The sequence below is a fragment of the Ursus arctos genome, unplaced genomic scaffold (genome assembly GCF_023065955.2).
Source record: "Ursus arctos isolate Adak ecotype North America unplaced genomic scaffold, UrsArc2.0 scaffold_15, whole genome shotgun sequence".
In the NCBI taxonomy this organism is placed as follows: domain Eukaryota; kingdom Metazoa; phylum Chordata; class Mammalia; order Carnivora; family Ursidae; genus Ursus; species Ursus arctos.
In genome coordinates this window covers 33,143,425-33,200,484 of record NW_026622819.1, presented here as the reverse complement: position 1 = coordinate 33,200,484, position 57,060 = coordinate 33,143,425, and the positions used below count along the sequence as shown (strand labels likewise).

The window sequence follows — 57,060 nt, the reverse complement described above, 5'->3', positions numbered from 1 at the left end:
CTAGATCATATATTGTGTCAGCCTGACAAAACCAACCCTGGATGGACCCAACACTGTTGCTTCAGCCAGGCAGCTGGAGGTCATGTTTCTGGTAGGCTTGTACCAGTGTAAACTCATAATCACCACCCAAGCTATCAGCACTGCCAATAATCCTACCATCTTTATTACCTTGCTTATTTCAAACTCTCCACTCTGTTCCTCATCCCCTCATGACTTGCTTCACAGCAGAACACGGGCAAATGTACACAAATGCGTCTGCATTCATTTCATCCCTCTTGTACGGGAAGTATCCCTCCTGTTAAAGGCCAATTATTCCACGTGTGCTTGAATCCCATCCCCCTTGCTCTCTCATGAACTCTGTTGTTACTTGGTTTGTACTTTTTCTTTCTTAAATCTCTCTCCATTGGCCCTTTGCATGAGCTGTTGAGTATGTCATTCCTCTCATCAGGAGAAATCTGGCCCTCACATTTCTCTACAGTTCTGTCTCCTTCCTAGCCAGATTCTTCAAATGTCCCATATTTGTTTTCCATTTCCTTCCTATTTGCTATTCAGACCTATGGCTTCTGCTGCCACTATACACAACACCCCTTGCTAGAGCCGCCAATGACATTTATGCCACTAAATCCAGTAGATACTTGATTCTTTAGCTTGTTCTCTAGGCAATATCTGACACTATCAAGGGACACTAAGATTGAAAACCTCTAGGCATCTGGAATAGAGTAGCCTTCTTTCTGGCTGTTCCTCAGTGTGGGATTCTTTTCCCTTAACTAATCTGTAAGTACTGGTGTTCCTCAAAGCTCAGTCAACATTTTCTTCTGATGTCACTATATCCTCGGACTATTTAATCCTCTCCTAAAGCTTCAGTTAGCAGCTATCAACACTGACTTCCAGATTTGTTTCTAATCTGTTTCTAGACCTTTGCTAATGTATCTGCACTAGGAAGACTTACAAAATTGAAGTCCTGCAATTCCTAAATTTTCTTATGTCTGTCTGATTGATGGCACTGCCCCCATCCACTTGTTCCAACCAGAACTCACGGAACTGTTTTTAACTCCTGTTCAATCATCCCCAAGACTATTGAATTGATGTAAATATTTCTTGGAGTTGTGCTCTCCCATCCTCACTATCTAATCTTAATCTGAAATGCCATCTCTTCCATCGCGTTTTCAAGACTTCCGGGCTCCCCACGTCTGCTCTTGCATCCTACAATCCATTCTTCACTCAGACATTCCAGGGATCTTTCTAAAGTACAAATAGCATCACAAAACCCCTTAGTAGTAGACAGTTTACAGATAGGAGGTTCTTAGTCATTAGGAAAAAGGTGGGAGCAGGGTAAGACCTAAGTTAACACTGTATAATACAAATTGATGTTACTGATCAATGAAAACAGGGCATCTGAGGATGCCTTTATTACACTTTATATAAGATGAGGTCAATTTGCTTATCAGACTTTCAAAAATGGAGATGAATTTAAGGAGTTAGATTTCTTTTTTTTTTTTTTTAAAGATTTTATTTATTTATTTGACAGAGACAGCCAGTGAGAGAGGGAACACAAGCAGGGGGAGTGGGAGAGGAAGAAGCAGGCTCCCGGCGGAGGAGCCTGATGCAGGGCTCGATCCCAGAGCACCGGGATCACTCCCTGAGCCAAAGGCAGATGCTTAACGACTGAGCCATCCAGGCGCCCCAGGAGTTAGATTTCTTTCCATTCCTTGGTGCTGCCACCTTTGCTTAAAAAGCCCTTGATTATTAACAACAGCCAAATTATGCAGAGAGCCCAAATTCATCGACTGATGAATGGGATAAAGAAGATGTGGTATGTATGTACAATACAATGCTACTCAGCCATCAAAAAGAATGAAATCTTGCCATTTGCAATGATGTGGATGGAGCTTGAGTGTATTACGCTAAGTGAAATAAGTCAGAGAAAAAATTACCATATAATTTCATATGTGGAATTTAAGACAAAACAGATAAACATATGGGAAGTGGGAATAGAAAAAAAGAAGGGGGGAGAGAAAAAGGAGAGAGGGAAACAAGGCCTAAGAGACTCTTAAGGATAGAGAACAAATTGAGTGTTGATTGAGGTAGGTGGGTGGGGGATGGGCTAGATGGGTGATGTGTATTAAAGAGGGCACTTGTGATGAGTGCTGGGGGTTGTATATAAGTGATGAATCACTGAATCCTACTCCAAAACCAATATTGCACTGTACGTTAACTAAAATTAAACCCAAAAAAAAGCCCTTGTAATAGTTTACCATCGCTTTTAAGATAAAGTCCATAATTCATAATATGCATAATGATCTGGTCCTTGCCTATCTCTAAGTCCCCATTCAGGCTTCTCTCTCCTAAAAGCCTCTCTCGCCTCTTTACCCATTCTTAAATCAAACCGGCCTTTTGAAGGGAGCAAGATCTTTCCTTTGGGCCTCAGGGCCTGAACACAAGCTGTTAATTCCGCTTGAAGTACTTGGCTAACACCTACTTACCCTTTGGATTTCAGTGGAAATACTTCCTCAGCCTCGGGTCTGTCCACTACATGCTCTCACAGACCTCTGTATTTTAGTTTAGGAACATTGAACCACTACTGTGATCACATTATTGTCCACTCCTTTCATTCCGGTTGATTCCCAGCCCCCATCCTCGACCCTCGGTCTCATTCCCTGCTTTATTCCCAGGGTGTCCAGCACATAGTAGGTTCCCCATAAATACGTAATAACAATAAATTTAGCAGACACGCTACTTGCTATTTTAGTAAAAAAGTGCAGATGCATAGTTGATACCAAATTAGGAAAAGAAGAGGTCTCTATCTTTGGCCAAGTTTTTGTTTGGGTTTTTTTACAGCTTTATTAAGGTATAATTGTTGTTCAGAGTATTTAAATAAGCATTACTCCACTAAAATCCACTCGTGGTTAGCTCTTGGCTGAGCTGCCTGGCAGGATGAATCACAACCATGTCGTACCGGTACTAACTCGAGTATCGGAAGTAAAAATCAAGAAGGAAGCAACCTCATTCAGGACTGGGAAAGCCCACCTCCCTTACTTCCGGTCCCGCTCTTTACTAGGAGCGAGACGGAGATTGGCTCCCGGAGCGGAGGGCGCGGACTGGGCGGGACTTCCGGTCTTTTTCGGGAGAGGAAAGACGCTTCCCCGGGTTGCGGGAAGATTTGAACTGCTGTTGAGTTCCTGTGTTTTCTTTGCGGGTTGGTAGTTGGCGCTGCCGCCTCTTTCCCGCTACCGTGACACGAAGGACGTCTCGGCCAAAACACTCTCTCTGTGGCCTTATTCCTCTACGGCTGTGATTGCTTTCTCTCATCAGAAAACATCACTTGTTGGTAATTTGTCAAATTCAAGAAATATCCCTCGAGAAGCAGTCGCGGGCAGGCTTCAAGCATTTTGGTAAATTAAAGGGGCCGTTGATGGCCTCATTTCTAAGACTGTTCATCTCGTAATTGCCGTGTGAGTCCAAGACATTGGTTGGTGTTTTGGTGAGGCTCTTTCTGTAACTAGATATTGTCATTTGGAAGAATGAGGTCCCATTGATATCAAGTACAGACTTGTGGCTTTTGATCGTTAAACACTCTGACGTAATGTACTGGGTGGTGAAAACAAGCAGGAATAAGACAGTAGAGATGAGGCTGAAATGTGAGTTGGAGCCGGATCATGTTTTTTTTTTTTTTATAATATGCCAGGAACTTCAGATATTCCACTGTTTCTTGTGTCTGCTTGTTATTTAAATAAATAACAATTATATCTCAGTAACCTTTTTTTTTTAAATTAAAAATTTGGCCAAACATAGAGACCTTTTCCCAATTGGCAATCAGAAAATACAAGTTTTCCAACCTGTTTTGTTTTTTTTTTTAGAAATAGCAAGTAGATATCTGAGATTTATATGTGTATGTGTGTGTATGCAGTATAAATACATTTATTGCTATGAATATTTATTGCTTGTGAAATGAACATATAAACAAGTGATGTAAAGTGGTTGGTATGCTCTGGATTGTGGAAAGTTACCTATAATAGCAATACTGGAAATGGAGAGGGAAGAAACTGAAGAAGGTCCCAGATAGTTGCAGAAATGGAGGGGAGAGTTGATGGACTGAAATGGAAAAGAGCCTGGTTCATAAAAGAAACCTACCAAATCAACAAGACATGTTACAGGGGTGTGGAGAGAAACAGAGTGAAAAGTCAAATATTGTTAACATTGAGATGCCAGTAACTCAAATTGTAAATTCAGGAGGAGCAGGAATTCTGAAATTCACTTACTTATTCTTTCATCATTAAATAAATATTTATAGCACCCTTATTATTTGCTAAGTAATGTTTTAAATGCCAGTGATACTACTGTGAATAAGAGAGATGCGGTCTCTGGTCTGATTGAGTTTATATCCTAGTGGAAAAAGACAAAAAGCAGGGAAATGAATAGAATCAGTTTTGATAGTGATAGATGCTATGAGTAAAAAAGATTAAATGGATAAAAAGTGATTGGGAGGGATGCCTGGGTGGCTAAGTCAGTTAAGCCTCTGCCTTCAGCTCAGATCATGATCCCAGGGTCCTTGGATCAAGTCCCGCATGGGGTTCCCTGCTGGGAGGGGAGGCTGCTTCTCCCTCTGCCTGCTGCTCCCCCTGCTTGTGCTCTCTCTCTCTCTGACAAGTAAATAAAATCTTAAAAAAAAAAAAAAAAAAAAAAAAAAAAACAGTGATTGGGAGATGGTTGGGAAAACTTTAATTGAGATGATCAAGTTAGGCCTTTGAGGAAATGATACTTAAGTTTTAAAGACAAAGAGCCAGCCATGTGATAAGCCAGGGAAAGGACATGCTAGGCAGGAAGAACAGTACACAGTTTCTGAGATAGGAAACAGCTTGTTTTAAAAACATTTAAAAGGCCACTGTATCTAAAGTGTCCTGAAAAAAGAGAAGAGAGTTAGGAGATGATATTTGGAGAAGAAGATGAGGCCAGATTGTGTGGCTGTTATAGGTCATGACTAGGAATTTTATCTAAGTGCAAAATGGTATTGTGAGCCAGGATGCTACGATAGATCTCATTTTTATTTTAAAAGATCCCTCTGGCTACTGTATGTAGACTGGACTTGAGGGAGTTAAGAGTGAAAGTGAAATTAGGAGATGTTACAGAAGTCTGCTTTGGTGGGAGTGATGATGTTCCATTTTAGTCATGTTGATTGAATTTGATTTATCTGTGGGACAAGGACATGAAGAGAGGTCTAGCAGGCAGCTTGAAGTTCTGGGGAGAGGTCAGGTGGATTTGGAAGTTTTCTAGAGAGGGGAAATCAATAAAATTGTGTTACTCCTCAGGAGAGACCATATGGTGTAATGTGTACTTTTATTCTGACATATTTTACAAAAGATTGTAGGCCAGTCATATGTAGTTAATTACATACATTGAAAGGGGGTAAGATCTTTTTAAAAAGCAAGGGTGGGCATAAAAGCGACCTGAGTGGTTATAGTAGGAAGAGATGAAATGGGAGTAAATTCAGGTCTTAAATCCTTGATTTAAGAGAATGGTGAAAGGAATTATTAAACTAAAAACAGAGGTAGGTGTCCCTGGCTGGCTTGGTCGGTAGAGCATGTGACTCCTAATCTCAGGATCATGAGTTAAAGTCCCCACGTTGGGTGTGGAGTCTACTTAAAATTTAAAAAAATAAAATAAAATAAAAACAGAGGTAGATGTAGTGGGAGAAATGGCACTCGCTCATTTTTTAAAAAAATGAAAGGCAGAGGAGAAGAGAGTTTGGTGCAGGGAAGGTAGACAACACTATCACAGAGTAAGCAGTTTAGTGGGATGAAGACTGAATTTACTGGGTGTAGGAAGACATTGGTGACCATTGTGAAACAATTTCAGTAGAAAGGTGGAGGAAAGCTGGATTGCAATGGATTGAAGATGGTGAGAAAGACAATGAGTGGATATTATACTTGAGAATTTTTTTGGTAGGCAAAAAGGGTAAACTGGGGAAAGTTACTTTTTTCTGTCAGGTGAAAGTTGATCACCTGAGTAGTAGGAGATACTGTCTTAGAAGAGGATGGGTTAGTGTTTAGAAAGTCTTAAAAAGGATGATGTCCTAGGAGCACCTGGGTGGCTCAGTCGGTAGAGCTTCCAACTCTTGGTTTCGGCTCAGGTCGTGATCTTAGGGTGGTAAGATGGAGCCCTGCGTTGGGCTCCACGCTCAGAGGGGAGTCTGCTTGAAGATTCTCTTCCTTTCCCCTTCCCTCCCCTCCCTCTCCCTCCCTCTCGCTCTCTCTAATAAATGAGTAAATCTTAAAAAACAAAGAAGGATAGTGTTCTAGAGGGAGATGGGCAAGTGTCAGAGAGGATGGCAATGGTGTTAGAAAGGAATCATAGGATTTACTGAGCTCTGGGATACCTGGGTGGCTCATGGGACGCCTGGGTGCCTCAGTCAGTTAAGCATCTGCCTTCAGCTCAGGTCATGATTCCAGTGCCCTGGGATCAAGTCCCGAATTGGGCTCCTTGCTCAGCAGGAAGACTGATTCTCCCCCTGCCTCCTTCTCCCTCTGTTGCTCCCCCTGCTTGTTGTGCTCTCTCTCTCTCTCTCTCTCTCTCTCTCTCTGACAAATAAATAAATAAATTCTTAAAAAAAAAAAAAAAGATTTCTTGGGCTCCTACAAAGCGACATTGCAATTCTAGCACTGGCATATGTGTTGTCTGGTTCAGTTCATATTAACAATCTCGCTAATATGCCCCATTTTACAAATAAGGAAACAAACAGCCTGAGGCATTTAGCTAGTAAATGGTGGAGTATGAATGGAACCCAACCCTCTAATTCCCCTTCCATCAACCCAGGGTGATGGAAAGCATAGGTGATGACAATCATTTTAGAGGTAGGGAAGGGGAAATTGAATTCAGTGAAATAAGAGTGAGTCTAAGACACTAGAAGATTGATTAGCTTGCTCAGTAGTGACATGGAACTACTTCCTTAATGTCACACTAAGAACAAAAATCCAGGTATTGGGATTTCTTTTTCAGTATTCTTTTTTCTTAGGCCTAATAGTTACTTTTGGCCTGCCTTTTGCATATATTACAAATGATTTGCTGTATAATTTACAGAAATTAAACTTCAGGAGAACTAAAGCTATTGAAATTATTAAGGCAATTATAACTTGGTGGGCTTTCTTCTCCCTCTAGGCTACCTTCCCACATTAGAGTAAAGCACTAGGGGTTAATCCGGCATTCTGTGTAGGTTCTTAATTTCAGATCATTTAAAAGTATGTAGTAAAATAATCAGTTCTTAACATTTATTTATTTCACTTCTTAATTTTTTTTTTATTTTAGAGAGAAAGAGAGAGAGCACGGAGGGGGGAGGAACAGAGGGGGAGGAAGGGGGGAAGAATCTCAAGCAGATTCTGGGCTCAGTGTGGAGCCAGATGTGGGGCTCGATCTCACAATCCTGAGATCACGACCTGAGCCAGAACCAAGAGTTGGACGCTTAACCAACTGAGCCACCCAGGTGCCCCATTAATCACTTTTCCTCCAACAAAAATAAATGCAAGGGAAATACATTTTGCTTAATGTTCTTAGAAAATGCATCCATTTTTTATGATAGAACTTTGTACATTAAAAGAACTATTTGTGTTACCCTATTTCCTATTTCCTTCAGTCTTCACCTTGGAAGGACTTTTTATCCATAGTCCTAGTAATGGCAGCTGAAGTGCGAATGGTACTTTATGAAGATGATTCAGTGCAAGTGCAATATGTGGATGGTTCCAGACTGCAGCTTTCTCCGTGTGGCTCTGAATTTTTATTTGAAAAGGCACCTCCTGTTTCAGCGCATCCTTTAGAACAGCCAGAAAGACTTCGTCAAAGGACACACTTCGTTATTAGCACTTACCGAGTAAGTAAAGATGACACAAGACCAACTCTTTCTGATACCAGAATATTGTTGAGGTAGTCAGAATATGGAAGGTAATTAGTATTCCAGATTACCGTCACTCTAAATTGATTTTCAAATTGTTTTACATTTTTTAAGTTAACATTTTGTATTTCTTTTCATAGGAGCAACTACAGCGGGCCCTAGATTTTCGAAATTCTTTTGCTGTTTGCCCTTTTTTATCTGAAAGCATCATACCTTCTAAAAGAAGAAAGGTAATTTTTTAAAGCTTTTTTTAGAAGTAATATTTGAGGACAAGTAATTAGAAACAGGTAGTTTCATCTTTAATCTTTTTCTTCATGACATTTGGGAATACACACATTGCTGTAGAATGCATAGGCTTTTATCTTTCACCAGATTAGGGTGTTCTGGTATCTTATAATTGATTGAGACCCAGAAGGTACATAGTTCATCTTCCTGCCTTTTTCTTTGTAGCCAAAGATTCTACTCAGAATTTTTCTGACTGATGACTTTTTGATTCTCAGAGGTATTCAAAATTAAGAAATTATGTGGCCATTTTTAGTAGTTTTCATGCAGTTCATGTGTAGTAGAGATGTGTAATTACTGATAGGTATACACATTTTATTTTTTTGCTTATATTCTATTTTGGACTTTTATGAATAATAATGATAACTATCATTTATTGAGGATTTACTATGTGCCAAGAACTAGGAAGGATATTAAAAATTTTTAATAACACTAGTCAGTATGGCATGAGTTCCTGATAATCAAAATGGATGTCCAGCCAGTCAGAACAGGTATATTTAGCCCCTTTTTACAGGTGAGGGAACTAAATCTCAGAGAGTTTACCTAACCTTGTTGGTGGACATTTTCTAAAAGGCAGTCAGGATTTGAACCCCATCTCTCTGACTCTGAAGACTGTCTTTTAACCACTTTCTGCTACCGTTATGATGGCAAAAGAGCCAAGAAAAATTGTAAGCTGTGACTTAGTCTATAAGGGTATTTTTCCACTATCTTTTGAATAACTTTATTCATTGAAACTGCATAATTTGCTGCTGATGCTGTAGTAGGATTATCACATAATCTAATTCTAGAAGGGAGAACTTTTTTTTTTTTTTAAAGATTCAATTATTTGAGAGAGAGAGTGAGAGAGAGAAAGCACAAGTGAGGGGAGGGGCAGAGGAAGAGGAAGAAGTAGATTCCCCACTGAGCAGGGAGCCCAGCGTGGAGCTTGATCCCAGAACCCTGGGATCATGGCCTGAGCCATGGCTCACCGACTGAGCCACCCAGGCACCCTGAAGAGAGAACTCTCTTAACTGACCAGCCTTACAAGCCAGCTTTGCCACTAACATCTATACACATAAATAGCACTGTAAGATTAAGAGGCTTTCTTGACACTAGTTTTTGTAAATTTAAGGTTTTATATAAATGGAAACTAAAATGTTTAACTGTTGGCAAGATTAATTGATTAAAAAACTGTTAAAAAAAAAGACTGTTACATGACACCTACTGTTTTTATCTTACATGATGAGATGCAGTGGGCACTGGCACCTGTCGGGAGTCCGTTTGCTGTTGGTCAGGATCAGTTTACCTTTGAGTAATCCAGTTTGTTTTGTTTTGTTTTTTTAGATTCATTTATGTATTTGAGAGCATGCACACAAGTGGGGGAGGGCCAGAGGGAGAGAACCCCAAGCAGACTCCCCAGTGAGTGCAGAGCCCAACACAGGGCTTGATCTCAGGACACATGACATGATGACCTGAGCCAAAACCAAAAGTCCAACGCTCAACTGACTGAGCCACCCAGGCGCCACTAGTAATTCAGTTTTTAAAAATGTTGCCCTTTAAGCTCCTTGGGATTTATTTTAGTGTATGGTATGCCAGGTGCTACTTAGGATAGGTACTTTATACATGTTATCTTATTTAGTCTATTTGATAGCCCTTTGAGATAGTGTTTCCCACATGCTATTTGGTAATTTCAGGACCATTTATTAAGTCATTCTCCCCTTCTCTCCTTGTTTTGAAAAGTTTATGTTATCCCATGTGACATCTTAAGATATGGTTGATTCTGTTTCCTTATTATCTGAGTTGCTCTGTCAATGATTTGTATACTAGTTCCATACCCTTTAAGTTGTGATTGCTTTTAATATAGCACATTGTGGTGTTGTTTGTACATTGTAGTGCTGGTCTCCCCTCGTTAGTATTCTTTTTCAGGGTAGACTTTTCGGAAGGGCTGAAAATCTATCTCTGATTCATTGTACCTTTTTTTTTTTTTTTTTTTAGTGGGCAGCAAAGCAAGGTTTATTGATCAGGATACATTTTAAACAAAAATATGTCTAACACTAAATATAGCCTGGATCTTTTTTTCTTTTTCTTCTCTTTCATTTTTTATCTGTGTTTGGGTTTGTTTTACATCTCTCTAAGAGAGGTAATCTTAACAACATCAGATATTCTGTGGAAAAATACATACAGGCCGACACCTTTCTCCATTTTTCATTCTCTCGGTAGTAAAACACAAACCCAACTTTAAGAGAGTTCTTACACAGTTTGTAAGCATCAAATGTATGGCAACATTGGACTGCTGATAAAATACTCCCCATCTCTCTTTCTCCCCTTCACTCAGCGTATCTTCGTTGACTTCTCAGAAGCGAGATGGCCCAGTCCTGACACTGATGATGGTGTGATTTGTACGCAGAGTGGCAGCGTGAAGATAGCCTCGTTAGATGGGCACGCATACCTTTGCCTGCCGAGATCACAGCATGAATTTACAGTACATTTTTTGTGTAAAGTAAGCCAGAAGCCAGACTCGTCTATAGTATTGTCGGAAAAGAAGAATCAAGCCAGAAAGGCCAAACTAGTTGAAAAAGCAGGCAAAATCTGTACATACGGAAGTTTATCAAGACAGAGACTGAAGAATAAAGAAAATGAACTTTACTGTCAGATCACGAAATCCAAGGAATCTTTGGAGAAGAAGAGCTGTGTGGATGGAGCTGAAGGGGAGGAGGAGCCGCCTCCTCCTGGTACAGGACACACATGTGTATACACGTGGGTGAAACAGCGCTGGCCTGTGGCCTCCTGTCCAGAGGAATGGAAATATCCTTTGTCTTTAGCACGTCTTTTTCATAATAAAATCAGCAGTGTGTCTAGAATTGATGCAGACACCACCCAGAGTAGAACGTTAACTTCCGAGATTTCAGAGGAAAGAGGAAAAGAGGTTTCTGTTCTTCCCAGGGCCCTGCTGCTCAGCTGTCCTGTCCCCCACCTGCACAGGTAATGGAAGAATGGCTTCTTTGTCATAAAGCTCTTGTCAGAGCCAGTGCTTAACTAAAGATAATTTTTCTTTTGTAGTCATCTGCTACCATTCATAAGGAAAGTTCAGTGATCCAAAACTTTGCCAATAACCGATAGTAAATCATTTCCCTAGCCAATGGGTTGCTTATGTTTCTTACTCTGTGCCCGTGCCCCGAGTGTTTATGGAAGGCTGACTATACAGTACATACTTTGTAAAGCACAGAGACTATAGAGATGACCGAGACAGAGTCCCTACTTTCTAGGAGCTTAGACTCTATGAAGGTCACTGTCACTGAAAAGATTATTAAAGTGTGCTAAATGATGGCACAGGGCTGTGGTGGTGAGCCCAGAGGAATATCAGCTGCCACTCGGTGCAGTCCATTACATTGGTTGCTGGAGCGTGGATCTGACTGGTTTATGATCCTGGGTTCTTTCTTTCATACCTAGTCTCAGAGGCCATGCCTGTCTTTGGCTAGCTGACTATAAATCGATTCATTGGACATTTTTGAAAAAAGCAGTAAACGTGGAGAGGTTTCTGGAGGCCAGATATAAACCTTTTCCCTCTACTAAGAGGTGAATAACCTAAAGATTACATGAACTTCTGTAAATAGTACAGTAGTAATGGTAATAGCTGACACAAAGTGCTTATGTACCAGGCACCTCGATACTTCACCTGTTGGATTATCATAGAAATTACATGAGGTAAGTACTGTTATCACCCCATTTTGTAGAGGAACTTGAGACACAGGATAAATAACCTGAGCAGAGTCATATAGCTAGCGTGTGTAGAATTGGGCTTTGATCCCAGGTAGTCTCTGAGTATATATTTATTATTTAAAGCAAAAACAGGAAAGTGATTTTTCAGGCTTGTCATGATTATCTAGTTAAAATTGGAAGTTCCAGTATTATAAGTACACATTGAAAGAGATTTAGGCTTCTAAATGAACAGTTTTCAATAACTTGCCAGTACCCTTAGATTAAAGTCCATTATTTTTAAACGTGGCTTAATAGGCCTTCCATTTTCTGATCCCTTCCTACATCTGTAATCCTCACCACGCTTCCCTTGCTTTTTCTACTCTGGCTCAACTGGCGTTTTTACAATCTCTAGAATGCCTGTCCAAGCTTTATTTCACCACTGCACCTGCTCTTTCCTCGGCCAGGAACACTGCTTTATCTTTCTCAGTTCACTGACTTGTGTGCATTTCCAGGTCTCAGCTGAAGCCTTTCTTCCTGCGGGTGGTTATTCTGAAGTCCCCAGATAGGATTAGGTGCTTCTACAATCCCACAGCATCCAGTAATTCTTCTTTCTTCATGTCTACTGTTCAACATCCGTATTTGATAGGAATCTTCTCTGAGGGCAGGGACCATGTCTGCTGTTTTTGGGTGTTATATCTCCTGTGTGTATGGCATAGATAGTGCAGTAAATATTTGTCGTTTGAAGCCTGAATTTTAAAGGTTAATAAAACTGTTAATTTATGTAATTGTGCTGAGACTGAATAGTGAGATTGTTAAAAATACTGAAAAAAAATACGTGGAAAAATAAGATTAGTTTTCAATTTCCTTCATACACTTTTATATTAATTTTTACTTTTCTTTGATCTAACAAGTTAAGCAAGAAATACATCTTGTTACAGTAGCACTATTTTGTTGACTTCTAAAGGTAATCATGTTGAGCGACCAGAATTATTAGCTTCTACTTTGTCCTTCACAGGTGGAATTTTTGTGAATCACTTTCACAAGGACAGCTTGCTGAAGAATACTCCTATCCTGAGCTAGTGAAAGTGGTTTGGTACAAAGGTGTAACTTACCGGTAAGGCACCTGGAGTGGAAGCTCTTGAGCGATGTCAGAGGGGAGGGGACTAACCCTGCAGATAGACTCCCACAAAAGGGCAGTTTGGCCAGGACCATCATTCTTCTCTTTGGTCCTAAATTTTATAGATCTCAAAACTTGGTTTTATGAGTGCACATAGGGGTCTTGTGACTAATTCACATTAACCATATTCACAGGACTTTTGTGACAACTCCAGAGCCAATGAGGATTAGTTTTGCTGGTGAATGAAATACTCATGTCAGTTATTTAGGATACCCCTTCCAAGCATCAGGGGATCTAGTTGTCTGAATTAGTCACATCAAAATGTTGCCTGTTGAGCATGGAATTAGAGAAGATTAGAGGCTCCTCTGTGTCTGCACTATTCCATTGAATTATTCCTACCCCACCACAAAGTACACCTCTCTGGTGACTAGAATACTAATATTGGCTAGGTTCAGGGTTTCACTACTATAAATAATGCTAAAAGAGCACTGCAAAATTTTGTCATTTGGGCTCTCCTTTTCTTCCATGAAAGCCCACTCCCTCCTGACAATATATTCTTCATGTATTTTTCAATAAAAATGGACTTGGCTGAAGTTTTTATACGTTATATACCCAATACCTTGATTGTACTTGGCTGCTTCAGATATGATCGGTCACCTTCTCTTAGAGATGGTTCCTTTTACACATGGCTAATCTCGTTCATTGGGTATTGATTCTACTAGTTTCATTATTGAAGAATAATCCTATTTTCAGGTTCTGGAGTTGTCATATTTAACTTCTTTGCAATGGGCATTTCTTTGGTGATTAGTATATGCCAGCTACTGTGATTGGCAGTGGGGGTACCAGGATGATAAAATGTCTAACTTCCAAAAACTAGGCTCAGTTGTTGAGGTAGGTACATTAACCAATTCTATGTGTTCTATTTGTTTTTTGCAAAAAATTTAATTTAGCTGGTTGGGTGCAGAGTTTAAAATTATCCATTTTGCTGGATAGGCAAAATCCCATACTACTTTGTTTGATTGATTGCTCTCATTTATGTGTTAATCTCAATTAGAAAAAAATATTTTAATGATTATTTTTCTTCCTTAGACTAAACCATAAAAATGTGAATTCAATAGAGATTTATCCTGGAGATGGATCTGTTTTCAAATCAGAGGGAGCTAATTTGGGGAGGTATTTTACATACTATTCCATTCAAGAAGGATCAGAAGAGGTAAGCTGACAATTAGGTCTCAGCTCAAGAATTTGTATATAGCTGTTTCTAAATAATTCTGAATATATATAGAAAATTTGATCTTTACATGACATGCTTGCCTACTACTACACAGTCTGGAGAATTCGTATAACCTTTTACCAGCATTGTCACAGTGATTACTAACCACCTTATTTTTACTGCATTCTTATCCTGTATTCTGCCTAAGTCATTTGCCTAAGTAATTTGTTTTTATTTTTTTTTAAGATTTTCTTCTTAAGTAAGCTCGATATCTAAGGTACGGCTCGAACTTACAACCTTGATCATGAGTTGCACACTCTACTGACCGAGCCAGCCAAGTGCCACAATTTGTTTTTGAATCAGAAGTTAAATTTAAACTTCTTATGTCATAGAATTTATCAATAGGGAACACTAAAACCAGCAGGATTACTTTGAATCAATATAGTTCTTTGAATTACTATATGCACATGAAAAGCACATTCTTTTTTTCCCCACCGTGTAACCATTTGCATACTTAAAGTACCTCTTGTGGCGCCTGGGTGGTTCAGTTGGTTCAGCTCAGGTCATGATCCTGGAGTCTCAGGATTGAGTCCTGCCTCAGGCTCCCCACTCAGTGGGGTAGTCTGCTTCTCTCTCTGACCCTCCCCCCCATGCTCTCTCTATCATTCTCTCTCTCTCATTAATAAATAAAACTTAAAAATAAAATAAAAGACCGCTTAACTCCTAAATCTTTATATACAACTAGAAAGGTGAACAAGGGGCACCTGGGAAGAAAAACCTCTCGTAGAAAAATGAGTAAACAGGGGCGCCTGGGTGGCGCAGTTGTTAAGCGTCTGCCTTCGGCTCAGGGCTTGATCCGGCGGTCTGGGATTGAGCCCCACATCAGGCTCCTCCACTAGGAGCCTGCTTCTTCCTCTCTCACTCCCCCTGCTTGTGCTCCCTCTCTCGCTGGCTGTCTCTGTCACATAAATAAATAAATAAATCTTTAAAAAAAAATGAGTAAACAGTAAGAATCGTTAAGCCATAGAAAGGCAATATAAATAACTCCTAATATGTGGAAACATACTAGGCTTTACTGCTTGCGTCTCAGAAATGCAAATTAAAATAACATGTTTTTTCACTCATGAAATTATTGAAAGGTTGATAGTGTCCACTGTGGGCAAGGGTGGAGTGAAAAGGGTGCTTTCATAGTTCTCTTTGGAGTATAATTGACTCACCCTTCATGAAGGACAGTTTGATAATATCAGGTTAAATCGGCTAGAAATTCCGCCTCTAGTTACCTATCCTAGCAGAATATTAGCACATGCAAACAAAGAAATGCGGCCAAGGATGTGGACTGTAGCCTTGTTTGTAGTAGGAGAAACCGAAGGCAGTCTAAATGCTCATCAGTAGAGAAATGGTGACGTGAGCTGTGCGGTCAGATTATGGGGACGCTGTGCAGCAGTTTAAAGGAATGAGGAAGATGTAATTGCAGAGAGAGAGAGATTGAAAGATCTCCAAGACACTGAAAAGGGAAAGTTGCAGAAGAATATGTACAGTGATATCTTTTGTAAAGAACAAAACCCCCAAACCCAAATATATTACTGTATATAGTACACATGTAAATGCACGGGGAAAGATCTGGGTAGATAAAAACCGAACTGGGTGGCTCAGTTGGGTAAGTGTCTGACTCTTGATTTTGGCTCAGGTCATGATCTTGGAGTTGTGAGATCGAGCCCGGCATCAGGCTCCATGCTCAGCAGGGAGTCTGAGATTCTCTCTCTCTCCCTCTGCCTCTCCCACTCATGCTATCTCTCTCTCTCAAATAAATAGAGAAATCTTTAAGAAAAAAAAAAACTAAAAAAAAGAACTGAAGTGGTTACTTTTGGGGAGGAGTGTGGGATTTTGTGGGGGAGGAAAAGTAGGGAGGGACTTAAATCTTGTATTTTTTTAACTTTGTTTTTTTCCAAAAAAAAATTTAGTGATGTATTGCTACTTGTATACTTAAAATTTTCAATAGGAAAGATCTGTAGAGATAAGAACTTGGTGCTCTGGAATCACATAAGGGGGGGAACCTGACCCAGTTTGGGGGAAAAATCTTCTGGAGGATGACATGGCTAAGCTACAATCTATAATTATATTTTATTTTTTAAGTAATCTCTACACCCAACGTGGGGCTTAAACTCACAACCCCAAGATCAAGAGTCCGATGCTCTACCGACTGAGCCAGGCAGGTGTCCCTAGACCTATAATTTTAAAGAAGGAGTTATACAAAAGAAGCATAGAGGTTGGAGGAGTATATAGTTGAGGGAGCATACTTGCTCACCTCCTGGCATGGCTGGCTTCTTGGTGTTACAATTTCTATTTAAATGTCATCTCCTCAAGGAGGCTTTTCCTGACTATCCAAATTAAAAAAGCTACCTGTGACACTCTCTGTCATGGTACCCTCCTCTTTTTTTCTTCCCAGCAATTAATACTATGTGACATTTTCTTACTGACTATTGTTTGTTTGCTAACTAGCCCACACTAGAAGCCCTGTCTTGTTCAACATACTATTATTGCTAGAGCATAAAAGAGGAGATAAACATCACGTAAGTAGAGGCTGGGGCAAGTGTGGAGTGTTGAAGGAAATGAAAATGCTATAGATAGACAGAATGCTGTAGAGATCTAATGTTTTGGGGAATGTCGGGGAAGAGACTAAACCACTAAGCTGGGCCAGCTCATAAATGGGACATGAGAAACCATATTGCTTTTGCAGAGCCATTGAAGGATTTAAGTAGGGAAGTGACATCCTATTTTTGTTAGGTCATTTCAGAGGAAGATAAACTGGAGTGGGGAAGAGGTAGACCAGTTAGAAGACATTTATAGCAATTCAGGGAAGAAAGCATGAGGATTAGGCAGTGGTAATGAAAATGGAAAGATAGGAATGGACACAAGAAATATTAAGGAAGCAGAACTGATGACTGACTGGATATTGGGGATGAGGAAGGAGTTGAAAATGATGACAGATTATTGACTGAATCAATGAGTGGTGGTGCCAGGCATGGTATTCAACCAAAATTTTATCAAATCTAAATTGTTTTGATGATGACTGCTTTTTTGATCTTACCAGGAGGTGTCAATAAAACATTTAAATTCTATTAGATCTCAACCCCATCTGCTTAAAAGATACTCTTAATTATAAGATGTATCCAGATTTTAGAGACGTTAAATTGTGAAAAATGAGCATCTTAGAATTGATGAAATAGAGCAGTGGAAAAGACAAGAACTCTCAAGGAACTCAGTATCCAATAGAGAAAGATGTAAATAGTTAAAATGCAATCGTTTGAATAGTTTGAGTACCTATCATGTGCCTTAGCACATTGCTAATAAATGCTGGGGATACAGAGGTCAGCAAAACAGACACAGCCCCTACCCTCACAAAACTATTCTAGCAGGGAGGACAGACATCAAGAAAAAAAGTGTTAAATCGAAATCATAATGAAAACTGAGAAGCTAGAGTGCAGGGTACTGTGCTTGTGGACATAACTAGGTATTTCACTTAGTCTGTGGGACCTCAGTAATGGCTTTCCTGAGGGGAAGGGAAAGTAGGAGTTAGGCAAAGGAAGATGATGGAGGAGGAAACTGAGTTCCAGGTAGAGGGAACACACCACAAGTATATACGAAGTAGAGAAGGAGAAAATGTGGATTTTGAAATGAAGGTAATTCCATTTTTTACATGTTAAAGTGAGATATCCAGTAGAGAAGCCTAGTAGAGATTTAGATATTCAAGTCTACGATCCAAGATAAAAGAGGAGGAACTATTTTTTGAGTACCTACTATATACTAAATTCTGTCCTGGGTGCTTTGTATATGTATTATATCATTAATCCTCAGTCTAGATGGTAGGTAGTATCCCCATTTCACAGGTTGTAGGCACTGAGGTTTATAAAAGGTTGCATAAGGGGCACCTGGGTGGCTCAGTTGGTTGGGCTCTTGGTTTCAGGGGGGTCATGGTCTCCTCTTCTGGTTGTGAGATTGAGCCCGCCTGGGTGGGGCTCCTGCTTACTGCAGAGTCTGCTTCAGATTCTTCCTCCCTCTCCTCCCCCCATCCCCCCACCCCTGCCAGTCCCTGCTGCGTGCATGCTCTCTCTCTCTCTCTCTCTCTTGAATGAATGAATGAATGAATGAATGAAATCTTTTAAAAAACCAAAAGGTTGCATGAACCTGCCCGTCATTATAGTTAGTAAGGGGCATGCCTGTCATTTGAATCCAGCTTTGTCTTAACTTCAAAGCCAATCTTCTCTCACTGATGGTAAAATACATATAGGCTATATTCTCTTGTGGTTCAAATTAGATCTGTGCTATTTCTTAGCCCTCAAAGTTCAGTTTCCTCATCTAAAAAAAATAGGCATTAATAGTACTTGTCTCAGAACTGTTTTGAGGAATAAATGAAATAAACCATGTAAAATACATAGCATAGCACCTAGCACATAGTGTCTGTTCAATAAATGTTAGCTGTTGATATTATATTTATTATGAACACAACTTTGGACTCTGCTGGGATTACCCAGGAAGAAGTCAGGAAATTAGAAAATAAGGCTGAAGACAGAGCCCGGGAAAACACAACTATTAAAGAGTCTGAGAAAGAGGGAATTCAGAAAGAATAACAAGAAAAAAATTCTTTCAATTCAAGAAACTGAGATTATAAATAATATGTTTTCCACAAACTGTAACAATAGTTCTTCCATTAATAAAATATAATAAAATTATATATTTGTTCAATTAAAATAGTTTTTTAAACCTATATAGGCTTTTTTTTTTTTTTTGGTCTAAAAGGTAAAGGGGGGCTTATATGATAAGTTTTCTGCTAATGTATAGGAAAATTAATTTGGTTGTATATTAAGTATAATCAAAATTTAAAGTGGGCAGTAAGTTACAGGGTAGTAGAATGCAACTCTTGTAACTATCCAGGAGGAAAGCTAGACTTTAAAAAAATGGGGAAAAGGAAAAGCATAAAATACCTTTAAAAATACACCTTTTACGGGCTTTTGATTAAGTTAAAATAACTGCTTGCCTTGTCACAATGTAAATATGAAATTAAAAATAAAAGTTAATAATGGCCAAGATTTATTATTGAGATACTTCACTTTAAATTAATTTTCAGAGAGAAGAGAAAACTTATTCAGTAAATAACCTTCCTCCTGATAGACCAGGAAGTCTGTTCTCTGTGTGTTCTCTAATTAGACAGGCAACCAGGTAAGTTCTTCACATTCAGCTGACTCAAGTGTTACGTGTCTGAGAATCCTGATACATTTTCTGGTGGTTAGGGTAAGATTATGAATTTGTAGGTACAGTGGAAATATGTGTCTTTGGTAAAATCTGTCAATTTTTCTGGTCTCTTCATTTATAAAATAAGGCAGTCACCTCATTATCAGAGTACTTCTGGCTTTGAAATTGAAAGTTAGATATGGAGAAACATCCATATACGACACGCACGCGCTGGCAGGAACTGAGTGCCTTTTCTCTGGGGGAGTGCATCATCCTTGTGCCTTGGAATCAGGTTGAGAATTTGGTGATGCATTTTAAATTTTCATGCTTTATTATCCTCAGAGTAATAGAGAGTCTGAGAGTCTATAGAAAACAAAGTGTAGTTTGGTACTTCAGTTCATATGTTTTTAAAATTCTGCTAATTAATTTGTGTCAGTCAGAACCATGACAGTGTATTGTTGGATTAAATTATTTATTTTTACAAACTTATGTCTAAGCAACTTCAAAAGTGGATTTGAAGGAGAATTGGTCATTTGATTTCCCACAGACCGTTGTTTCACCTCCCCAGCACCGAGACAATATGAAACCTTTCAGGTGCTGTGAATCCATCACCTCTTAGAAAGGAGCACCTGAAAATTCTCTCCATTTGGAGTCATTTCATTGCTAAAAAATTAGAGGAGTAACCTTAACTATGTAAGATTAACGCAAAGGAAAACAACCCCCTTCCAGGGGATAAAAGATTTCTGGAAGGAAAGTGTTTTGAACATATTTTAGTGGAAATGAGTTACTTGCCTAACATGTTGTATAGCAGCGAGAATGCATTGCTAGGATTGGAAAATGCCATTATTTGTAAATGGTTAAGTACTGTTTTTCATGTTCACAGAATTCTTCAACACTGTGCCAAGACAAGGCTTTCTTTAAGCCATAATTATCGCATATGCTGCTGGAAAATGGTATCTTAAAATTATTATTATTATTATTTTAAAGATTTTTATTTTTAAGTAATCTCTTTACCCAATTTAGGGCCCAAACTCACAATCCTGAGATCAAGAGTCACATGCTTCACTGACTGAGCCAGCCAGAGGCCCCTTAAAATTATTTTAAAAGCAAGATTTTTAAAATTGTTGTATTGTTTGCATATATACCTCTAAGTTCAAGTTACTTTCATCTAAGTCATGTGAGAAATTCTTTGTGATGTTAATATTGGTTTAGTCAGAAAAATATCCACTTACTAGATAAACACTGCAAAATTCAGCTTTTATGTTATACTATGTCTATAATTTATTTTTGTTTCTTTTTTCTTAGTGGAGGGGGAAGGGCAGGGGAATTGATTGGATTTGAAGTATGTGGAAACGTAGTTATTTTAAACTATGATATTACAATATTCTATTCTATTTCCATAACTGTAAAGTAAATTCTTTAACATTGACTTAGAGGAAGTGATTCTCAGAGCTTGATTTCTCTATCTGTACTAATTTAGTTATAAACCTATATGTTGCTGTAGTTCCTAATGTTTTCCTATGTTCTATGTAAAATTCAGCCAAACAGTGACTTTCCAGAGATATTAGAACTTAATCTGCTTGTGATAGACTAATTAGGGTATCCACTTCTGGGAAAGTTAAAGTATATGTAAGGATTCTACAATATTCAACTTCTGAATAAAGTGGCCTCAGAGTTTATTGATCATTTAAGTCAATAATGGATAACTCTCTTTCCTGCTATTTTTGTTAACTTGGTTTTAGGTACCTGGGATAAATGATAGCAATACACTGCCTTTGCTTTTGAGAGAATCGCTCATACATAACGTGGGAAGATTTCTTGCGTACTCTGATGACAAAGCACATGCTCTCTTTTTAGACGGCATTACTCTAACCCTACATTGGAATTTCAGCTCTCTTATTGAAAAGAGACAGGTATATTTCAGACTGAAATCTATTTTTTATTGTTTTTTATCTGTGGAAATAGAACAAAGAAAATAAAGTACCACTCTATCTCAATTTATTTTTTGAAGTATAAAATCTGTTAAAAAGCTTTAGTGATCTCATCGGATTTCCTAGCAAAAATCAGGAAGAATGACAAATAATCATTTTTATAAAGGTAACTGATTATATAGAGAAGGGCTGGTATAGAGGGATGGTTGAAAAATGCCCATAATCCATGAAAAGATAACTTTTAAACTAGCAAAATAAAGTTTAATTATTCATCTACTTATTTTTTAAATTGATAATTTAGAGAGCTTTTGTTGTGTTTTGTGTTTGTTTGTTTCAGTTTTAGAATGATAAAACTTACCTTTCCTCTTTGCTTCTTAAGGTAAATCAAGGTCTCAACTTAGGTTGGTGTAAGTTAACTTTTCCCGATGGACAAGATCAGTTAATTCAGATCGAACACCCTGGACCATATGAAAGGTACTGAAAAGCAATTTTTAAAAAACTTTTTAAAAAGATTTTATTTATTTATTTATTTGACAGAGAGAGAGCACAAACAGGGGGAGTGGCCGGCAGAGGGAGAGGGTGAAGCAGGCTTCCTGCTGAGCAGAGAGCCCGACATGGGACTCGATCCTAGGACCCTGGGATCATGACTTGAGCCGAAGGCAGACGCGTAACCAACTGAGCCACCCAGGCACCCCTAAAAATTATGTTCATGATAGTAAATAACTTTTAGACAGAGGGAGATCATATAAACATTATTTAAATGTTATATATATTTTTAGTTTTTCCAGGTAGATAATGTGCATGATGTCATTTCAACAGGTTTCAGAATTTACAGTAATATTGGCATCTAGCATAACTAAATAAATCAAGTCAGCTTTAATCATTTCCATTTGTGTTTAAGTGGTTTGTCAAAATAAATATTTTCAATATAACTGGCTTGCTGTGGAAATTGGACTGTGGACAGCTGTGTTACCAATTAACTAATTAATCGTTTAACTAATTTGAAGAAAGGTTTGCACAAATAACTAAGGTATATTTCTGTAAAGTGGAATAAAATTAATTTGCTGGTGGGCTTATGATGGAGAAGATTCTTGAAATCAGCATTTTATGAATATGCTTTTTTGCTTTTGGTTTATGAAATTTGTTATAATCAGTCAACTTGAAATGTTCTCAACATGTTAGTGATTTTACTTGAGAATATTCACAAAAGAATTGCTTTTTTACCTCAAGAATTTATTTTTCTTTTGGGATTTATTGCATTTTGGTCTAAATGCTCCAACATTCATTGCTAGTTTGAATAATTTGCATCAAAAATACAGTGTCTTGGGGCCCCTGGATAGCTCAGTTGGTTAAGCGTCTGACTCTTGATTTTGACTGAGGTCATGATCTTGGGGTCCTGGGATCTAACTTGAGATTCTCTCTCTCTTCCTGAGCCCTTCCCCTCCCTCTGCTTGCACACACACACACACACACACACACACACGTGAGCATGCTCTATCTTTCTCTAAAATAAATAAATTAATCTTTAAAAAAACAACAGTCCTTGGCAAACATTACTATTTGTTTCAGCCCATCACTTTAGATCATTCATTTTATTGACCTTGATAGTTGTTTTGTATATTCAGCGAGTTATATATAATTACACATTTATGTATGTGGGGGGGATTAATGGGTGTGTTCTGGTTTGAATTTTTTTTTTTTTTGGTGGGTTTTTTTTAAATTTTAGAAAGCAAATGCTCACATTTTCATTATAAAACATAATGAAACTCATTTTACTTTGTAAAAATGAAAGGAGACTTTAGACATTTGAATTTGAATTTTGAGTGAAATCCAAGTATCACTTTGTTCTGATACTTAAATCTTATCTTTATTAATCGTGACTATGAATAAATCATTTTATACTTGATGAATAATGAGAAAAACTTGCCTTTTCCATTTCCTTTAAAAAAGATTCAAAAAATTGCCCAGTAAATGCCTCACTTGGGAATTTCTTTATCCTTTTTCCCCAAGTTATCTTAATGATTTTTACTTTTTAAAAAAATGCTTTTATAAATATTATACAAGCTCATTTTTCAAGTATTTCTTTTAATGTTTTCAATCTAGATATGTGACAGCAGTTACATCATGGTGCAGAAGACTGACCCAGACTAGTCAAAGAGAGATGCCCACATATCCTTCATCTTCCGTTGTTGAAGAAAATTGGTATTTATATTTCTTTTAAACTTCATCTGTGTAGAAGAAACACAAAAAATTAAAAATGTCAAATGGCAAACTCTAAGACTTTTCCTGACAGCTTAAGCTTGAAAGTGTTTTATCTTTAATCAGACATCTAATTTATTACATTTCACTGTATTTTATCTGAAGGTCAGAAAATTGCATTGAAAACTTCATATCAAAATGGGTGACACTTTTATTTATTTATTTATTTAAATATTTTATTTATTTATTTGATAGAGAGACAGCCAGTGAGAGAGGGAACACAGGCAAGGGGAGTGGGAGAGGAAGATGCAGGCTCCTAGCGGAGAAGCCTGATATGGGGCTCGATCCCAGAACACTGGGATCACTCCCTGAGCCGAAGGCAGACGCTTAACGACTGAGCCACCCAGGCGCCCCTGTGGGTGACGCTTTTAATGTGATAAATTCATCCTGAAAACTTTATGGAAAAATTTAGAGGAGATTTTTTTTAAAATTTTAGTAATATTGAAAGAAATAAAATGTTGATTAACATAATAAACTTTCGGAAAAGTTGATTTTGAAATCATTTCTATCATATTAATTACCTTTCCCAAATTAACCGGGATATCAACAAATAAAGTATTTTAGTCCCTCCTGCGTGCCTTCCAGCATGCAAGGGACTGGAACTGGGCTTCAAAGGAATATTTAGGGAAATTAAGTCATTTTAAGGAAGGAACAAGGACAGAGGTAAAAAGCATATATTGTCCTGTGAAGACAGTGAGAGAACAGTTTTTATGGAGCAGAGCTATCTGTTAGGCCACAGTGTGAGTTTCGATGGGTAGGAATGGGTCTTGTGATCAGTAGAGGAGCTCCGACTCGGTGGAATTATAAGTTCTTAAGTAGAACGAATGGCAGAAGGAAAGGTCACTAGGAGGGTTAGTGTCCCTGAGAGGACAATCTGAATATACACTTTTTGAAAGTTTGCCTACACCACTTCGCTTTTCCAAAAGACCTGCATCAGCGTGTACCTGTTTTTCCTTGGACGTACCACCCTGAACACTCCGGATCTCGTCTGATCTCAGAAGCCAAGCAGGGTGGGGCCTCGTTAGTACTTGGATGGGAGTATGTACCTGTTTTTGCTAACCAAAAGAAATCCAAAAAGGATATTCACTTTTAAGAAAAACGGCAAAAAGTGAAAGTAGCATTCAACATTTGTTTTGCAGTGAGCTCTTATAGAGGCAGCGTGCACCCCAAGCAGGGAGAGCGGTACCTCCAAGCTCCTTCCCTGGGAGCTACACTCAGCACCTCAGCTTCAAGCCACCTTGGCTTTGAACGTGTCTGTGAGCCTCTGTGTTTTATCTCAACTTATTTTGTGTGTCCATTAGCAAGATGTGTCCATTCGCAAGGTATCAGAAAAAGCCTTAGGTTAGTTTTTGGGTGTGGGAATGATAAAAAAAAGTTTTCCATAAACGTTAATGGGAATTGTTTTTCAGCTTTATACCATTTCAGTTTATGAAAGTTTTCATAGGGACACTCTACTTTTGGAGAGTGGAGGAAACCTGTACTGGAAAAGAGGGATACCAGGAACAATTTAGGAAGCTTTAAGGTAGTTTGTCGGGTGTCTTAGAATAGCATGATGAAAAAAATATAAACATTAAGCCTGATTCTTACCACCTTTTCCTAAGTTACTTAGAGGAAGAGATACAAATCAAATCAGTAGATGTTATTTGAATATCTTAGGTATCCTAAAGATTCAGCTTTCCAGATCTTCCATCCTTCAGCTACAGCCTGTTTGGGAGCAGAAAGATTGCCCAAGTAGCTAGCAAAAAATGTAGTTGGGATGAAAGGAAAATTGTATATGACTATAAGATTGGTCACTTCATCATTGCTCAGCTGACACGGTTTTTAAGATGCTAGCCTTTTCATATGAAGGCTTTGAAGGGGATAACTGTCAAGACATACTACAAAGTCAGGACGTGAGGGAAGTGCATATTGGTGAAAGTAGCTCTGGGGAGAAGCAACAAGGAGCAGCAGAAAGACAGAGGAAGGGGCGCTGGGTGGTTCCGTTGGTTGAACGACTGCCTTCAGCTTAGGTCATGATCCTGGAGTCCCAGGATCGAGTTCCTCATTGGGCTCCTTGCTCAGTGGGTAGTCTGCTTCTCCCTCTGACCATCCCCCCCATGCTCTCTCTCTCTTATTTTCTCTCTCAAATAAAAGAAGGAAGGAAGGAAGGAAGGAAGGAAGGGAGGGAGGGAGGGAGGGAGGGAGGGAAGAAGGAAGGAAGGAAGGAAGGAAGGAAGGAAGGAAGGAAGGAAGGAAGAAAGGATGGATCGAGGAAGAGTAGGGAGAGGAGATGCAGTCCCTGACAATAGCTCCATTTCCCTTGCAAAGCCTAAGACATCTCCACTGTGATTTGTTTTCTTGTCAAAGAAGGTGGGTTGAAGGAAGAGAAGTGATTGCACAATGAAGAGCTACCTGAATTTATTTCAGTACTTTTTTTCCAACTCACCTTCTATTATTAATTTACTGATTCAACTTTTTAATAGGGATGCTAGTCAAAAAAATAGAACAGCAGATAGTTCACAAGAAGTTGGTTCATCATATGAGCAACAGCATTAAAGGTAGTTTGTATTGTTTGCTTATGGCCAGAAAAATATGTCATATGTGGGGAGAAAAAGGTGTTTTGCAATGATGAAGAATCAGCAGACTTTGAAGTAAGTCATATCCAAGTCTTTACCACAGATGCTTAAAATGCTGTAAGATCTCTTTCATTCTCCATCCATAGACTAGAGTACAAGAGTGCAAGCTGACAGGGAGGTGCGTGTGTCCCACTGTAATAAAGCCAGTGAAGCAGACCAGTTCTGTACCCCTTTGTGAACTGTGAAGAGTATTCTAGTGACTTGAATAGAGAGATCTTTTAGATATTAAAGTCCTCGTTAACTTTGCAGAGAGCTAGTTGAGTTACACTATTTTCTAGTTGGGTCCACTGCTCTTATTTCATTCTAGCTTAACGAGGAAAAAGAACACACATGTAAGAGATTCTGCTGGAGTTGTACACATTTAGCTCTCTGCCCCAATATCTGTTTCTGTGGAACATGGTAAGAGTTAATGTTCATCGTGTTAACCCTTCCAGCCAAGGAGAAGAGAATGTTTAGTATACTGTGTTTAAGAAAACATTAGGTAGTCTATTCCAGAAGAAATTTAATAGAAAATACTTATTATGTTTTGGGGCGCTTGGGTGGCTCAGTCTGTTAAGCGTCCAACTCTTGATTTTGGCTCAGGTCATGATCTCAGGGTTGTAAGATTGAGCCCCGTGTAGGACTCTGTTGTTAGGCATGGAGCCGGCTAAGATTCTTTCTCTCCCTCTGCCCCCCACCCTCTCCTTCTAGGAAGGAAGGAAGGAAGGAAGGAAGGAAGGAAGGAAGGAAGGCAGGCAGGCAGGCGGGACGGCGGGTGGGCATGGGATCGAAAGGAGGGGAGGGGATGGAAGGGAGGGGAGGAACAGAGGAAAGAAGGAAAGGAAGGAAGGAAAGAAAAGGGAAGAAAGGGAGGAAGGACAAACGAATTTATTATGTTTTGACACCTAATTCAACTGTGTAAAATCTTGGCTCTCCAAAACTGTTTCCTAAGAGTTCCATATAAATGAAGTCTTATTATATGTGCAAAGTTCAGGAAAAAAAGAAAAACATCCTTTCTCCTGAAAAAGACAATCTAGGTATGAAGATCAGAAAATTAAAGACTTCAAGAGAAGGTATTGCAGATAAGTATATGATTAGTTAACATAAGGCTATAGGAACCAAGGAAGGAGAGAGGACTCCTTTCATAGAAGTGATAGGATTTTACCAGGTTTTTTTTTTAAAGATTTTATTCATTTATTTATTTGAGAGAGGGAGAAGGAGAGAGTGTGTGCATGCACGTGCATGCAGGAGTGGGGGGAGGGCCAGAGGAGGATGGAGAGGGACAAGCAGACTCCCTACTGAGCATGAAGCCTGGTGGGGGGCTTGATCTCAGGACCCAGAGACCATGACCTGAGCCATAATCAAGAGTCAGCTGCTTAACCAACTGGACAACCCAGGCGCCCCCAATTTTAGTAGGTTTTTAAAGTTTGAGGAGGAAAGCAGAGGGAATGCCAGCTTAGTATTAAAAAGTTGTAGCAGGTTGGACCTGTGGGTGCACAGGGTCCTAGAGGAATGGGGCCTGGCACTCCGGCAGGATATGGTAGAGGGAGAAAAGAGCATGAAGGCTTAAACAAAAAGCCATGATTTTAGATGTGATATCTAGATTTTTCATTCCAGTTTGTTTTTGTCTTTTCTTGGTTAGATACCAGTCTTTTAAATTCTTGCATTTTAGTGAGAAAGCTAACTTTTCGTGAATGTTAGCAGCTTATTGACTTAATATTTGCAAATGGTCTGTTTGGGCAGGTAAAATTAGGTAATACAAGGTTTCAAACAGGGCAATTTTTTCCCTTTTCATTTCCTTTTTTTATTAACTGTATAATGTCCCTCAAGTTATGGCAGTGTACCTTGTTAAATTTCCAAAGTGTACCATTTTTTTTTTTTTACTGTGCTTCAAATAAATAGAAAAAATGGTTATAAAAAAAAAGAGTTGTAGCAAGAATGCCTATTACCTTCAAACATCAATACTGATTCAAAAGTCCTTGAGGTGGGGACTTTAATTCATTTTCCTTATTCATTAAAAGCATTCAAATAAGTATCGGTTGAGTCAAGATGATGTGTTGCTAAATAAAGCCAATATAAAGAGAATTCTTTTTTTTTTAAAGATTTTATTTTTAAGTAATTACACCCGACATGGGGCTTGAACTTACAACCCTGAGATTAAGAGTCACACGCTCCACTGACTGAGCCAGCCAGGAGGCACCCCTATAAAGAGAATTCTTTTCTTTTTTTTTAAGATTTTATTTATTTGACAGAGAGAGAGACAGGCAGCGAGAGAGGGAACACAAGCAGGGGGAGTGAGAGAGGAAGAAGCAGGCTCCCAGGGGAGGAGCCTGATGCGGGGCTCAATCCCAGAACGCCCGGGGATCACGCCCTGAGCTGAAGGCAGACACTTAACAAAACTGAGCCACCCAGGCGCCCCTATCAAAGAGAATTCTTAACTTCTGTGCTCTTCTATCTAAAATTCTGAACTTTATTTTTTTCATTTATTTTTTTTAAATTTTTTATTATGTTATGTTAGTCACCATACAGTACATCATTAGTTTTTGGTGTAATGTTCCATGATTCATTACTTGCATATAACACCCAGTGCACCATGCAATATGTGCCCTCCTTAATACCCATCACTGGCCTAGCCCAATCCCCCATCCCCGTCCCCTCAGAAGCCCTCAGTTTGTTTCCCAGAGTCCATAGTCTCTCGTGGTTCGTTCCCCCTTCTAATTACCCCCCATTCATTCTTCCCTTCCTTCTCCTGCCAATCTCCCTGCTATTCCTTATGTTCCATAAATGAGTGAAACCATATGAGTGTCTTTCTCTGCTTGACTTATTTCACTTAGCATAATCTCCTCCAGTGCCGTCCGTGTGGCTGCAAATGGTGGGTAATTGCTCTTTCTGACGGCTGAGTAAATCGAGTATGCTGATTTGAAATATTGTGGCTATAAAAGAATCAGACAACTATCATGAACTTACTTTTTCTTTTTCTTTTTGCACAGGTCTGTGGCTTCTGAACTTGAAAAGATAAAGAAGTTTAACTGTATCCTTTAAACTGAATTTATTGTCCTGCATAATTACTCCCTTTCCATTCTAGGCCAAAATCAAGTCAGATGCTCAACTGACTGAGCCACCCGTGTGCCCTGCATGGGTTTGTTTCTAGGCTCTCTATTCTGTTCCACTGATCTATGTGTCTGTTTTTATGCCCATGTCATACTTTTTTGATTACTATAACTTTGTGATATAGTTTGAAATCAGGAAACATTATGCCTCCAGCTTTGTTTTTCTTCAGATTGTTCTGGCTTTTTGGGTTCTTTTGTGGTTCCACAGAAATTTTAGGATTGTTTATTCTATTTCTTGGTAAAATGCTGTTGGAATTTGATAGAGATTGCATTGAATTTGTAGATTGCTTTGGGTGGCATGGACATTTTTACATTAATTCTTCCAGTTCATGAGTACAAAGTATCTTTCCATTTATTTGTGTCTTCTTCAGGTTCCATCATAAATGGAAGTTCCATAAATGGAAACTTTCAGTATATAGATCTTTCACCTCCTAGCTTAAATGTATTCCTAGGTATTTTATTCTTTTTGATATAATTATAAATGGGGTTATTTTCTTAATTTCTGATAGTTACTAGTATATAGAAAATAATTGATTTTTGTATATTGATTTTATATCCTGAAACTTTACTGAATTTATTTTTTTTCCAGACAGAGAGAGAGAAAAGGGGGGGGGCAGAGGGAGAGAGAGAATTTTAATTTTTACTTTTTAAAAGATTTTATTTATTTGAGAGAGAGCATGAGAGAGCACAAGCAGTGGAGAGAGAGAAGCAGGCTGCCCATCGAGCAGGAAGCCCGATGTGGAACTTGATCCCAGGACCCTGAGATCATGACCTGAGCCAAAGGCAGACGCTTAACTGACTGAGCCACCCAGGTGCCCCTGAATTTATTAGTTCTGAATTTAACAGTTTTTTGGTGGGGTCTTTAGGATCTTCTGTATATAATATCATAGCATCTACAAATAGAAACAGTTTTACTTTTCCAATTTGAATGCCTTTTCTTTCTTTTTTTTGCATAATTGCTCTGGCTAGGACATTATGTTGAATAACAACGGTGAGAGTGGGCGTCCTTGTCTTATTCCTGATCTTAGAGGAAAAGCTTTCAGTTTTTCACCAGAGTATGATGCTAGCTGTGCTAGTCATTCATGGCCTTTATTATCATGAGGTAAATTCCCTCTATACCCGGTTTGTTGAGAATTTTTCTGCATCTATTGAGATCAGATAATTTTTATCCACTTTGTTAATGTGGTATATCACATTGATTTTCATAAGCTGAACCATCCTTGAATTCCTGGAATAAATCTCACTTGATCATGGTGTATGATCATTTATATATACAATCTCTACACCCAACGTGGAGCTTGAATCCATGACCCTGAAATCAAGAGTCAAACACTCTTCCGACTGAACCAGCCAGGCACCCCTGTAATTTTTTCTTGTAGTGTTTTTATCTGGTTTTGGTTGTCAGGGTAATGCTGGACTTATGAGTTATAACATATCCCCTCTTCTATTTTTGGAAGACTTTGAAAAGGATTGGCATTAATTCTTATTTAATGTTTTTTGGAATTTACCAGTGAAACCAACTGGTACTGGGCTCTTGTTTGTTGGGAGGTTTTGGATTACTGATTCAATTTCCTTATTAATGATTGGTCTATTTAGATTTTCTATTTTAAGATTCAGTCTTGGTAGGTTGTGTTTCTAGGAATTGATCTGTTTTTTCTAGGTTGTCCAATTTGTTGGAATATAATTTCACTCATTTTTCTTATGAAACGTTTTGTTCTGTACATTCCTACCCTATTCATCTAAATTTCTTTTATCTTGTGATTTTTCTGTAATCCTATTCAAATAATAAAGTAGCTCTGGATCAGAGGACAGGTTTCTTTCCACTCTGTTTTGTTTGTTTGTTTATTTACTTATTTATGTGGGTGAGGGGCAGAGGGAGAGAGAGAATCTTTTTTTTTTTTTTTTTTTTTAAAGATTTTATTTATTTATTCGACAGAGATAGAGACAGCCAGCGAGAGAGGGAACACAAGCAGGGGGAGTGGGAGAGGAAGAAGCAGGCTCATAGCGGAAGAGCCTGATGTGGGGCTCGATCCCACAACGCCGGGATCACGCCCTGAGCCGAAGGCAGACGCTTAACCGCTGTGCCACCCAGGCGCCCCGAGAGAGAGAATCTTAAGCAGGCTCCATGCCCCCAGGGGTGCCAGGGTGGGTGGCTCAGTCAGTTAAGCGTCCAACTCTTGATTTTGGCTCAGGTCATGATCTCAGGGTTGTGAGATCAAGCCCTGCATCAGGCTCTGTGCTGTGCGTAGAGCCTGTTTAAGATTCTCTCCCTCTACCCTCCCCCACATCCCTCTCTTTAAAAAAATTAAAAATATACTGCACAGATTATTTATATTCCTATCACTCCTACTTTTGTTCTCTTATTCCCATATCACTCTTCACTTAAAGAAATATTGAGATTTTGATTCTTTTATCTCCTGCCTATCACCAAACTTCTTTTTTTTTTTTTTTAAAGATTTTATTTATTCGACAGAGACAGAGACAGCCAGCTAGAGAGGGAACACAAGGAGGGGGAGTGGGAGAGGAAGAAGCAGGCTCATAGCAGAGGAGCCTGATGTGGGGCTCGATCCCATAACGCCGGGATCACGCCCTGAGCCGAAGGCAGACGCTTAACCGCTGTGCCACCCAGGCGCCCCCAAACTTCTATCCAAATACACATAGATACTCTCTTTCCTTTCTTCCTCTCTTATATCTTAACCAGTTTCTTCACCTATAAGTTCTGAAGTACCAAATCTATTACAAATCCAAGAGATCTTCCTAACAGAGTAATAATATTTTAATAGGAAGACCAGGCTTTCTGAAATTAAATGTACTTATATAATGAAAAATGTGGGGGAAAAAACTCCTTAACTAAGCAACTTAGTTTTATTGGAGAATAGTGGTATCCTAAACCATATTTCTAACAAAAAAAACGAACAGTCATCTGATCATTATGAACCAAAATCTCCAGAAACCTTGCTGGAAGAAGTTAATGAAAAGACAGTATCAGTGGCATTGAAAAAAACCTCTGAAATCCTTCAGGATATTGACTGTCTTCTATCAAGTTCTAAAAAGTAAAAAATGGAATTATTATAAACCTTAAAGATGTTTCAAGTGACTACTATAAAATTACTAGTAAGCCAAGAAATTATATATATTACTTCTGTGCAATGATATGAAAAATGACATTTAACTTTGGAGGTTACCTAACTTGTAAATTTTAAATATATCTTTATAATGTACTTTATTAATAAAGAACTGTTTTAGAATTTTGAGCAATTTCTTATTTCAGATTTATGAGAAAATTTTATAAAATTATAGTGGCTGTTTTATCTTGTGGAACATTCACTATTAATCCTCAAGGGTTTTTTTCTTTTTTAAATGTGCAGAATTGTGTGCATTTGGTCATTTGCTATTTGGTCTCGCCAAGTATTTTTCAACAGAACTACCAAAAGAGAATTAGATCTTTATATATATATATACAATATTGTATCAAGCACTTCAGCAAAGATCAAATCTTATCTGAATTGTCTCATTAGATATTTTCATTCCTTTTGAATATCTGGAAAAAATGTATACTACACAAATGTGTGAAACTAACATAGCTCATCAAAAGTGCTGTTTATTGCAGCCTAGTGCTGTTTATTGGGAAAGCACAAAACCACACATCTAAAGAGACTTCAAGATTAGACCAATATAGTAGAAATGTTCTAATTAACTTCTGAATTTCTAGAAAAGACCAGCTTCTTGACATAAAAGAGAAGAAACAACAGAGGAAACAAGGAGAAAAAGAACAAAGCAAGCAGAGTATAGATTAGGAGTGATAATGTCAATGATTTGAATGGGCACAATGTTCTCTTGTTAGCTCTTCTCACTCTGGGCTCCTTACTACTTTTAGGTTTCAGCACAAATTATCACTTCATCTGAAGGGCCTCCCCCACTTAGTCTCTATTACATCACCCTATTTATTTCCTCTACAGCACATACTACAGCCATCTAACTTTTCTTTCTTCCATAAAGTCTTTCTATAGCCTGTTACCAAGCACAGTGCTTCGCACATGGAGCATTCAGTGTGTTGTATAAATCAATCAGTGCCTTTGGGCTGTAGGGTGACTACAAAGAATTGTAACAATTTCATTGTTTTGGTTGCAGGAAGCCATCCATGTTGTTCTTCAACAGCTTTAGAAAGCCTGGAGTATGAGACATGTACAATGCTGCCATAAGGGCAATGCGAAATTGTTACTGCATTCAGACAAACTGTCCTTAACATGACTAACAGACCCCATATTGTGGTTAATGTATTCTTTTTAATTAGTTTTTAAACTATGTGGGTTAAAATGTGTATCATTTTCCCCCTCAGTTGAGTCTTTTCCACTGGCTTCTAAGAACCAAGAGTGACAAGCAATGAAAAGTTCTGTCACTGAGAAACTGAGCCACACTTTAGGTTTCTGTGAGAGAGGCGCCTAGGAGTTTCTTGAGATGGAAGATCTCACTTTTTACTACAGAATTGTCTTTCAACTGTAAAACTAATATAATCCCACTAGTGCCCTTACTTTCCATCTCATCCTTGTTTTGAGAAACTGTAGGTAGGAAGAAGAAAGCAATGAACCTTTTGAGACTATCCTAGAGCCAAGGCCAAGCTAGATCACCTCCTTAGTGCTAACTCAGGCAGCAAGGCAGACTGGGACCTGGCCACGGTCCTATTAAAAAGCTGCATCTTGGGGGCGCCTGGGTGCACAGCGGTTAAGCGTCTGCCTTCGGCTCAAGGCGCGATCCCGGCGTTATATCAAGCCCCCATCAGGCTCCTCTGCTATGAGCCTGCTTCTCCCTCTCCCACTCCCCCTGCTTGTGTTCCCTCTCTCGCTGGCTGTCTCTATCTCTGTCAAATAAATAAAATCTTTAAAAAAAAAAAGCTGCATCTTGAGTCCGGTTAATTAGGGTCAAGCTCCCTTTTACGCAGTTTTTTTTCCCAACTCCTGTGCGTTTAGTAGTCATGATTATACGGTCCAGCCCTGTCATTGCTGCCACAATAAAGTGTAGCGCCCACGTCCGCCCACAAAGTGGCAAAGAATAATTATCAAGAAATCCCCAAGGGGGCGTTGGAGCGCTATGAAGGAGCCGCAGATCTGCACGATCGCGCGGTCCCTCCATCTAGTGAAAAACTCCGGCGCCCAACCTGAAAGATCCCGTAAAGGAAGCCGGAAATTTCTCTACCCCTTCGAGACCCAAGATGGCCCGTGGCTCCTAGCTCAAGTGTCTGGATATAGGGCCCGTGCATCCGACATTAGGTGAGGTCACTTCTCCGTCCCCAGCTTCCCAGCCGCAAGTAAGGGTGCGTTGTGCGTCTGTCGGCTGCTAAGTCTGGGGCACGGCGCCGGCAAAGCCAAGAACGAATGCTCAGGTTTGACAGGAAACCAACAAGGTACTTTACACTTCTCACCCCGCTGTCCCAAAGGTCTTCTTACGGGGGACAGCGGGAAGAACTCGTGCTACCCACCCCCTCCACCAAAGAACAGCGAGCTACCGGTTCTCGTCCGTTAGGAATGGGGCCAGTATCCCGGCGTCCTCTCCGCCGTTTGGGGCTGGAGTCGCTCTGGCCGGCGTCCGGCGTCTCTATGGTGCCGGCCGATGGGGGGTAGAGGGGCGGGGCCGCCGTTCGCGCTGCAGGCTTCTGGCTGGAAAGTCGAAGGTGGGCGCGGCTGAGCTCCGCAAGGGCCCGGGCGGGAGGGGGGCGGAGTGGATGCCCCGAAACTGCGACCTGAGGTGGGAAGCCGAAGCTCCGGGTTCCAGATGGGGTGGGCGTGCAGGGGCGGCCAGTGCGCGGGAGCCGAGAGCCAGCGGGGTGTGCTTGACCGCCCGCACTGTCTGGCGATCCCGGGATGTGCGCGAAGCCCCGGAGTGTTCCTCCGGCTTCGTGGAGCCTTCGAGATTCCACAGGCACCCAGTCCTCGCCTAGGCTCTGCGTCCCTGGCGTTTTCCTGGCCCAGGGCGGGGTGACGGGGGTCTGGCCGGAGTTGCCCATTGCCGTCTTTAACAGGGCTCGAGAGTCCTACGTGCCCCGGGTCCCAGGAGGCGTGGATACACTAAATGTGAAAGGGTCCCTTCCCTGCCTAGGAATTGCTGCGTTCCTTTGACGCCAGGGCTTCCTGCCCTATTTTCTTCATCGGCATTTTTAAATTACTGCATCACACCAGCCTTGGGAAAGAATGATTTGGGGAATTTGCTGAGACTTGATATATGTTTTAATTCAGAATTGTATGTTTTATTCCTAATGGGAATAAACATTTTAGTTCCTAATAGTTCAGAATTGTATGTTTTATTCCTAATGGGAATAAACATTTTAGTTCCTAATAGGAACTAAACATTTTATATTCCGGCTCTGTGGAACTGAGTAGGATTTGTGTTTCTTTCCTTTGCAAATTAGCTGTATTATATTTGGCATCTGCTTTAGGTATTATGGCATTAACAATTAAGTATATTAGAGGCGCCTGGCTGGCTCAGTCGTGGAGTGTTTGACTCTTGAGCTCCGGGTTGTGAGTTCGAGCCCCACATTCGGTGTACAGATTACTTTAAAAAATTAAAATTACAAAAAATTAAATACATTAACTTTCACAGCACTGACATTGAAAAAGACTTATTTGTAAAGCAATACTAAAGGTAGTTATCAGATTTTAGACTGCTTTTACCTCCAATTTTTGTAAATATTTGTGTGATGGGAGAGTAAAGCAGATGATACTTTGGGAATTTGTTCTTTGTTTTGGCAGAAATATTTGTCTTAAGATTATTAACAAACTGTACAATAGTGTATAATTAAAGTAACTGGCTAATTATGTTTGTGGAGGTAAGATTACTACTATGTATACTTAAAGGCCCCATAGTTGATGACATTTTACTGTAATGGAATGAGGTGTGGCAATTTGACCATTGTAGAAAGTGGCTGCAAGTCATAAGGACATGTTAGGCTATTATAAGATAAGCCATCCCCAAAATATTTTTAGTTCATAGGCTGAGGGTTGCTTACCTGCTTACCCATTGGATTAGTATAATAAAATATTTATTAAATACCTTCAGCACATTAGATTTTATGCATGAGAGGCTTAAAAGAAAATTATAATTACTACTCTTAAGGGAACTGCCCAACAAAAGTATGTAAAATAAACATAAATTTATTTTTACAGTTTTTGAGGTTCCAGGGTCCATTCTGTTTGTAGGGGAAGGGTAGGAAGTGGAAAAAGGAAGAAAAAGGTATGAAGAAAAATGGGTATACTTGGGTGTCTTAGAGACAATAAATAAAAGGCAGTACACTTATTAATGTTCTTTCTCCCCCCCAAAAAATGTTTTTTTCTTATCCTCATACTCAGAATCTAAGACAAGGATGTTAAATATATGCACTAATAGAGTGAAATAGATGTCAGAATTGTGTTTCTGGGACCATAACTATACCTTTATGAAAATGGAGAGAAAATTGTGTTAGATACCTATTTCTATATAACAAATTACCCCAAAACTTAGAGGGTTAAAACATTGAATGAGTATTATCTGTGTCTGTGGGCTAGGATTTTGTAAGAAGCTTAGCTGGGTGATTCTGGCTCAGGAGCCCAAGCAGTTGTAGTCCAGATGTGTGCAGGGCTGCAGGCATCTAAAAACTTGACTGGGGCAGAAGAATCTACTTCCATGTTCACTCAGCTTTTTGTTCCTCTCTCGTCAAGCAAGCTGTTTTATACTTTCCATTTATAAAATGCATTTCATGCTGCCCCATTATGTGTACGTGTTCCTATTCACAAACCATGATAGAGTTATATTATTATAAACAATAAGGTTTTCTTTTTCAGGTCACTAAATTTGGATCATCATTTAAATACTTGAAGTGATCTTTTGATGTTTCACTTTGCTCATAACACGTCATTAGCTACCCCGTCTTTTTAAAATTTGAACTTACGTAAAACACAAGGTTAGTAACATTTAAATATACTTTGGGGTGATAAAAATTGTTTCAAGGGTAAAAGAAGATGAGTGTAATGCAGTGGCTTTATAGTGGCATCATGCAATCTGCAATTAAGTGGATAATGACCTCTATTTGTCCCCTTTCTGGGATAAGATTTGAAAATAAATTTGTAGTAAATGCAGATATGAGCATAGCCTGAGTGGCAGTAGAGCTTTTCTGTTGAGCTTCTATGTGTGTCCAGCCTACATTCTTACACGCATCCACCTGAGTGGCCTTCTTTCTTCTTTGGGCTAATTTGCAGGCCACAGCTTCCTGAAGGAGGGAATGTTGCTGCTAGTGTAGCACTCTCTGGCGTGGTCATTAATTGGCATTTGTGTGTCCCAGTTCCCATCCAGCTAAGTGGATACTGGCATCTATCTTTGGTTCAAAAGGATATTTTATAAACTTTAAAATTATTTGCACTGAACCTTTAAACATGTTGACTTCTTTATCCATGCAAGTGTCAAGAGTTTATTTTGCAAAGTAGAAACAAATGATTCATAATGTATGGGACTGTAAATCCTGAGGTTTATAGAAAGGTTTCATGACTTGGAGGTATCTTTTGCATTTTTTACATTTTGGTCTTGCTTGAAAGTACATTGAAATCACTCATTTCCTGATCCTTGAAGAATCTGTAGACTTTAACCCAACCTCAGTTCCTTTCAGAACAATTTTCATTATTGCAAATGACCAAGAATTTGAGGATTGTTGTAGACTCCATTATCATTAACAAAATAGTTGTTCTGTGCAAAGCAAGTCTTCTTCACAATATGAAAGAATTAATGGAATCAGCTTATTTCACCTGGAGATGTAGAAATCTTTTGTACAGGCTTCGCATGTGTCAACTAATACATAAATAGGAACAAATTATTTTTATATTATGAATTTGACTTACAAGAATTGTATAAAATTTTATTAATGTTTATCGATGTTATCTATTCTAATATTTTTATTAATACATATAATGTTATAAGTATGTTTCTACTTTTCAAAAATTATACTTTTAAGAGACTGACTCTAGCATCATGGTCTGAGTTGTTTAATGACTTCTGACTAACTTCAGAGTAGCTTTATTTGTTTTGTGGGTATAATAGTAAGACTTTGAAAATGTTTTGGGAATTATGGGACGCCTGGGTGGCTCAGTTGGTTAAGCATCCAACTCTTGATTTTTGGCTCAGGTCATGATCTCAGGGTCATGAGATCCAGCCCTGCACGGACCCCCGCATCAGTCTCCACACTGGGCATGGAGCCTGCCTAATATTTTCTCCCTCTCCATCTGCTGCCCTCGCCCCAGCGCCCCCACTCGCGTGCTTTCTCTTTCTCTTTCCCCTCTCTCAAAAAAAAAAAAAAAAAAGAAATGCTTAGGGAATCAAAGAAAGGGGAAAAAAGTACTGATCATATGTAAGCTCGTGAATGAGATACAAGCCAAATGTACAGTTTTCTGTATTCTTAAATGTGCATTATATGTACGTATTTTTAACAAAAATTAATATTTTACATATTTTATAGGCTACCTTTTAAATTTTAATACGTTGAGCATCTTTCCATGTCAAAAAGATGGAAATAGTGATTTTTTAATGGCTGCATAATTGTGTGGCATTTATTTCACTAGTCTCCTATTCTGGACAGTTTCTAATTCTTCCTTATGAACAATGCCATGCTGAAGATCCATATGTATTTGAATCTACTTATTTTCTTTGGATAAATTCCTAGAATTGAAAATGCTGAGTCAAAAATATTTGCTCCTTTTTGGGGCACCTGGGTGGCTCATTTGGTTAAGTGTCTGCCTTTGGCTCAGGCAATGATCTTGCTCTCTCTCAAATAAATAAATAAAATCTTTAAAAAAAAAAAACTTGCTCATTTTTAAATGATTTTTGATACATATTATCAAATTGTCCACTAGAAAATTATACCAACTTATACTCCTGCTAATACACAGTACAAGAGATCGTTTCCCTACCATTACTAACAGAAAGCATTAGCAATCTTTTGTGAATCTTACATTGAAATCTCATTGTTTTAATTTAAATTCAATTGATTGCTAATAAAGTTGAAACCCTCTAATAATTTTTTTGATCATTTGTATTTCTTCCTTTTCCAAATTGCCCTTTCATAGACATTGCCCACTTTATTATTGGGATATTTATTTTGCCTCTTAATTTTAAGAGTGCTTAATAAAGTAAAACTCCTAATCTTTCCCCTCATAAAGGTTCTAAATTTCCTCCATTTGTCTTTAACTTTGCCATGTATAAGTTTTACATTCTGATGTAGTCATGTCTATCAATATTTTAAAAATAATTTTGAGCTCCTCTGTAAAAGTCAAGCCAGCTGGACTATGTAGACGTCTGTTTACAAATTCATGTAAATATCCCAAACTTGATAACCAAACTACAAAAGCTATCTAATAGAAATTTTCCAGGCAGCTAGTCAACAAAACTGATTCCCTTTCTTAACCGAACCAGGGAAATATTCTATTATATTGCAAAACTCTGATCCATGTGGATGTGACATTTTAAAACCTGGAGTTGTTTGATTAAACGACTCTACTGTATTAAACTATGCACTGCACCGATTGAAAGCAGATGATCCAATCTCAGGTTTCACCTGGTGATTGACTTCTCTCCGGTACTACTTAGCAATTGAAACCTAACAGACTGACCGCTTGTGTGGACTGCTCTTCCTGTCCATCATAGTATATTTGTGAGTATGCTGTTCTAATGCAACTGGAAGAAACAGAGCCACTTTCTACAATATGTGCTGAGAAGGCCAAATACTGTCTTTTCCAGCCTCCCTTGCAGCTAGTCATGCGATGGAGGCCCAGCCGGTCGGACACTCCAAATATTGTATGAGATCAAGTAAACAATCACTGCCAGGAGTCTTCGATGGCAGCAGCAGACAGTGCAGCACTGTGCAGTGCCGGTGGTAATATCCGGTGACAGGTTAGGCAGGGTAAGCTGTGCTCAGTGGTGGGGAGGTCTCTACCACATCAGTTGTCTGGTGTCATTTTCACTGAGATGCTTGAGGCATAGCTTTGAGGCCTGATTCTTGAAACCTGGCAAAACTGTGATTTCCCAATATCCTTTTAATAAATTTGGGGTTTCTTTTGCCTTTACTGCCAGAGTGTTTTCTTTTCCATGCACTTAAGAATCCCAAGGGATACAGAATCAGGGTTAAATAATAATTGTTCCTCTACCAATTTAGAATTATATACGCATTCTCCACTCCCCCATACACATGCTTACTCGATTTCTGGACTTTGTATTCACCTTTCAGTACTTATGTTACTCTGCTTTTCCAAGTTTATTGGCATTAACTCTTTTAAATGAAATTTAGAAACATTTTGTGAAGTTCCTAAAAGGAAATCCCTTTATGATTTTAATTAGAATGATATGAAATTTATTGATTCCACTCGAGGAGAATAACACTATCAATGTTGTCTTCTTACTCAACAAAATGGCCTGGCTCTTGTATTAGTTAAGTTCCATGAAAGAAGCAAGCTACTTTGCCTGGGATTTATACAGGGGTTAGACGTTCTGTAATTGTGGGGGCTGGGAAAGCAGTCAGGGCAGACTCCTGCCTGAGTCTGTTGTTGAGCCTGGAGCGGTTACAAATCAGCTAGGTAGACGCAGTGGAGAAGGGAAGGTGGGTGTGGAGGAGAGCAAGAACGGAATGGAATCTGCGTTGGCTTCTCGCCAACTCCCGTTTTGATGCTGTGGGTGATCTACAGCACAGGCTAGCGCTCTTGACCCCGGGATTGCACATGCAGACAGGATCTGGAGAAGCTGGAGGAGCTGGGGCCAGCCCGCTTCCCCATGCCAGCAAGGCGAGCTAACAGATCATGTCCAAGCTCCACATGCAAGAGAGAACTATTACAAGAACTTTACAAGGAAGGGAATTCTGGAAAATGTGCTTCCAACTAAGCTGAGCTGACATACTATGAAGCCATCAGAGTTCTAAAGAACCGATTGATCTTTTGTGGCCTTTAATACAGCTTTGTTGTTTTCTTCATAAATATTTCCTGTTTAGTTTATTCCTTGGTATTTGGGTTTTTATTGCTCTTGTGAATGTTTTTTCCCATTTTTTTCCTTATAATGATTGCTTGTGTATTATAAAGATTATTTTAGTATTTATCTTGAATTAGCCACCATTTGCAACTTTACTTCTTACGGTTTTCAAAGACCATAGACAGCCATTTCACTTGCGAACAAATGTAATTATCTTTTTCTTCCTGGAAAGGTAATGATATATTTTCTTTCCCCCTCCCTCCATCCCTTCTTTGTCTCATTACATAGAATGGAACTGCCAGAACAATATTCTAATAGCTATACTGTTTCTAACTTTTAAGGTTATGTTTCTTGGTTTTCATCATTTTGGTTTCTCGTAAACTAGTGTTTCTCAATGTTTAGTGAATATAAGAATCACTTGGTATTCATACATGCTAAAAATGCAGATCCCGGGGTATTTTATATGCAATTCCTACTGGATAACAGATCCAGTGTATGAAGATTTTTCATGAATTAATTCCACACTTACTTAGCACTTAGTGTGCATGAAAGGTGTAGTAGTGAACAAAGTTGACTGAGTTCTTGTGCTCTGAACTTTTATTTTCCTTCCTGAAATGTGTACAGAGCATAAATACTTGAAAACAAGTTTTTTGGCTCTAAAGGTATTACTTGCACCACCATTTAAGCTTAGTTTCTTTGAACTAACTAGGCCACTCTATTTTTTTTTAACCAGTTTAAAAGTGGTGAGTTACATTGCATTGTGGTCAGAGAATTTGGCCTGAACATTTACAGTTTTTAGATTTTATTGAAGTTTTTCTTGTGGATGAGTAAATGGGTAGTTAACTTTTGTAAATGTTTCATGGACATTTGGAGAGAATGTGTTTTTCATGTAAAATATGTAATTTTAGACCTGAATATGAAATCAAACTTGTAACTATATTATTTAGATTATCTATACCTATTTTTGGCTACTTGATATAATTTACATATTTTACTGCTTTGTGGTTTGTCATGTAAGCGTCTTTTTTTTTTTTTTTAAAGATTTTATTTATTTATTTATTTTTAGAGAGAGAGCAAGAGTTCCAGAGAGAGCATGAATGGGGGGAGGTACAGAGGGAGAAAGATTTTCAAGCAGACTCCACTCTGAGACCGAAGCCCAATTCAGGGCTCGATCCCACAACCCTGAGTTCATGACCTGAGCTGAAATCAAGAGTCAGACGCTTAACCAACTGAGCCACCCAAGTGCCCTGTAAGCATCTTATATAACTTTATTATGACTTGAATATTTTATCCCTTTTAGTCCCTCTAAGTCTTTTGTCATGAATTCTGTTTTTGATTTTAATCTTACTATGGCTGCTTTATTTGGCTTATATATTCTAGATATATATTTTCTCATTTCTTTTTTTTTAATTTTTATTTTGTTATATTAGTCACCATACAGTACATCCCCAGTTGTTGATGTAATGTTGCATGATTCATTATTTGCATATAACACCCAGTGCACCATGCAATACGTGCCCTCCTTACTACCCATCACCAGTCTATCCCATTCCCCCACCCCCTCCCCTCTGAAGCCCTCAGTTTGTTTCCCAGAGTCCACAGTCTCTCATGGTTCATTTCCCCCTCTGTTTACTCCCCCTTCATTCTTCCCTTCCTTTTACCGATCTTCCCACTTCTTATGTTCCATAAATGAGTGAAACCATATGATAATTGTCTTTATCTGCTTGACTTATTTCACTTTATTTTGTATATGGCTGAGACTTTTTGTTTGAGGTATTTTCTTATGAACAATAACTTAGATGTTTCCTTTTGTCCCAATCTGTTTCTTTATAGGTAAATTTAATAGGTTCACATTTATTGTGGTACTTGTGTTTGATGTTTGGTCCCTTTTGCTCTTTTGGGGGGGTTGGGATGATGGTAAAATCTTCTTTCATTTTTTTTCTTTTCTGTTTTGCTGTACTGATCAAGTTTTTTAAATTTCTCTTCTCTCTCCCTAGTGATTTAGAAGCCCTGTTCCTCCATCCTTTCCCCCCAGATATTATATATAGCTATTATAATTTCTAAGGCAAAATTATTGAAATTAATAATTGTCACAGAGGTGCCATAATTTAGCTTATGTAGAATCCTACAGTCATGATCCTTTTTTCTCAGAGCTTTATTAATGTTGCCCCACAGTATTTTGGCATTTATTGTTGGTATCAGTCACATTCTTCTTTTGCAGATACCCTTTTGGGGGGGGGCAGGATTTGGAGACTCTAAAGGATTTTTATCTTTATTTTTTGAATTTATTTTTTCTTTCAGTGCTTAATTCTTTGTCATTTTTCCCCCCATCAAGCTTTGAGAAAATTCTTCAAAAATGTTCTTATTCACTAATTGTGTTTTTTGAAGCATTCGTTTTACTATGCATTATTCCTATTGAGCTTTTATTTGGGCAATCAGGTTTTTCATCTACATAAGCTCTTGTTTTCAGCTCCTTTTACATGAAAGCCTGCTGTTGTTATTGACAATAAAGTATATTTTCCTAACTTTTTAACATCTTTGTTGGAGTATAATTGATACATAATAAACTGTACAATATTTAAAATGTACATTTTGATACATTTTGATGTATATATGAAACTATAAACCATGAAACTATCACCACAATCAAGATAATGAACACATCTGTTCCCCCAAAGTTTCTTTTTTCTTTTTTTTTAAATATTTTATTTATTTATTTGAGAGAGAAGACAGCCAGCGAGAGAGGGAACACAAGCAGGGGGAGTGGGAGAGGAAGAAGCAGGCTCCTAGCGGAGGAGCCTGATGTGGGGCTCGATCCCAGAACGCCAGGATCACGCCCTGAGCTGAAGGCAGCCGCTTAACGACTGCACCACCCAGGCGCCCCCCCCAAAGTTTCTTTATGCTCCTTTTTTATCCTTCCAGCCCCCCCGATGTGCTTTCTGTCACTTAAATTGGTTTGCATTTTCTTGAATTTTATATAAGTGGAATCGTGTTCTGTACTCTTTTAAAAACATTTCCAAATGAAGATTTCAAATATATAGAAAAGTAGAAGATACTTTAACGAACTATAGTATATCCATTACCTATCTTAAACAATTATAACATTTCCCATACTTACTTCATTTATTTACTTTTTAAAATTAAGACTTTATTTTTTATTGCAGTTTTAGGTTTACAGAAAAATTAAGCAGATCGTACAAAGTGTTCCCATGTGTTACTTCTCCCTCTGCACACATTTCTCCTTATTATTAACATTTTGCATTAGTGTGATACCCTATTACAGTTAATAAACCCACATTGATATATTGATTGAAGTTCATAGTTTACATGAGGGTTCGTTTTTTGTGTTGTATAGTTCCGTGAGTTTTGACTGTGTACTCTGTTTTTCTTTTTGATTTGGTTTATTTCATTAAGTATTATTTTGAAGTTCATCAGTGTTTTTGTATGTATTGCTTTTTTGTCTTTTTCTATTGCATGTTTTGTTTATCCAGTTGGGTTGTTTCCAGGTTGGAGCTAATGTAGATAAAGCTGCCGTGAACGTTCGTGTACAAGTCTGTGTGTGGATGTACGCTTGCATTTCTCGCAGGTAAATACCTAGGAGTAGAATGACTGAATCTATGATAGAAGGATGTTTAACTTTTTGAGAAACTGAAAAGTGGTTTATCATTTTAAATTTCCTCCAGGCAGTGTATGAGAGTTCTGGTTGCTCCACATCTTTTCTACATTTGGGATGATGAGTCTTTAATTTTAGCCATTCTAATAAGTATGTCTTATATCTCATTGTGGTTTTAATGTGCATTTCCCTAATAATTAATGAGGTTGAGTATATTTCATGTGCTTGTGGATCACCTGTATATCATCTTTGTAAAGTAACTTTTCAGATCTTTTGCCCATTTTTGTATTAGTTTATTTTTCTGTTACTGTGTTTTCAGAATTCTTTGTTCTAGATATAAATCCTTTTTCAAATATGAGATATGCAGATATTTTCTTCCAGTTTGTGGCTTGTCTTTTCATTCTCTTAACATAGTCTTTCAAAGAGCAGAGGTTCTTAATTTTGATGAAATTCAGTTTATTAATTTTTAAAAAACAGATCGACCTTTTGATGTTGCTTTTAAGAACTCTTTGCATAACCCAAGGACACAAAAATATTCTATGTTTTCTTCCAGAATTTTTATAGTTTTATGTTTTACTTTTAGGTCTGTGATCCATTTTGACTTAATTTTTGTATATGGAATAAAGTATGGTTTGAGGGTCATTATTTTTGCATGTGGATATCCACTTGTTCCAGCACCATTTGGTGAAAGGACTGTCTTTTCTCTATTTACTTGCTTTTGCATATTTTTCAAAAATCAATTGACAGTGTATGTGTGGACCTATTTCTTTTTTTAATATATTTTTTATTTTCTATTTTTTTTTTAAGTTGGCTCTACACCTAGTGTGAAGCCCAACATGGGGCTTGAACTCACAACCCTGAGATTAAGACCTGAGCTGAGATCAAGACTCAAGTGTTCAACCAACTGAGCCACCCAGGCACCTCTGTGTGGATCTATTTCTGATCCCACTTTCTATTCTGCTTCATTGCTCTATTTGTCTGTCTTTATACCAACACCACGCTGTCGTAATTACTGCAGCTGTGTAAGACTTGAAATCAGATGGTGTAAGTCCTTCAACGTAGCTCTTCATTTTCCCAAGTTGTTTTCCTGTTCTAGTCTTTTGTGTTTCTCTATAAATTTTGGAATATATGTAATGAGCTATGAATAGTTTTTATTACAGAATGGAAGTTGAATCATTCTTAATACATCATTTAGTTTTTCTTTTAGTCTCAGAACTAAAAACAATACAAAACAAAAACTTCAGGTATCACATAATATTGATAACTTTAACTGGATAAATGATTTCAGTAGTCTATGCCAGGTAAGTACGCAGCACAGAATTATGATTGCCTTTTTATCAATTAAAGTTCTGTGGTTAGAGGCAACAGAAAAGCAAAAGGGATTTATTGGAAGATGCTGGGGTAGCTCATAGAAGTAAAGGGTAAGCTGTAAGGGCAGCTTTGAGAAACTTCAAGACTGAACCTGAGAAGTTGACGTCCTTACGGTTCTTTTTTCTTTGGCTGCTCCATGTAGTGAAGCCCAGCTCTATAAGAAGAAAAGGAACACTCTCCCACCAGCTCCATTTAGGAAAATTCTAGAAGGAGGTTTGATTGGGTCAGCCTGGGTCACCTTAATTAGCAGATTATTTATTACTAGCCTAATCACTACTGGAATTGATGACTAATTAGTAATTATGAATTAATTACTTCTACTGATAAGAGAGACAGGAATTCTAATTGGTCAGCTTCAGAGTTTGGATATTGTGATGAGCAGTTTTCCTAAAGGAAGGAGATGCTGTTTTCAGAAGTTTGGAAAATAGTTGCTGGGTACACGGACACAATGGATGGCCACTACCATGTAGCACACGTTGCTGAGAAATAGATCTGTTTGATGACCTCAAAGTAATAGATTGCAGTTGGTGGGCTTTCTTAAATTCACCTTGATACATACTAACACGTAAACTGTTGTTCCTGGAAAGCTAACCTGTTCTCTTTGGGGTGCATAGCATATTGTATAAAACATGTAAGCAGTACAATTTTGTTATACTTGAAAGTTACTAGGAGAATAGTCTTAAATGTTCTCACCACATGCACAAAAAGGTAACTGTGAAGTGATGGAGACGTTAACTAACCTTACTGTGGTCATCAGTCCACAATACGTCTGTATATGAAATCACAGTATACACCTTAAACTTAGCAAGTGTTATATATCAATTATATCTCAATGAAGCTGAGAAAAATAAAATGAAATTACTGACAACGGTAAAAAAAAAAACCACCAGTTTTTACAGCTTGGTTTTGTATTTGTGAAATTATTGCTGATATTGTTTTGCTTAAATGTTATATGGCATTATTCTTTTCCTCTGCTTTCTATTTTAGGGTGACTGGGGATGTGAACCAGAAGAAGCTGCTTGTTTCCTGATGGCTTTTAGTGCACACTGACGGGGCGTCTGAGATGGCATCTGAGGCTGAGAAGACCCACGCTTTACTCCAGTCGTGTAGCACCGAGTCTCTTATTTCCAGCCTCGGTCTGGGGATATTTTGCCTCGTAGCCGACAGACTTCTTCAGTTTTCAATAATTCAGCAAAACGACTGGCTTCGCGCCCTGTCAGATAACGCCGTCCATTGTGTGATTGGCATGTGGTTGTGGGCAATTGTCATCGGAGTCAAGAAGACAACTGACTTTGGAGAAATCGTTTTAGCTGGATTTTTAGCCTCTGTTATTGATGTAGACCACTTTTTTCTAGCTGGATCTTTATCTTTAAAGGTAAGAAGCGTATAAGTTTAGTTTTTCTGGTCTTTTAATTTCTGTAGCGCCATTATAGTGATCTTCACAGCATCACTTGAGAGCTAGGGAAGATTATCCTTATTTTAAAATAAGAAAGCCCATTCATCCTTTTTTTTTTTTTTTTTTTTGAGCGCTTAGTACTTCCCTGAAGGTGAACACAGACATGGTGCTAATCAAGTTATTGGCATCACCAAGTGCCAAGGATGCATACAGAGCTAAGGACTCAGTAAAAGTACCTGAGGAGTTCGGTGCTGGCTTTACCGAGGATGGCACTTAGCGAAGTCTTGAAGGAAGCATTCATCAACTGGTTTAAAGTAATGGGGGTCATTCTCAGGGCTCTCCTGGGTATTTTTCCACAGTTCGTTCTTCAGGACCACACTGAGAATTTCCCCCTTATTCTTCATATCTCACAGTTCGTATGCAGCTTCTGAGTGTTCCCTAACAGGGGAAGAGCTTTAAGATGATTCCTAATCCTGGGGAATGACTCCGGTGGAGTCATTCCCCAGTCCCTTGTGGGGCCAAAGATGTGCATTTCAATGGGCTGATTAGGCCACAGTCCCTGGTGGAGAAGTTTGAGGGATTTCACTGCGGTGTTTAGCTGTACAGTGGCCTGTTAGCTTTGCAAATGAACGAAGCTTGAAATACGGCTCACGTATTTTCTAAATGTCAACAGATTTGCCGCCCTTTTCCGTGTTTATGATGTGTAAGCACTCACAACAGGGCTGTGCTTTGTTCAGCACTGGTCTGGAACAGTGCCTGGTCATCTAGTTGGCGTTCAGTAAACACTTGTTGAACGAACGAGAAATGATGACCTGTTCCTTGTATGTGTCACATACCAGGTATTTCTCAGAGGTTGTCTCACTTATTAAAAAACTTCAGTAAGGAATCAGTAATGCCTGATTAAAGACAAACTTTAGCTTTTTTGCTCTAAGTGGAAGCAGAATAACATTGTGTTTGAGATTGGAATCAGTAGACATGAGTTTGAATCCTAGTATGTGGTGTTAGCAGAGCACTTTCTTCTTTAAGTCTCAATGTCCTCGTCTGTAAAGTGTGGATTCTGTCATTACTGACCTCATGGGGCGGTCGTGGGTGTTAAATGAGCACGTTAAAGGACAGATCCCAGCAAATAGTTCACAATAAATGTTAGTAGAGATTGGGAGAAGCTATCAAGCATCATAAAAAGTGTGGTTCATAAATGCATTCATCTAGAATTTATCGTAATTTTTAAAAACATTTAGGCTATGCACTGTATTTATTCTTTGATTCACTTAGAAGCAGTAGTGTTGAGAATATGAGCCATCGAGTCAGACGCAGTCTACACTTATTCACTGCACAACCGGGGGAAGCTACTTGGCCTCTATAAGCCGCAGCGTCCCCCTCTGCAAAGTAATCCCTAACCCATGCGACTGTCGTAAGGATTAAATGAGATGGTGCACATAAAGTGTAGCACAGGGCTGGTATCAATCCTTTTTTTAAGTGAAATATGAACATTTTTTCACATTAACTGTAAGATTGTGTGTGATCATCAGTTACAAATACCAAAACGAAAATAAGTATTTATGATACTAATTTTTAAATATCTCTTGTTCCTTCTGTTTGTAAGTGATCTATTTTTACTTCCTTGATTTTATGATCATGTCCTTTTCTTCTTTCATTATTTTTCTATGAATGAAAAATCTGGGTTGAGATTTTACACATCAGCCAAGCAACAGAAATTTCTTGTTTCTTCTTTAGCATCTATTAATATAAATAGACTTTACAAATGAAAGCGTAAAGAGTCAATGTCCCTTCAGACATCCAGAGCATAACTGCTAATCACATCAACTTCAGACTGTTGCTGTCTTCCAAGGAGGGATTACCGCAGGCTTCCTTGTCCGCCCTGCTGTTGAGGAGCGTGGTTCCGTGTGGCTGTGGAGGGAAAAACCCAGGTGGAGACAGGGATGGAATAACAATACAGAAATGTGGGGCGCCTGGGTGGCTCAATCCGTTAAGCGTCTGCCTTCGGCTCAGGTCACGATCCCAGGGTCCCGGAATCAAGCCCCACATTGGACTCCCTGCTCAGCAGGGAGTCTGCTTCTCCCTCTGCCTGCTGCTCCCCCTGCTTGTGCTCGCCTTCTCTCTCTCTGTCAAATAAATAAATAAAATCTTAAAAAAAAAAAAAAAAACTCAAACAATACAAATGCTATGTGTTCTGGCGAAGTAGAAATAAAACAGCTAAGAATATGGAGAAGGGATAGGAATGTGGCATAAACTCTTTGATGGATGTTCAGTCAGTAGGTGAGAGTTAAAGACACTGGTTTAAGGGTCATGTGACTTCACATGGTGCCGACGTACAGTGTCATTGACGGGTGCCTTGTATTTTAATGGTGGGAAGGTTATGCCTCTGTTTTTTTAATGGGAACCTAATTTTTTTTTTTTTACTCCCCCTTTTCCTCTTTACCACCCGGTGTCCAGATGATTCCTCTCCCTTCCTTTTTGCCGTCTTCTCCCCCAGAACCAATACCTTTTAAAGCCTTGAATCATGCATGCTTTCAAATCCTTGCTTTGTAGCCAGTGCTCTCATCAACCAGGACCCTTTTCAGTGTTTCTCTTTCTAGTGGTAATTTTAGATCAGTCTTAGGTGCCCCCGTCTTTCCTGGCTTGTGGTGGGAGCGTGAGAGAAAGTGCGCTGATGTGCTGTGTATTTTAATAGTTTAGAGTATTTGAAGTTTTAGGCGCTCTCTGCCTTCTGTCTGTGCTGAGCGGGGTTTGGTATAGTTTTATTTGCCCTTGTCTGTAATGTTTTTGAGGATGTGCGGGGAGATTCAGATTTAGGCAATCTTCACTGCCCTCGGCTTCCTTTTTATTTAGAAAGTATCTAATTGAAACTTAACCTTTACAGCATGTGAGAACAAAACCTTACTCAAGAACCCTTCAGGGATTAACCCTGAAATTTTCATTTGTTTAGTTACTGATTACATTTTTTTGTAACGGTTTAAAGTTTTTACTGGAGTTTAACTCAACTTTTAACACTTATTTAAAATAATATAATCTTTCTAAATGTTGTCATAAGTGCATTCTGAAAATATTCAAGGCAAATATAAAGTGGTTACAACAAAAACATTTCCCTTTCATGCCCTTATTAATAGAATATTTTATGCAGTTGTGAGATTTTTTTCAATGCTTAGAGGCCCCAGATAAACTCCAAATACACACAAACCATACATTTGGAGTATAAATTACATTTGTATTGTGACTTTTCTAAGCAAATAATAGGAAACTTTAAAAAATTAATCACCATGTCCTTGAGATCTTGGTTTCATTGTTAATGCAGAGAATATCCCACTCACTCTTCTTTGCTTTCTGTGTAACAGATTTAATACATGTGGCCTAGAAAATGTTCCCATTGTATTTCTAATAGACGCCTAGAAAATGTTTTAGAATATTAAGAAGCATTTACCAAATTTTGTTTGCCAAGAAGGAAATGATACCATAGCTACTGCTCTCCCCGGCAGGCTGCTTTGACTCTTCCACGAAGACCTTTCCTTCACTGCTCTACCGTCATACCGGTTGTGGTTGTGACCCTGAAGTTTACTATGCACCTTTTCAAGCTCAAAGACTCATGGTGCTTTCTTCCCTGGATGTTATTTATATCCTGGACCTCACATCATATCCGAGATGGAATTCGTCATGGCCTGTGGATATGCCCATTTGGAAAAACTTCTCCGTTGCCATTCTGGCTTTATGTCGTCATCACCTCCTCTTTACCTCACATCTGTTCGTTTGTTATGTATTTCACAGGGACCAGACAAATGATGTCGTCAAAACATGGAATCCATATTGACGTTTGAGGTAACTGTGTGTGCTGGGTCTTAGGGAAGCAGATGGTTCAGATGATGATAATTAAGGGTGGCTGACATTATCAAGTGAATTTTTAACAGTATATTATATTAATTATTATAATTCCTGAATCCTCTTGCTCAGGAGGCATGTACACTTTTTAAGAAAAAAGTATATATTTGTTGTAATTCTACTTCTCTCTTCTCTAACCTCTAGTACAATATTAGAGTTTCGTTTATTCCGTGATAGATTTTCTTTTTCTGTTTATCTGGCTTTACTACTAGCTCTAGTAGATTGATACCCAGTTAAGTATGCTGGAGGTATGGGTTTAAGGCAGTCCATTTCAGGATGAAAAACAGATCAAATCATGGGGTGACTTAATTTGTAAAAAGTCAGCATTTGTGTCCACGTGTTCCTGAAATACCGGAACAGTGAAACAGCCAAAATAAATGAAATCATGAATAAGATGTGTAGTGAACACTCCCGTTTCTCTATTTCATGTATGTTGATCCTGACTGAAGTTTGGTTGGCCAGCTATGTTAGTGAGTTGTGATTACCAGCAGAATCTGTTTCAGCGCCCTTGTGAGACATCACTCTACTCTCCATAAAAGATAGTGACTAACAGAAGATCTAGATTATTGTTTCAGGAATCACCTTAGGAAGTAATTATTGTAATATGTCGACTGTGGTAACATCCTACTCAAGTATTATTTTTTTAGTTTCTTTGTCCAAAAATCTCATGTGTTAAGGTTTTAACTGTTCTGAAAAACATAACTAAGTTTAACAAAATATTCGTTAAAAATTAACAAAATATTGATACTTGGCTTATAACCATGGAATTTGAATTGACACAAAAAAGAGCTTACCAGTTACTTCAAATGTAAAATCCCGAATGTGCCATTAAAATTGTTTTAGTTGCTGCCAAGTTGTTTACACACTATTTTAAAATTCATCAGTTAAATAATGTTTAAATATCTGCCTGATACTGAGAAACAAAGCATATGTTTTTCAAAATGAAGGATTTTTAGGACATTTGCTTTTTCCTTTGTTCTTGCAGGTTGATCTGTTAAAAATGATTAACCTTTATTAGAGAAGGAAAATTTAGTTGCTGTAAAATTTTACACTTTCACAGTTCAATGTTACTTTGATATAAAAGTCAGTGTCCTAATGGCACTTGCTTTTTTTTTTTTTTTCAGTATCCTATGTAGCATTTGCTGTCTTTAGATTTTCTTACACATTTGTGATTTGTAATGCTAGTGATTGTGTGCCTTACTCTCTGAGAAATGCTGAAGCAATGCCTTATCCAAAGCATATTTTTCTTATTTATTAGGTTAAACAGAGCTCTGTAAATCGTTGTAAAGTTTCACGTTCTTTGGTTTTTCTTTTTGTTGTTAACCAGTCGGTTGCACTCTATTATGTTTTAGAATCTGTTATCTTTCAAGAGCAATTGTTGTGTCAGTTTGGTTGGTATAATAAATATTATATAGTGGGGGTAAATTTGAATAAGGTAGAGATTTTTTTAAGTATATAATTTCCGAAATCCATGGAAATAAAGCATATATCTTGTATCACTTTTTCTGACTAAATGATGAAACTCTACTTTTTTTCTTTCTCCATATTAGACAAAGGAATGTCACACTGGCATTTTGGGCCTTATTTGAGAATGTCACACTGGCATTTTGGGGGCTGTTCTCTAACTTTTTGTATTAGAAGGGAATTCACTTTGCTCGTGACTCCTTGCTTAAATAGTACAAATTTTAAGTGTGGTTTATCCTTGTTCCTTCCTCTGCCATCAGAAATGCTCCTTGTCCTCTAAATGGTCTATAACAGCTGTGGTTGTAACCTTTAGAAATATAATAGCCAACTTCCCATGCCACCATTTTGTTTTTTAATCTTATTGAAAAAGTTTCTGTCAGTACAACATTATATTGGAAATTGGAGATCTTGTTTGCATGTATGTGTTTTCTCCATCCACTAGATGTCCTCCATTCACTTAGTGGAGGCTGGTCCACTGATCTGACCTTCCAATCTACTGTACTCTTGAGGCATGTTAGTTATGCTAACGACTCAGAAGAACTTCCACCATTAGACTGTTTTCTACTCATCCTCACCTCCTTTCTTCAACTTAGGCAGCCATCATCACTACCTCCAATCAGGCAGACACTCCCTGGCTCCTTTTTCTTTTGCAATTACTTAGTTTCCCCCATTTTCCCAACTAAAAAGGAGAGGAAATAGGGGCTATTCTGGTCCTTGCTCACTACTGTCATGGCTAAGCCTTTTATCCACCATAGTTCTCCGTTTCCTTCATTTGATAACCCAATATATTACTCATTCTCAATCTTTACCCTCACAGGCTACCCTCTAAGACTCACTTTCATCTTCTTTGATGATATGAGCACCTGGATCTCTTTCTTCCTTTTATTCCAACCCTTGATTTTACCCTCCGTCATCAGATGACTCACGTGAATATTCCTTTCTTCAACCACTGACTCATCAGCACATCACATGAGCCAAGCACCAGTACAACAGTCCTCTGTACCTCTGTAGGGGACACCACTCATTGCTGAGATCTCAGACGTTGTGTACTTTTTCTAGACCAGTGGTTCTCAAACTCTAACATACATCAGAATCACCTGTAAGACTTGTTAGAACAAGGATTGCTTGAGACCTACCTCCAGAGTTCTGACTCCATAGGTCCCAAGAATTTGCATTTCCAGCAAGTTCCCAGTTGATATTGTGAAAGGTGAAATGGAAATGGGGTTATTTGTGTCAAGGGGTTTTAAAATGAAGCCGGGAGGCCATTAAGGAGGGGGCCCTTTTGCACGTCCTCACTGGTGGAACCATGAACTTTTGAACTGGGCCAGACTGCAAATATTCCAAGGACTCAGGCTGAGCACCTGCAACTTGCTATAGTCAGAGGCTTTGCTTAACAATAGCCTTAGTAACCAATTACACTGGTCCAAGAGTAGCTTTCTGCCCTCAACACCAATAAAAAATTATTTGTAAACAATCTATACAAACTTTACTTTTTTGCTTTAAAAACCTGATTTTTCTCTCTAATGGGACATTATTTGGGTTACTACCCAAATTTGTGTACCCCGAATTTCAATTCTTTGATCCCAAATAAACATTCTTTCTTAATTATTGCCTGCTGACAGTTTTAGGTTGGCAATAGGGTACTGCTGTTCAGGAACCACACTTGAAGAACCATGACAGTAGACCCATCCTGTTTCTTTAACTTCATTCCCTTCCCTCCTCTTCCTTGAGCCAACTCTTTGCCTTATCCATATCTTTAATTTTTCCCTACCTTCCTTTGCCGCCAGGTCCGTCCAGTCCTGTGCTAGGTACATTTAACTCTGTTCCTGTCCTACCTATGCAGTGCTAGAGGTTACTGTTGACTGTTTCGACACTCCAGTGCCCAGCTGTCCTCATGTGCTATCCAATTAGCCAACCCAGAATAATCCACATAGTCTGCTTTCCCCAGTTCTGCTTGAGGCCACACGTCTTTATTACAAAACCCTGTTGATTTGGCCTGCTACCTAACTTCAACTGCATATTTAATAATACTTTACTTACTGCTGAACAATTTTTTTTTCAAAGATTGTACCAGACAAGACAAGCCTCAGAGTATCTGCCCCTGTTGGATCCAGCCCCAATCCAGGAAGCTCACAGCATTCCACTGATCTGAGAAATTCATACTGATATTCAATCTCCACGGTTACTTTGCACTTTGCATTAACCTATGGCATTGCCACGTGTGTCCCCTTGGCATTTCTTTACTTCCCAGAAATAATGACACTAATTAAAGTGTTTCTGAGGCATTTTACCCTTTGCCTGACCTTGCAAGCAGTTCTTTGGCTTGCATACCCAGCAGCGCTAAGTAATGTTGCTTCGACATCTGGCACCAGGAGGGGAATGTCAAATTCAAGCTCTTATCCCCATTCTGATGCCCCTCAGTACTCTGTGTGAGCTTTCAAAGAAAGCACCCATCTGAATTCACACACCCTCTCTCATTCAATATTCATTTGCCTTAATTCAAGCATCGCCCAGGTCCCCAGGTCAGCAACATTGGCGCCATGCACGTAACGTGGAAGGCAGACAATTTTTCCGGGGTACCTGAGTGGTGCTAACTGAAGCATAAAATGTGGGATAGTGGTTACATAACAGACCACATGCAGGTGTGACATATCTAAATGACACCGGTCATACCTCACTACCCTCAGCTTTTGCACGCACCCACAGGGAATGCTTGGAGCTTTTTAGAGTATTCATGAGCGACCCTGTTATAAGGACCCCATTGTGTGCTCTAGAGCCCTGCTCTTCTTGGAGAACCGTGTGTAAATACTGCCCTTCCAGCTTCCTGGACTGCCACGGCTGTATGTCCAGAGTCTGTAACAATCATCTCTCTGTTAGGCCTGGCCTCCCGGCCAGGAGAGACTCTGGTGTTTCTCTAGATGCTAAACAGATTGGCACAGGACTGTTCTTTGTCAGTCTGGCTTCATGAAGGGTGGCATAGAGCCCAGGCCAATCCTTCTGGAAAGGTCTCTGCCATTCCTCAGGTGTGAGACCCAGAGCCAATCACTCTGTAAGCCCTCTGCTCCCATCTTCACCTATCGATCCAAGGGAGATGGGATTAAAAGAAACGTCAGGGGAATCTTTGAAAGGGTAAAAATACTACAGAAGAGTGAGAATGAGGAATGGAAGAGAGATGGGAAGCCTGTCTACTTGGTCTGCTTAGGGGTTATAGGGTACATGCCTGTGTGTCCCGAATTACTCTTCTTTTGCTGCTAGAACAAATTACCATGATTTTGGTGGTTTAAAACAAGATAAGTGTACTATCTTACAGTTCGTTATGTCAGAAATCCAAAACAGGTCTCACTGGGTTAAAATCAAGGCATCAGCAGGGATGTGTTCCATCTGAGTTCCTAGGGAAGAATCTGTTTCCTTGGCTCCTTCAACTTCTAGATGGCTGCCTACACCCCTTGGCTAGTGGCCCTCTTATTCCGTCTTCAAAGCCAGCAATGGTAGGTCAGTTTTCTTCTTCACATGTGTCTTTCTGATCCTCTTTCCATTGTCACCTCTCTCTCGGGCCGCAGCTGGGAAGATTCTCTGACTTACAGACGCATGTGATTAGCTTGGGCCCAGCTGAAAATCCAGGCCAAGTTCTCCATCTCAAGTTCTTTATCACATTTGCAAAGCCCCTTTTGCCAAGTAGGGTAATCTATTCACAGGTGCCAGGGATTAAGACATGGAGGTCTTTGGGGGCCATTCTTCTGCTTACCCCTAGAGATTTTTAATTGTTGTTTTGTTGCTGGCGGTTTTGTTTAATGTGAGCTGGCGGGACACCTCTCACATACTTAAGACTGCTCTCTTGATCCTGTGCACTGGACTGGAATCTAGCTCTGACGTCTTTGGGCAAGTCACATGTCCTTTTTGGGCCAATGAGGAATAGGCCAGATATCTTCCAAGACTCTCTTCCTGCTCTTTCTATAATCCCAGCTCATTGTCCCAATAATGGTGGGGCTCCTCCAGTTCTGGGGAGATAGCCTCCAACTTGCCGTGCCACAGTTAAGTTTGTTCTTTTTTCCTTTGATATTGACAC

General features: G+C 38.9%; 2 protein-coding genes across 10 annotated transcripts; both read left to right on the top strand.

Moving 5' to 3' along the window:
* The first annotated feature begins 3,114 nt into the window (after positions 1-3,114).
* Positions 3,115-32,477, top strand: CUNH5orf34 (chromosome unknown C5orf34 homolog). The gene is made up of 13 exons (XM_026506910.4): positions 3,115-3,392; positions 7,625-7,858; positions 8,020-8,109; positions 10,476-11,122; positions 12,855-12,953; positions 14,046-14,169; positions 19,295-19,386; positions 20,282-20,351; positions 21,141-21,311; positions 21,709-21,803; positions 23,433-23,531; positions 29,173-29,213; positions 32,156-32,477. Exons 2-13 carry the CDS (start codon positions 7,664-7,666, stop codon positions 32,347-32,349), a joined length of 1,917 nt encoding a protein of 638 aa, XP_026362695.2. The 5' UTR covers positions 3,115-3,392; positions 7,625-7,663; the 3' UTR covers positions 32,350-32,477.
* On the top strand, positions 29,867-53,044 carry TMEM267 (transmembrane protein 267). Of its 9 annotated transcripts, XM_057312231.1 has the most exons (7): positions 34,902-34,960; positions 37,104-37,222; positions 42,326-42,508; positions 44,766-44,845; positions 45,680-45,916; positions 47,231-47,618; positions 51,134-53,044. In XM_057312231.1, exons 6-7 carry the CDS (start codon positions 47,307-47,309, stop codon positions 51,467-51,469), a joined length of 648 nt encoding a protein of 215 aa, XP_057168214.1. In that variant the 5' UTR covers positions 34,902-34,960; positions 37,104-37,222; positions 42,326-42,508; positions 44,766-44,845; positions 45,680-45,916; positions 47,231-47,306; the 3' UTR covers positions 51,470-53,044. The 9 variants fall into 9 exon arrangements, with proteins under 9 accessions (XP_057168212.1, XP_057168213.1, XP_048080330.1 ...); XM_057312229.1 differs by lacking the exons at positions 34,902-34,960; positions 45,680-45,916 and adding an exon at positions 29,867-30,394; XM_057312230.1 differs by lacking the exons at positions 34,902-34,960; positions 45,680-45,916 and adding an exon at positions 29,867-30,394 and having other exon boundaries at positions 44,751-44,845.
* The last annotated feature ends 4,016 nt before the right edge of the window (positions 53,045-57,060 follow it).

Bases quoted from the DNA above. Each gene is read 5' to 3' on its own strand.
- CUNH5orf34 (XM_026506910.4), top strand. From the start codon at position 7,664: ATGGCAGCTGAAGTGCGAATGGTACTTTATGAAGATGATTCAGTGCAA. The intron at 21,312-21,708 runs GTATATTTCAGA...TTGCTTCTTAAG, and splicing joins CTCTTATTGAAAAGAGACAG to GTAAATCAAGGTCTCAACTT. The intron at 23,532-29,172 runs GTATTTATATTT...CTTTTTGCACAG, and splicing joins TCCGTTGTTGAAGAAAATTG to GTCTGTGGCTTCTGAACTTG.
- TMEM267 (XM_057312229.1), top strand. From the start codon at position 47,307: ATGGCATCTGAGGCTGAGAAGACCCACGCTTTACTCCAGTCGTGTAGC. The intron at 47,619-51,133 runs GTAAGAAGCGTA...TCTCCCCGGCAG, and splicing joins CTGGATCTTTATCTTTAAAG to GCTGCTTTGACTCTTCCACG.